We start from the raw sequence: 72,089 nt of genomic DNA, 5'->3' as shown, positions 1-72,089 counted from the left end.
CACACGGTTCATGGCTGTTGGAATAGACTTTATCTTTCACACGGTCCGTGGCTGTGGGATTGACTTTATCTTTCACACGGTCCGTGGCTGTGGGGTAGACTTTATCTTTCACACGGTCCGTGCCTGTGGGATAGACTTTATCTTTCACACGGTCCGTGGCTTTCGGATAGACTTTATCTTTCACACGGTCCGTGGCTGTGGATAGACTTTGTCTTTCACTCGGTCCGTGGCTGTGGTGTAGACTTTATCTTTCACACGGCCCGTGGCTGTGCGGTAGACTTTATGTTTCACACGGCCCGTGGATGTGGGGTAGACTTTATCTTTCACACGGACCGTGGCTGTGGTGAAGACTTTATCGTTCACATGGCCCGAGGCTGTGGGGTAGACTTTATCTTTCACACGGTCCGTGCCTGTGTGAAAGACTCTATCTTTCACACGGTCAGTGGCTGTGGGATAGACTTTTTCTTTCACATGGTCCGTGGCTGTGGGAATAGACTCTATCTTTCACAAGGTCCATGGCTGTGGGATAGACTTTATCTTTCACACGGTCCATGGCTGTGGGATAGACTTTATCTTTATACATTCCATGGCTGTGGGAGTAGACTTTATCTTTCACACGGTCCGTGGCTGTGGGAATAGACTTTATGGTTCACAAGGTCCATGGCTCTGCGAATAGACTTTATCTTTCACATGGTCCGTGACTGTGGGGTAGACTTTATCTTTCACACGGTCCGTGCCTGTGGGATAGACTCTATCTTTCACACGGCCCGTGGCTGTGGGGTAGACTTTATCTTTCACACGGCCCGTGGCTGTGGGGTAGACTTTATCTTTCACACGGTCCGTGCCTGTGGGGTAGACATTATCTTTCACACGGTCCGTGGATGTGGGGTAGACATTATCTTTCACACGGTCCGTGGCTGTGGGGTAGACTTTATCTCTCACACGGTCCATGGCTGTGGGAATAGACTCTATCTTTCACGCGGTCCGTGCCTGTGGGATAGAGTTTATCTTTCACACGGTCCGTGGCTGTGGGGTAGACTTTATCTTTCACACAGTCCGTGCCTGTGGGATTGACTTTATCTTTCACACGGTCCGTGCCTGTGGGAGAGACTCTATCTTTCACACGGTCCGTGGCTGTGGGATAGACTCTATCTTTCACACGGTCCATGGCTGTGGGATAGACTCTATCTTTCACACGGCCCGTGGCTGTGGGATAGACTCTATCTTTCACATGGTCCGTGGTTGTGGGAATAGACTCTATCTTTCACACGATCCGTTGCTGTGGGGTAGACTTTATCTTTCACACGGTCCATGGCTGTGGGGTAGACTTTATCTTTCACACGGTATGTGGGTGTGGGATACATTTTATCTTTCACACGGTCCGTTGCTGTGGGATAGAATTTATCTTTCACACGGTCCATGGCTGGGGGGTAGACTTTATCTTTCACATGGTCTTTGGCTGTGGGATAGACTTTATCTTTCACACGGCCCGTGCCAGTGGGATAGACTTTTTCTTTCACACGGCCTGTGGCTGTGGGGTAGACTTTATCTTTCACATGGCCTTTGTCTGTGGGGTAGACTTTATCTTTCACACGGCCCGTGTCTGTGGGATAGACTTTTTCTTTCACACGGCCCGTGGCTGTGGGTTAGACTTTATCTTTCACACGGCCTGTGCCTTTGGGATAGACTTTATCTTTCACAGAGTCCGTGGCTGTGGGATAGACTTTATCTTTCACACGGCCCGTGGCTGTGGGGTAGACTTTATCTTTCACACGGCCCGTGGCTGTAGGGTAGACTTTATCTTTCACACGGTCCGTGCCTCTGGGGTAGACATTATCTTTCACACGGTCAGTGGCTGTGGGATAGACTTTTTCTTTCACATGGTCCGTGGCTGTGGGAATAGACTCTATCTTTCACATGGTCCATGGCTGTGGGATAGACTTTATCTTTCACACGGTCCGTGGCTGTGGCGTAGACTTTATCTTTCATACGGTCCGTGGCTGTGGGAGTAGACTTTATCTTTCACACGGTCTGTGGCTGTGGAAATAGACTTTATGTTTCACAAGGTCCGTGGCTCTGGGAATAGCCTTTATCTTTCACATGATCCGTTGCTGTGGGGTAGACTTTATCTTTCACACGGTCTCACACGGTCCGTGCATGTCGGATAGACTTTATCTTTCACACGGTCCGTGGCTGTGGGATAGACTTTTTCACACGTCCGTGCCTGTGGGATAGACTTTATCTTTCACACGGTCCGTGGCTGTGGGATAGACTTTATCTTGTCACATGGCCGTGCCTGTGGGATAGACTTTATCTTTCACTCGGTCCGTGGCTGTGGGAATAGACTCTATCTTTCACTCGGTCCGTGCCTGCGGGATAGACTTTATCTTTCACACCGTCCGTGGCTGTGGGGTAGACTTTATCTTTCATACGGCCCCTGGCCGTGGGGTAGAGTTTATGTTTCACACGGCCTGTAGCTGTGGATTAGAATTCATCTTTCACACGGTCCGTGGCTGTGGGGTAGACTTTATCCTTCACACGGTCTGTGCCTGTGGGGTAGACTTTATCTTTCACATTGTCCGTGGCTCTGGTATAGACTTTATCTTTTACACGGTAAGTGGCTGTGTGAAAGACTTTTTCACACGGTCCGTGCCTGTGGGATAGACTTTATCTTTCACACGGTCCGTGGCTGTGGGATAGACTCTATCTACACGGTCCTTTCCTGTGGGATAGACTCTATCTTTCACACGGTTCATGGCTGTTGGAATAGACTTTATCTTTCACACGGTCCGTGGCTGTGGGATTGACTTTATCTTTCACACGGTCCGTGGCTGTGGGGTAGACTTTATCTTTCACACGGTCCGTGCCTGTGGGATAGACTTTATCTTTCACACGGTCCGTGGCTTTCGGATAGACTTTATCTTTCACACGGTCCGTGGCTGTGGATAGACTTTGTCTTTCACTCGGTCCGTGGCTGTGGTGTAGACTTTATCTTTCACACGGCCCGTGGCTGTGCGGTAGACTTTATGTTTCACACGGCCCGTGGATGTGGGGTAGACTTTATCTTTCACACGGACCGTGGCTGTGGTGTAGACTTTATCTTTCACATGGCCCGAGGCTGTGGGGTAGACTTTATCTTTCACACGGTCCGTGCCTGTGTGAAAGACTCTATCTTTCACACGGTCAGTGGCTGTGGGATAGACTTTTTCTTTCACATGGTCCGTGGCTGTGGGAATAGACTCTATCTTTCACATGGTCCATGGCTGTGGGATAGACTTTATCTTTCACACGGTCCGTGGCTGTGGGATAGACTTTATCTTTATACATTCCATGGCTGTGGGAGTAGACTTTATCTTTCACACGGTCCGTGGCTGTGGGAATAGACTTTATGTTTCACAAGGTCCATGGCTCTGCGAATAGACTTTATCTTTCACATGGTCCGTGAACTGTGGGGTAGACTTTACTTTCACAACGGTCCGTGCCTGTGGGATAGACTCTATCTTTCACACGGCCGGGCCTGTGGGGTAAGAACCTTTATTTCCCACGCCCGTGGGCTGTGGGGTAGAAACTTTATCTTCACACGGTCCGTGCCTGTGGGGTAGACCATTATCTTTCACACCGGTCCGTGGATGTGGGGTAGACTTTATCTTTTCAACACGGTCCGTGGCTGTGGGTAGACTTTTCTCTCACACGGTCATGGCTGTGGGAATAGACTTTATCTCACGCGGTCCGTGCCTGTGGGATAGAGTTTATCTTTCACACGGTCCGTGCTGTGGGGTAGACTTTATCTTTCCACAGGTCCGTGCCTGTGGGGATTTGACTTTATCTTTCAACGACGGTCCGTGCCTGTGGGACAGAGACTCTATCTTTCACACGGTCCGTGGCTGTGGGATAGCCTCTATCTTTCACACGGTCCGTGGCTGTGGGATAGACTCTATCTTTCACACGGTCCGTGGCTGTGGGATAGACTCTATCTTTCACATGGTCCGTGGTTGTGGGAATAGACTCTATCTTTCACACGATCCGTGGCTGTGGGGTAGACTTTATCTTTCACACGGTTCATGGCTGTGGGGTAGACTTTATCTTTCACACGGTATGTGGGTGTGGGATACATTTTATCTTTCACATGGTCCGTGGCTGTGGGATAGAATTTATCTTTCACACGGTCCATGGCTGGGGGGTAGACTTTATCTTTCACATGGTCTTTGGCTGTGGGATAGACTTTATCTTTCACACGGCCCGTGCCAGTGGGATAGACTTTTTCTTTCACACGGCCCGTGGCTGTGGGGTAGACTTTATCTTTCACATGGCCTTTGTCTGTGGGGTAGACTTTATCTTTCACACGGCCCGTGTCTGTGGGATAGACTTTTTCTTTCACACGGCCCGTGGCTATGGGTTAGACTTTATCTTTCACACGGCCTGTGCCTTTGGGATAGACTTTATCTTTCACAGAGTCCGTGGTTGTGGGATAGACTTTATCATTCACACGGCCCGTGGCTGTGGGGTAGACTTTATCTTTCACACGGCCCGTGGCTGTAGGGTAGACTTTATCTTTCACACGGTCCGTGCCTCTGGGGTAGACATTATCTTTCACACGGTCAGTGGCTGTGGGATAGACTTTTTCTTTCACATGGTCCGTGGCTGTGGGAATAGACTCTATCTTTCACATGGTCCATGGCTGTGGGATAGACTTTATCTTTCACACGGTCCATGGCTGTGGGATAGACTTTATCTTTATACATTCCATGGCTGTGGGAGTAGACTTTATCTTTCACACGGTCCGTGGCTGTGGGAATAGACTTTATGGTTCACAAGGTCCATGGCTCTGCGAATAGACTTTATCTTTCACATGGTCCGTGACTGTGGGGTAGACTTTATCTTTCACACGGTCCGTGCCTGTGGGATAGACTCTATCTTTCACACGGCCCGTGGCTGTGGGGTAGACTTTATCTTTCACACGGCCCGTGGCTGTGGGGTAGACTTTATCTTTCACACGGTCCTTGGCTGTGGGAAAAGATTTTATGTTTCACACGGTCCGTGGATGTGGAGTAGACTTTATCTTTCACACGGTCCGTGGCTGTGGGATTGAGTTTTTCACACGGTCCGTTGCTGTGGGATAGACTTTATCTTTCACACGGTCCGTGGCTGTGGGATACATTTTACCTTTCACACGATCCGTGGCTGTGAGATAGACTTTATCTTTCCCACGGTCCGTGGCTGTGAAGTAGACTTTATCTTTCACACGGTCCGTGGTTGTGGGGTAGACTTTATCTTTCACACGGTCCGTGGCTGTGGGGTAGACTTTATCTTTCACACGGTCCGTGGCTGTGGGATAGACTTTATCTTTCACTCGGTCCATGGCTGGGGGGTAGACTTTATCTTTCACACGGCCTGTGGCAGTGGGGTAGACTTTATCTTTCACACGGCCCGTGCCTGTGGGGTAGACTCTATCTTTCACACGGCCCGTGGCTGTGGGGTAGACATTTCTTTCATATGGCCCGTTCCTGTAGGATAGACTTTATCTTTCACACGGCCCATGCCTGTGGGGTAGACTATATCTTTCACATGGTCCGTGCCTGTGGGATAGACTCTATCTTGCACATGGTCTGTCGCTGTGGGAATAGACTCTATGTTTCACACGGTCCGTGCCTGTGGGATAAACTTTATCTTTCACACGGTCTGTGGCTGTGGGATAGACTTTATCTTTCACACAGTCCGTGGCTCTGGAAATAGAGTTTATCTTTCTCACAGTCCGTGCCTGTGGGATAGACTCTATCATTCACACGGTCCGTGCTTGTGGGATAGACTCTATCTTTCACACGGTCCGTGGCTGTGGGATTAGACTCTATCTTTCACATGGTCCGTGGCTGTGGGATTAGACTCTATCTTTCACACGGTCCATGACTGTGGGGTAGACTTTATCTTTCACATGGTCCGTGGCTGTGGGGTAGACTTTATCATTCACATGGTCCGTGCCTGTGGAATAGACTCTATCTTTCACATGGTCCGTGCCTGTGGGATACACTCTATCTTTCACATGGTCCGTTGCTGTGGGATTAGACTCTATCTTTCACACGGTCCATGGCTGTGGGGTAAACTTTATCTTTCACATGGTCCGTGGCTGTGAGGTAGACTTTATCTTTCACACGGTATGTGGCTGTGGGATAGATTTCATCTTTCACACGGTCCGTGGCTGTGGGATAGACTTTATCTTTCACACGGTCGTGGCTGGGGGGTAGACTTTATCTTTCAAATGGCCCGTGGCAATGGGGTAGACTTTATCTTTCACATGGCCCATGCCTGTTGGATAGAGTTTATCTTTCACACGGCCCGTGGCTGTGGAGTAGACTTTATCTTTCATATGGCCCGTTCCTGTGGGATAGACTTTCTCTTTCACACGGTCCGTGCCTATGGGATAGACTTTGTCTTTCACTCGGCCCGTGGCTGCCGGGTAGACTTTATCTTTCACACGGTCTGTGGCTGGGGGGTAAACTTTATCTTTCACATGGTCCGTGCCTCTAGGACAGACTTTGTCTTTCACACGGTCCGTGCTTGTGGGATAGACTTTTTCACAAGGTCCGTGGCTGTGGGATAGACTATCTTTCACACGGTACGTGCCGGTGGGGTAGTCTTTATCTTTCACACGGTCCGTGGCTGTGGGGTAAACTTTATCTTTCACATGGTCCGTGCCTCTAGGACAGACTTTGTCTTTCACACGGTCCGTGCCTGTGGGATAGACTTTATCTTTCACACGGTCCGTGCCTGTGGGATAGACTTTATCTTTCACATGGTCCGTGCTTGTGGGATAGACTCTATCATTCACCCGGTCCGTGGCTGTGGGATAGACTCTATCTTTCACATGGTCCGTGGCTGTGGGATTAGACTTTGTCTTTCACACCGTCCATGGCTGTCGGGTAGACATGTGAAAGATAAAGTCTATTCGCAGAGCAACGGACCTTGTGAAACATAAAGTCTATTCCCACAGCCACGGACCGTGTGAAAGATAAAGTCTACTCCCACAGCCACGGAATATATAAAGATAAAGTCTCCCACACAGCCACGGACCGTGTGAAAGATACAGTCTATCCCACAGCCATGGACCGTGTGAAAGATAGAGTCTATTCCCACAGCCACGGACCGTGTGAAAGATAAAGTCTATCCCACAGGCATGGACCATGAGAAACATAAAGTCTATCCCACAGCCACGGACCGTGTGAAAGATAAAGTCAACCCAACAGCCACGGACCGTGAGTCAGATAAAGTCTTCCCCACAGACACGGACAATGTGAAAGATAAAGTCTATCAAACACCCCGGACCATGTGAAAGATAAAGGTTACCCCACAGGCACGGACCGAGTGAAAGATAAAGTCTACCCCACAGGCACGGGCCGTGTGAAAGATAAAGTCTATCCCACAGACACGGACCGTGTGAAAGATAAAGTCTGCCCCACAGCAACGGACCGTGTGAAAGATGAAGTCTATCCCACAGGCAGGGACCGTGTGAAAGATAAAGTCTATCCCACAGGCACGGACCGTGTGAAAAAGTCTATCCCACAGGCATGGACCTTGTGAAAGGTAAAGTCTACCCCAAAGCCATGGACCGTGTGAAAGATAAAGTCTATCCCACAACCACGAACCGTGTGAAAGATAAAGTCTATCCCAGTGCCACGTAGCGTGTGAAAGATAAAGTCTATCCCACAGCCGCGGACCGTGTGAAAGATAAAGTCTACCCCACAGGCACGGACCGTGTGAAAGATGCAGGCTATTCCCACAGCCACGGAACGTGTGAAACATAAAGTCTATTCCCACAGCCATGGACCGTGTGAAAGATAAAGTCTACTCCAACAGCCACAGACCGTGTGAAAGATAATGTCTATCCCAGAGCGACGGAGCGTGTGAAAGATAGAGTCTATCCCACAGCCATGGACCGTGTGAAAGATAGAGGCTATCCCACAGCTACGGACCATGTGAAAGATAGAGTCTATCCGACAGGCATGGACCGTGTGAAAGATAAAGTCTATTCCCACAGCCATGCACCGTGTGAAAGATAGAGTCTATCCCACAGGCACGGACCATGTGAAAGATAGAGTCTATCCCACAGCCACGGACCGTGTGAAAGATAAAGTCTATCCCAAAGGCACGGACCGTGTGAAAGATAATGACTATTCCACAGCCACGGGACCGGTGAAACATTAAACTGTAATTCCACAGCCACGGACGTATGAAAAATAAGTCTATATCCCACAAGCCACGGACCGTGATGAAGTAACTGTACTACCCCTACAAGCCACGGACCATGTGAAGATAAATCTACCGCACAGCCACGGACGGTGTTTAGATAAAGTCCACTTCCAGCACGGGCCGTGTTGAAAGATAAAGGTCTACCCCACAGCCATGAGGCCGTGTGAAGATAATGTCTACCACAAAGCCACGACCTTGTGAAGATAAATTCTACCAACAGCACGCACGTGTGAAAGATAAAGTCTACCCGACAGCCAGGACCGTGGTGAAAGATAAAGTCTACCCCACAAAGCCCCGGACGTGGGAAAGATAAAGTCTATCCCACAAGCACGGACCGTGTGAAAGATAAAGTCTATCCCACAGCCACGGACCGTGTGAAAGATAAACTCTATCCCACAGCCACGGACCGCGTGAAAAAGTCAATCCCACAGCCACGGACCGTGTGAAAGATAAAGTCTACTCCACATCCACGGACCGTGTGAAATATAAAATCTATTCCTACAGCCACGGACCGTATGAAAGTTAAAGTCTACCCCACAGCCACGGACCGTGTGAAAGGTAAAGTGTATCCCACAGCCACGGACCGTGTGAAAGATAAAGTCTATCCCACAGGCACGGACAATGTGAAAGATAAAGTCTATCCCACAGCCACGGACCGTGTGAAAAAGTCAATCCCACAGCCACGGACCATGTGAATGATAAAGTCTTTCCCACAGGCACGGACCGTGTGAAAGATAAAGTCTACCCCACAGGCACGGACCGTGTGAAAGATACAGGCTATACCCACAGCCCCGGACCGTGTGAAACATAAAGTCTACTCCCACAGCCATGGACCGTGTGAAAGATAAAGTCTACTCCAACAGCCACGCACCGTGTGAAAGATAAAGTCTATCCCACAGCCACGGACCGTGTGAAGGATAAAGTCTATCCCACAGGCACGGACCGAAACGATCTGGAAAGGTAAAGATCATTCCCACAGACACGGACCGTGTGAAAGATAAAGTCTATCCCACAAGCACGGACAGTGTGAAAAAATCTATCCCTCAGCCACGGACCGTGTGAAAGATAAAGTTTAATCCACAGCCACGGGCGGTGTGAAAGATAAAGTCTACCCCACAGCCATGGACCGTGTGAAAGATAAAGTCTATCCCACAGGCACGGACAGTGTGAATGATACAGTCTGTTCCCACAGCCATGGACCGTGTGAAAGATTAAGTCTACCCCACAGCTTCGGACCGTGTGAAAGGTAAGGTCTACCCCACAGCCATGGACCGTGTGAAAGATAAAATCTATCCCACAGCCCTATGACAGCCACGGACCATGTGAAAGATAAAGTCTACCCCACAGCCATGGACCGTGTGAAAGATAGAGTCTAATCCCACAGCCACGGACCATGTGAAAGTTAGAGTCTATTCCACAGCCACGGACCGTGTGAAAGATAGAGTCCATTCCACAGGCACGGACCATGTGAAAGATAAAGTCTATCCCACAGGCACGGACCGTGTGAAAGATAAAGTCTACCCCACAGGCATGGAACATGTGAAAGATAAAGTCTACCCCACAGCCACGGGCCGTGTTAAAGAAAAAGTCTACCCTGCAGCCACGGGCCGTGTGAAAGACAAAGTCTATCCCATAGGCACGGACCCTGTGAAAGATAAAGTCTATCCTACAGGAACGGGCCATATGAAAGAAATGTCTACCCCACAGCCACGGGCCGTGTGAAAGATAAAGTCTACCCCACAGGCACGGGCCGTGTGAAAGATAAAGTCTACCCCACTGCCACAGGCCGTGTGAAAGATAAAGTCTACCCCCCAGCCATGGACCGTGTGAAAGATAAAGTCTATCCCACAGCCACGGACCGTGTGAAAGATAAAGTCTACCCCACAGCCACGGACCGTGTGAAAGATAAAGTCTACCCCACAGCCACGGACCGTGTGAAAGATAAAGTCTACTTCACAGCCACGGACCGTGGGAAAGATAAAGTCTATCCCACAGCCACGGACCGTGTGAAAGGTAAATGTATCCCACAGCCACGGACCGTGTGAAAGATAAAGTCTACCCCACAGCCACGGACCGTGTGAAAGATAAAGTCTATCCCACAGGCACGGACCGAGTGAAAGATAGAGTCTATTCCCACAGCCACGGACCGTGTGAAAGATAAAGTCTATCCCACAGGCACGGCCCGTGTGAAAGATAAAGTCTATCAGACAGCCACGGACCGTGTGAAAGATAAAGTCTATCCCACAGCCACGGACCGTGTGAAAAAGTCTATCCCACAGCCACGGACCGTGTGAAAGATAAAGTCTATCCCACAGGCACGGACCGTGTGAAAAAGTCTTTCACACAGCCACTTACCGTGTAAAAGATAAAGTCTATACCAGAGCCACGGACAATGTGAAAGATAAAGTCTACCCCACAGGCACAGACCGTGTGAAGGATAAAGTCTACCCCACAGCCACGGACCGTGTGAAAGATGAATTCTAATCCACAGCTACAGGCCGTGTGAAACATAAACTCTACCCCACGGCCAGGGGCCGTATGAAAGATAAAGTCTACCCCACAGCCACGGACGGTGTGAAAGATAAAGTCTATCCCACAGGCACGGACCGAGTGAAAGATAGAGTCTATTCCCACAGCCACGGACCGTGTGAAAGATAAAGTCTATCCCACAGGCACGGCCCATGTGAAAGATAAAGTCTATCAGACAGCCACGGACCGTGTGAAAGATAAAGTCTATCCCACAGCCACGGACCATGTGAAAAAGTCTATCCCACAGCCACGGACCGTGTGAAAGATAAAGTCTATCCCACATGCACGGACCGTGTGAAAAAGTCTTTCACACGGCCACTTACCGTGTAAAAGATAAAGTCTATACCAGAGCCACGGACAATGTGAAAGATAAAGTCTACCCAACAGGCACGGACCGTGTGAAAGATAAAGTCTACCCCACAGCCAAGGACTGTATGAAAGATAAAGTCTACCACACAGCCACGGACCGTGCGAAAGATAAAGTCTTTCCCACAGCCACGGACCGTGTGAAAGATAGAGACTATTCCCACAGCCATGGACCGAGTGAAACATAAATTCTATCCCACAGTCATGGACCGTGTGAAAGATACAGTCTATTCCCACAGCCATGGACCATGTGAAAGAAAAAAGTCTATCACACAGCCACGGACCGTGTGAAAGATAGAGTCTTTCCCACAGGCACGGACCGTGTGAAAGATAAAGTCTACCCCACAGGCACGGGCCGTGTGAAAGATAAAGTCTACCCCACAGGCACGGACCGTGTGAAAGATAAAGTCTACCCCACAGCCATGGACCGTGTTAAAGCCATGTCAGTTGATTTTTGTCATGTGGGAAATTAAGGGCTAGTACTTCTAGAACTTCTGTATTTCTAAGAGAGCTTGGAAATATTTCTTTATATGAAATCTCCTGATTTTTATAATGTTGGTGACTAATCAAAAACATTTAAAACCTCTGCATTGGCCAAATGAAACATGTGTACCTAATTAAAATCCTGGACATATAGTTTGCCCTCGCACCCTTTGCGTGCCTTCTCCATTTGCAGAGACAAATTGCAAGATCCAAGCTTTCAAGCCACAGGACTCTCTCGTTTCTAAGAATTCTGGAAGTGAGAGCTCAAGGGAAATAGTCCTAACTCACTGACCTCTGGAGTGGTCAAACAACCCACCCACTGATTTGCTTGGTTAGTTCCCACTTAATGCCACTGAGAGAATAAAAATCCCTTTCTAGAGAAAATGCAGGGAAAAGTGTTGTTCCTTTTGCAGAGATCAAAATAAGGGCTATCTTGCTTTTATTCAAACTATAGTAATTATTCTAGAAATTAAAATGTAGTATTGGTATGCATGCTACCCAATGGGTGTGTTTGATGTTTGGCCCTACATGGGTCATGTGAACGCAAATCTATACATGGCATCTTGAATCCTATTTCTCCAAACTCAATAATTAGTGTCTGATATTAGCTCCAACTTCTCAGTTCAAGGTCCTCACTAGTCTCCTAAACTTCAAATCTAATTGCCTGTCTTATTTCATTTTCTCATTTGTCAAATATTTATAGACTGCCTCCTAGGTGTCAGATATGTTTTAAACACTAAAGATATATGACAGTTAATCACATAGACATGGTCTATTCACCCACAAAGCTTACTCTCTGTGAAGCCTAGGGAGACAATAGTCATGTAAACAAATGAATAAATAACACAGTTTCAAGCAGTGATAATTGTTATGAAGAAAGTAATGCATAGAAAATTGGGGAAATGGGATAGGAGTGATTGAGGAAAGGCTGTACTGCACAGTCATTTGGATTGAGACCTGAATGGTGAGAAGGTGACAGCAATGCAAAGATATGGGGGAAGAGGGTTGCAATCAAGGGAAACATCTGGTGCAAAAGCCTGTCACAGGACTGGACTTGAAGCATTTAAGGATCAGAAAGTCAACCTGTGGCTGGAAAGTCTAAACTGACTTCTTTCCAGTATTTGCCCGTTTGTAATCCTGGTTTCGACAAAACTTGCCTAGTTCTATTTATCAGCTACCTTTGCTGGTTCTCTCCAAGGTCCTGATGAGGGATTGTGTCCTTCTTTGGAGAGTTTATCCACTACTAAAACCTTATTTATTACCTCAGTGTTGTCTTCACCTGAGTATATGTACTAACTTATGAATTCAGGTAAATTTTCTATGCATGGAAATGGCAAGAAGACTTGCCATATTTACAGATTTCTTCTCTCTGGAACCCAGAAACCATATGAAATAGTTGAGAAAGATAATGTCCTGAACTAAAGCAGTGGCTGGGATAGAATCATCAGTACCTGGTAGCCCACTAGACATGTCTGTGTGGATGTGGATCTATGTAATGCGAGTGAGGGGGCACACTAAGGGAGAATGACTCCAAAGTGTCAGACTTTAGTCAATGGTAGATGACAAGTGCTACTCACTGAGATTCAGAAAACAGGAGGAGAAGTAGGCTTAATTTGGATGAAGGTGGGTAGGTGAATACAGGTAATGGAAGGTAAGAAAGAGTGGAGAGTTAAGAAGGAATTCCCGAATCTGAACAGCAGGTAGTCTCTTTCTGCCATCTTAGACTGGAACTTCAAATAAATATTGCCAAGTAAGAATGATTACAATGGGAAAACAGGTCTGTAATATAATTGAATGCCATTAGTTTTCTATATTCTGATAAAATAATTTTACAAGGAGTACATCAAAGCTGTATATTGTCACCTGCTTATTTAGCTTATGTGCAGAGTACATCATGTGAAATGCTGGGCTGGATGAAGCACAAGCTGGAATCAGGATTGCTGGAAGAAATATCAATAACCTAAAATATGCAGATGGCACCACCCTTACGGCAGAAAGCGAAGAGAAACTGAAGAGCCTCCTGATGAAAGTGAAAGAGAAGAGTAAAAAATCAGGCTTAAAACTCAACATTAAAAAAACTAAGATCATGGCATCCAGTCCCATTACTTCATAGTAAGTAGATGGGGAAACAATAGAAACAGTGAGAGACTTTATTTTTGGGGAATCCAAAATCACTGCAGATGGTGACTGCAGCCATGCAATTAAAAGATGCTTACTCCATGGGAGGGAAGTTATGACCAACCTAGACAGTATATTAAAAAGCAGAGACTTACTTTGCCAACAAAGGTCCATTTAGTCAAAGCTATGGTTTTTCCAGTAGTCATGTATGGATGTGAGAGTTGGATCATAAAGAAAGCTGAGTGCCAAAGAATTGATGCTTTTGAACTGTGGTGTTGGAGAAGACCCTTGAGAGTCCCTTGGACTGCAAGGAGATCCAACCAGTCCATCCTGAAGGAAATCAGTCCTGAATATTCATTGGAAGGAGTGATGTTGAAGCTGAAACTCCAATTCTTTGGTCACCTGATGCAAAGAACTGACTTATTTGAAAAGACCCTGCTGCTGGGAAAAATTGAAGGCAAGAGAAGGGGATGACAGAGAATGAGATGGTTGGATAGCATCACCGACTCTATGGGCATGAGTTTGAGCAAGCTCTGGGAGTTGGTGATGGACTGGGAGGCCTGGCGTGCTGCAGTCCATGGTGCTGCAAAGAGCTGGACATGACTGAATGACTGAACTAACTGACTGAATTTTACAAGCTGATCTAGAAACTCACCCATTAATAATGGAATTGCTTCCATTAAATCAGAATGCTACAAACCATGTAAGTTAAAAGTTGAGGCAATTCCCTAGGAAATTCAGGCTAGAGCTGTTGATGTCAATCCAGTGTTACCTTCATCCAACTAAGTATATTTGATTAACATAATCCTAAATATATTCCTTGATTTTAGAGAACTGGAGCAAAGTGGCAGACATGGCATCATTATATCCTGGCTAATATTCACTAATCACTAAACAAAACTTATTGGGTACTAACAATGTGCCAGACATTATGCTGAGTGCTGGGGATGCAACGATGAGTAAGACATAGCTCTTGCACAAAAATTACAAACAAACCATACCTAGGCTGACCTTCGCACAGAGACTCTTTTTTGTAACTGATGGATACTGTCTTTTAAGTGGTATGTTATGAATCAAGGCTATATGGGGCCAATTTGTACTTACTCTTTTATTCTTAAAGCTAATTGCAAATTCTCATCTCAGCACAGAGCCCTGTGATGCCAAGAGACTCATTGTAGTTCACTGGGGAGAGGAAAGAATTCTAGTAGTGGTCAAGATCTGCTGCGTTTATTATTTTAAGAGTTTGTTCCACTTGGAAATAGTTTTCCTAGTTATTATTTATGAGTCCTCTCACCTGGTCTTCCGACAAACCTGCTTGCGGGCATACATTCTGGCATTTTGATGGAATGGGTTTATTTCCTTTACCCTGGACACCAGGTGCTGCTGGCTAAAAACAGCAGAGGACTGAATCTCTTCTCTTAAGGGTCCTGGCAGCTCTGTGGCAAATTCGGCCACCGAGCTATCTAGGCTCTATTATTTCCATTCTGATGGGCTTTCCTCCCTAGTGGTGTGTGTATGTGTGTGTATGAGAGAGAAGTGGGATCAGGGGAGAGAGAGAGAATATGTTTCATTGTCCCTGTTCTCAAATGGAGTTGACCTTCTCAGTTGTCTCACAGCATTTTCTGGAAATAAAACAGGACAAAAATGTGACTGTACCTAGAAAAAATGAATTGTGACATTTAAAAATATCACTAATTGTGCAGTAGTTTGAGCATTCTTTGGCATTGCCTTTCTTTGGGATTGGAATGAAAATTGACCTTTTCCAGTCCTGTGGCCACTGTTGAATGTTCCAAATTTGCTGGCATGTTGAGTGCAGCACTTTCACAGCATCATCTTTCAGGATTTGAAATAGCATATGAGAGATGGGATAATCTACTGGTTAAAACCCCCACTTTTTTTATTTTGTTTTTGCTGGTGTGATTTCAGGTGAATTACTCTTCGAGCCACAATTTCTTTGTCTGTGAAAAGATAATAACTTAATCTGCTTCATATGTTGCTGTGAGGGTTGAATAACTTATTTAGGTAAAGCACTTAGCCTGGTGTCTGGCAAATGGAAAATGTTAACTTAATCAAGTATTTATTCTCCTTATCCCTTCCCTGCCCAAGAGGACCTTATAGCTCTTTACAAATGCAGTTATACAGAAATGACCACCTTCATCCTCCCATGACCCACTGAAATCAAAAACAGTTGCAAAATGGAGAGACCTCATGTACCCAAGAAAACAAGCTGTTGAAGGACCAGGATTTTAATTCTGATGCTTTGGTCAGTTGGCTGGATGACCTTGGACAGACTCTTTGTTTACAGTTATATTAACATTTCTGCAATATTTGGATGGAGAAGCTAAGGACCTGACTCCCCGCCCCCCTCCCCCCGCCCCAGGTAATAGAAATGCTCATGTCTCCCCTATGCCCTTTAAAATCAACCAATCAATCAATATCCATCCAAACATTTCAATAAAAGACTTTCTCTTTTTGGTCCTAGTCAACCTCCTTAAAAGGTTATCTGCATTAATTTTTCTTCACCTTTCCACCTGCATTTATTTCTTAGCAAGGCATGGCAATCTGCCCTTGGCCTCCTAACCATCATTACACCAGCTCTGGTTAAAACTACCTCTTCATTAACAAAAGCAAATGGTTATCTTTTGATCCTCATCTTGCTTAACTTTTGACCACAAAAAGAAGAAGGCAAATGACCTTAAGGTGTGGGAAATACATTTTGAAGTTTGAGTCCAGACAAACTGAGTCTCAATGCTGAAATCGCAATTGCCATTTAAAGGGCCTTTGTTCTGCTGAAAGCATCCCATATTCAGAATCAAAATGTGAATTATTCAAGTAATCAAGGAAACTGGGTCTACTAAAGTACCTTACCATGACATCAGACACCAAAAGTGAAATCTGATGACGGAAATGATTAGAGCACAAAGCAATCTGTTGCTTTGTTCTGATTTGAAATGATGATGGTAAAGTAGGCACCTGCTGCTATGTGTACCTGATGGGTCCTAATACATTTCAGACCACTGTCTAGTCATTCTGCCATGTTCAATCACAATGTATTTGTCTGGTGTCATATACCATTAAGACCTTCTTCTTTGTTAAGGAGCCTCTCCAAAGATCCAAGCAAAATGTTAAAGATGATAATTTGCCTTACAGCAGACATCTTCAGTGGTTAATTTCAGGCACACAGGTATGTGGGTGCGGGCAATATTTTTGGTTAGGAAAAACTTTCCCAAGCCCTCTGGACCACCACCCCCTTCCTTTCTTTTCACCTCCCCTTGGAGTTGACTGCATTTTAATGGGGCATTTGGTGAAGCTGCTACCCTGAGCTGAGTCAGATTGTTGCAGAGAAAGTTTATCATTCTCAGGATTGCTGTCAGGATGATTAAATAGAGCTGTTGTGCAATAGGTCCTAACCCACAGCAGCAATGAAGGGGAGTAAACACTGGACTGGGAATCGGGAACTGGTCTAGCCTGGTTCGGTGACTCTGGGCAAGTCTCTTCCACTCTGTTAGCCTGGGTAGTGTCACCTATAAAAGGTGGGCTGACCTAGATAACTGACTCTAAAGTCAGTTTTAAAAATTTCTCTTTCAACTCTATAGTTCTCCGAATTTCTTTAAACCAGTTTTCCCTTGGTTGATTTTACCACTACTTTGCAAAGTGATTACTTCTTGTCTCTCACCTCTTCACTTACTTTTTGGCTAGTTCACTCAGAGATAACCACAGGAAATATGCATCTCACAAGCAAATAATTTTCTCCTTTGGAAACATCTATGCTGTGCTCACTGTGGAGCAATTACATGGTAAATCTGGGATGTGTCCAGAATAGTCACTCTTATAAAACTCTTCAGCCTGAATGTTGGTTGCTCACTGATACTTGTATGAAATGCCAATTTGGTGACAAGGTTTGAAACCAGACAACTCTACTAAATAACCAGGCTCTGTATGAAATAGGTTATAGTCATCTCATGCTTCCACTCTGATAATTACTCTAAAGATTTTCAAATCCTAAGACTGATGAAACTTTTTACATTTTTTTTTCTTGTTCCTGTTCCCCAGACTCAAGCTGATAGACAGCCAGAGCCTGGAAGCAATAATGACTCATTATTTAAACATTATTATGTCAATAATAATCATACCCTCTTTCTTCCTCGCCTTTTCCACACCTTTTCATGCTCCTCGCATTTTCACACCTTTTCATGCTGCTCGCATTTTTCACACCTTTTCATGCTCCTCGTCTTGTTTTTTTTTTTTTCTCCTTGCATTTTTCACACCTTCATGATCCTGGTATTTTTCACACCTTTTCATGCCTCTCGCCTTTTTCACATCTTTTCATGCTCCTCGTCATTTTTTTTTTTTGCTCCTCGCATTTTTCACAGCTTTTCATGCTCCTCGTTTTTTTCACAGTTTTTCATGCTCCTGGCATTTTTCACAACTTTTCATGCTCCTCAGCTTTTTCTTTTTTGCTCCTTGCATTTTTCACACCTTTTCATGCTCCTCGCATTTTTCACACCTTTTCATGCTCGTTGCATTTTTCACACCTTTTCATGCTCCTCGCATCTTTCACACCGTTTCATGCTCCTCGCATTTTTCACTCCTTTTCATGCTCACGAATTTTTCATACATTTTCATGCTCCTCGTCATTTTTTTTTTGCTCCTTGCATTTTTCACACCTTTTCATGCTCCTTGCAATTTACACACCTTTTCATGCTCCTCGAATTTTCATACCTTTTCATGTTTCTCGAATTTTTCACAACTTTTCATGCTCCTCGCATTTCTCACACCTTTTCATGCTCCTCGTCTTTTTTTTTTGCTCTTCGCATTTTTCACACCTTTTCATGCTGCTCACCTTTTTCACACCTTTTCATGCTCCTCGTCATTTTTTTTTTGCTCCTCGCATTTTTCACAGCTTTTCATGCTCTTCGTACTTTTCACAGCTTTTCATGCTGCTCGCATTTTTCACACCTTTTCATGCTCCTCGCCTTTTTTTTTTTTTTGCTCCTTGCATTTTTCACACCTTTTCATTATCCTGGTATTTTTCCACACCTTTTCATGTTCCTCGAATTTTTCACACCTTTTCATGCTCCTCGCATTTTTCACATCTTTTCATGCTCCTCACAATTTTCACACCTTTTCATGCTCCTCGAACTTTTCACAATTTTCATGCTCCTCGCCTTTTTTTTTCTTTTGCTCCTCGCATTTTTCACAGCTATTCATGTTCCTCGTATTTTTCACACCATTTCATGCTCCTAGAATTTTTGACACCTTTTCATGCTCCGCAAAATTTTCACACCTTTTCATGCTCCTCATATTTTTCACACCTTTTCCTGTTCCTTGCATTTTTCACATCTTTTCATGCTCCGTGCATTTTTCACACTTTTAATGCTCGTTGCATTTTTCACACCTTTTCATGGTCCTCGTCTTTTTTTATTTTTTGTTTGCTCTTCGCATTTTTCACACCTTTTCATTTTCCTCGAATTTTTCACACCTTTTCATGCTCCTCGCATTTTTCAAACCTTTTCATGCTCCTCGCATTTTTCACACATTTTCATGCTCCTCGCATTTTTCACACATTTTCATGCTCCTCGCATTTTTCAACCTTTTCATGCTCACGAATTTTTCACACTTTTTCATGTTCCTCGTCTTTTTTTTTTTCTCCTCCTATTTTTCTCCCCTTTTCCTGCTCCTGGGATTTTTCACACTTTTCTTGCTCCTCGCATTTTCACACTTTTGATGCTTCTCTTATTTTCCCCACTTTTCTGCTCCTCGTATTTTTCTGTTTTTTTTTTTCTACTCGTATTTTTCTCCCTTTTTTCTCCTCCTAATGTTTTTCACACTTTTCTTGCTCCTCGTATTTTCACCCTTTTGATGCTCCTCTTATTTTGCCCACTTTTCTGCTCCTCGTATTTTTTTTTTTTTTTTTTTGCTTCTCGTATTTTTCTCCCCTTTTCCGGCTACTGGTATTATTCACACTTTTCTTGCTCCTCGTATTTTCACACTTTTGATGCTCCTCTTATTTTCCCGACTTTTCTGCTCCTCGTATTTTTTTTTTTTTTTTTTGCTTCTCGTATTTTTCTCCCCTTTTCCGGCTCCTGGTATTATTCACACTTTTCTTGCTCCTCGTATTTTCACACTTTTGATGCTCCTCTTATTTTCCCGACTTTTCTGCTCCTCGTATTTTTCTGTTTTTTTTTTTGCTTCTCGTAATTTTCTCCCCTTTTCCGCCTCCTGGTATTTTTCACACTTTTCTTGCTCCTCGTATTTTCACACTTTTGATGCTCCTCTTATTTTCCCCACTTTTCTGCTCCTTGTATTTCCCTGTTTTTTTTTTGCTCCTCGTATTTTCTCCCCTTTTTTTGCTCCTCGTGTTTTTCACACTTTTCATGCTCCTCGTATTTTTTTTTTTGCTCCTCACAATTTTTACACCTTTTCTTGCTCCTTGCATTTTTCAGACCTTTTCATGCTCCTCGTCTTTTTTTTTTTGCTCTTCACATTTTTCACACCTTTTCATGCTCCTCGCATTTTTCACACCTTGTCATGCTCCTCGCGTTTTTCACAACTTTTCTTGCTCTTCGTCTTTTTTTTTTTTGCTCCTCGCATTTTTCACTCCTTTTCATGCTCCTTTCATTTTTCACACCTCTTCATGCTCCTCATATTTTTCAAACATTTTCATGCTCATGAATTTTTCACACATTTTCATGCTCCTCGTCATTTTTTTTTTGCTCCTCGCATTTTTCACTTCTTTTCATGCTCCTTGCATTTTTCTCACCTTTTCATGCTGCTTGCAATTTTCACACATTTTCATGCTCCTCGAATTTTCACACCTTTTCATGTTCCTCGAATTTTTCACACCTTTTCATGCTCCTCGCATTTTTCACACCTTAATGCTCTTCGCATTTTTCACACCTTTTCATGCTCCTAGAATTTTTGACACCTTTTCATGCTCCTCGCATTTTCACACCTTTTCATGCTCCTAGAATTTTTGACACCTTTTCATCCTCCTCGCATTTTCATACCTTTTCATGCTCCTTGCCTTTTTCACACGTTTTCATGCTCGTTGCATTTTTCACACCTTTTCATGCTCCTAGTCTTTTTTTTTTTTTTTTTCTCTTCACATTTTTCACACCTTTTCATATTCCTCGAATTTTTCACACCTTTTCATGCTCCTCGCATTTTTCAAACCTTTTCATGTTCCTCGTCTTTTTTTTTTTCTCCTCTTATTTTTCTCCCATTTTCCTGCTCCTGGGATTTTTCACACTTTTCTTGCTCATCTCATTTTCACACTTTTGATGCTTCTCTTATTTTCCCCACTTTTCTCCTCCTCGTATTTCTCTGTTTTTTTTTTGCTCCTCGTACTTTTCTCCCCTTTTCCTGCTCCTCGTGTTTTTCACACTTTTCATGCTCCTCGTATTTTTTTTTTTGCTCCTCACATTTTTCACACCTTTTCTTGCTCCTTGCATTTTTCACACCTTTTCATGCTCCTCGTATTTTTTTTTTGCTCCTCGCATTTTTCACACTTTTTCATGCTCCTCGTCTTTTTTTTTTTTGCTCTTCGCATTTTTCACACCTTTTCATGGGCCTTGCAATTTTCATACCTTTTCATGCTCTTCGCATTTTTCACACCTTTTCATGCTCCTCGCATTTTTCAAACCTTTTCCTGTTCCTTTCATTTTTCACACCTTTTCATGCTCCTTGCATTTTTCACACTTTTCATGCTCGTTGCATTTTTCACACGTTTTCATGCTCCTTGTCTTTTTTTTATTTTTTGTTTGCTCTTCGCATTTTTCACACCTTTTCATTTTCCTCGAATTTTTCACACCTTTTCATGCTCCTCGCAATTTTCACACCTTTTCATGCTCCTTGCAATTTTCACACTTTTTCATGCTCCTCGCCTTTTCCACACCTTTTCATGCTCCTCGCATTTTCACACCTTTTCATGCTCCTCGCATTTTTGACACCTTTTCATGCTCCTCGTCTTTTTTTTTTTTTGCTCTTCGCATTTTTCACACCTTTTCATGCTCCTCGCCTTTTTCACACCTTTTCATGCTGCTCGCATTTTTCACACCTTTTCATGCTCCTCGTCTTGTTTTTTTTTTTTGCTCCTTGCATTTTTCACACCTTCATGATCCTGGTATTTTTCACACCTTTTCATGCCTCTCGCCTTTTTCACATCTTTTCATGCTCCTCGTCATTTTTTTTTTTGCTCCTCGCATTTTTCACAGCTTTTCATGCTCCTCGTTTTTTTCACAGTTTTTCATGCTCCTCGCATTTTTCACAACTTTTCATGCTCCTCAGCTTTTTTTTTTTGCTCCTTGCATTTTTCACACCTTTTCATGCTCCTCGCATTTTTCACACTTTTTCATGCTCGTTGCATTTTTCACACCTTTTCATGCTCCTCGCATTTTTCACACCTTTTCATGCTCCTCGCATTTTTCACACATTTTCATGCTCCTCGCATTTTTCAACCTTTTCATGCTCACGAATTTTTCACACTTTTTCATGTTCCTCGTCTTTTTTTTTTTCTCCTCCTATTTTTCTCCCATTTTCCTGCTCCTGGGATTTTTCACACTTTTCTTGCTCCTCGCATTTTCACACTTTTGATGCTTCTCTTATTTTCCCCACTTTTCTGCTCCTCGTATTTTTCTGTTTTTTTTTTTCTACTCGTATTTTTCTCCCTTTTTTCTCCTACTAATGTTTTTCACACTTTTCTTGCTCCTCGTATTTTCACCCTTTTGATGCTCCTCTTATTTTGCCCACTTTTCTGCTCCTCGTATTTTTCTGTTTTTTTTTTTTGCTTCTCGTATTTTTCTCCCCTTTTCTGGCTCCTGGCATATTTTTCACACTTTTCTTGCTCCTCGTATTTTCACCCTTTTGATGCTCCTCTTATTTTCCCACTTGTCTCGTGCTCCTCTGTATTTTTCTGTTTTTTTTTTTTTTTTTTTTTTTTGCTTCTCGTTTTTTTCTCCCCTTTTCCGGCTCCTGGTATTATTCACACTTTTCTTGCTCCTCGTATTTTCACACTTTTGATGCTCCTCTTATTTTCCCGACTTTTCTGCTCCTCGTATTTTTCTGTTTTTTTTTTTGCTTCTCGTAATTTTCTCCCCTTTTCCGCCTCCTGGTATTTTTCACACTTTTCTTGCTCCTCGTATTTTCACACTTTTGATGCTCCTCTTATTTTCCCCACTTTTCTGCTCCTTGTATTTCCCTGTTTTTTTTTTGCTCCTCGTATTTTCTCCCCTTTTTTTGCTCCTCGTGTTTTTCACACTTTTCATGCTCCTCGTATTTTTTTTTTTGCTCCTCACAATTTTTACACCTTTTCTTGCTCCTTGCATTTTTCAGACCTTTTCATGCTCCTCGTCTTTTTTTTTTTGCTCTTCACATTTTTCACACCTTTTCATGCTCCTCGCATTTTTCACACCTTGTCATGCTCCTCGCGTTTTTCACAACTTTTCTTGCTCTTCGTCTTTTTTTTTTTTGCTCCTCGCATTTTTCACTCCTTTTCATGCTCCTTGCATTTTTCACACCTCTTCATGCTCCTCATATTTTTCAAACATTTTCATGCTCATGAATTTTTCACACATTTTCATGCTCCTCGTCATTTTTTTTTTGCTCCTCGCATTTTTCACTCCTTTTCTTTCTCCTTGCTTTTTTCACACCTTTTCATGCTGCTTGCAATTTTCACACATTTTCATGCTCCTCGAATTTTCACACCTTTTCATGTTCCTCGAATTTTTCACACCTTTTCATGCTCCTCGCATTTTTCACACCTTAATGCTCTTCGCATTTTTCACACCTTTTCATGCTCCTAGAATTTTTGACACCTTTTCATGCTCCTCGCATTTTCACACCTTTTCATGCTCCTAGAATTTTTGACACCTTTTCATCCTCCTCGCATTTTCATACCTTTTCATGCTCCTTGCCTTTTTCACACGTTTTCATGCTCGTTGCATTTTTCACACCTTTTCATGCTCCTAGTCTTTTTTTTTTTTTTTTTCTCTTCACATTTTTCACACCTTTTCATATTCCTCGAATTTTTCACACCTTTTCATGCTCCTCGCATTTTTCAAACCTTTTCATGTTCCTCGTCTTTTTTTTTTTCTCCTCTTATTTTTCTCCCATTTTCCTGCTCCTGGGATTTTTCACACTTTTCTTGCTCATCTCATTTTCACACTTTTGATGCTTCTCTTATTTTCCCCACTTTTCTCCTCCTCGTATTTCTCTGTTTTTTTTTTGCTCCTCGTACTTTTCTCCCCTTTTCCTGCTCCTCGTGTTTTTCACACTTTTCATGCTCCTCGTATTTTTTTTTTTGCTCCTCACATTTTTCACACCTTTTCTTGCTCCTTGCATTTTTCACACCTTTTCATGCTCCTCGTATTTTTTTTTTGCTCCTCGCATTTTTCACACTTTTTCATGCTCCTCGTCTTTTTTTTTTTTGCTCTTCGCATTTTTCACACCTTTTCATGGGCCTTGCAATTTTCATACCTTTTCATGCTCTTCGCATTTTTCACACCTTTTCATGCTCCTCGCATTTTTCAAACCTTTTCCTGTTCCTTTCATTTTTCACAACTTTTCATGCTCCTTGCATTTTTCACACTTTTCATGCTCGTTGCATTTTTCACACGTTTTCATGCTCCTTGTCTTTTTTTTATTTTTTGTTTGCTCTTCGCATTTTTCACACCTTTTCATTTTCCTCGAATTTTTCACACCTTTTCATGCTCCTCGCATTTTTCACACCTTTTCATGCTCCTTGCAATTTTCACACTTTTTCATGCTCCTCGCCTTTTCCACACCTTTTCATGCTCCTCGCATTTTCACACCTTTTCATGCTCCTCGCATTTTTGACACCTTTTCATGCTCCTCGTCTTTTTTTTTTTTTGCTCTTCGCATTTTTCACACCTTTTCATGCTCCTCGCCTTTTTCACACCTTTTCATGCTGCTCGCATTTTTCACACCTTTTCATGCTCCTCGTCTTGTTTTTTTTTTTTGCTCCTTGCATTTTTCACACCTTCATGATCCTGGTATTTTTCACACCTTTTCATGCCTCTCGCCTTTTTCACATCTTTTCATGCTCCTCGTCATTTTTTTTTTTGCTCCTCGCATTTTTCACAGCTTTTCATGCTCCTCATTTTTTTCACAGTTTTATATGCTCCTCGCATTTTTCACAAGTTTTCATGCTCCTCAGCTTTTTTTTTTTGCTCCTTGCATTTTTCACACCTTTTCATGCTCCTCGCATTTTTCACACTTTTTCATGCTCGTTGCATTTTTCACACCTTTTCATGCTCCTCGCATTTTTCACACCTTTTCATGCTCCTCGCATTTTTCATACCTTTTCATGCTCGTTGCATTTTTCACACCTTTTCATGCTCCTCGCATCTTTCACACCTTTTCATGCTCCTCGCATTTTTCACTCCTTTACATGCTCACGAATTTTTCATACATTTTCATGCTCCTCGTCATTTTTTTTTTGCTCCTTGCATTTTTCACACCTTTTCATGCTCCTTGCAATTTTCACACCTTTTCATGCTCCTCGAATTTTCATACCTTTTCATGTTTCTCGAATTTTTCACAACTTTTCATGCTGCTCGCCTTTTTCACACCTTTTCATGCTTCTCGTCATTTTTTTTTTGCTCCTCGCATTTTTCACAGCTTTTCATGCTCTTCGTACTTTTCACAGCTTTTCATGCTGCTCGCATTTTTCACACCTTTTCATGCTCCTCGCCTTTTTTTTTTTTTTGCTCCTTGCATTTTTCACACCTTTTCATTATCCTGGTATTTTTCCACACCTTTTCATGTTCCTCGAATTTTTCACTCCTTTTCATGCTCCTCGCATTTTTCACATCTTTTCATGCTCCTCGCAATTTTCACACCTTTTCATGCTCCTCGAATTTTTCACAATTTTCATGCTCCTCGCCTTTTTTTTTCTTTTGCTCCTCGCATTTTTCACAGCTATTCATGTTCCTCGTATTTTTCACACCATTTCATGCTCCTAGAATTATTGACACCTTTTCATGCTCCGCGAAATTTTCACACCTTTTCATGCTCCTCATATTTTTCACACCTTTTCCTGTTCCTTGCATTTTTCACACCTTTTCATGCTCCTTGCATTTTCACACTTTTAATGCTCGTTGCATTTTTCACACCTTTTCATGGTCCTCGTCTTTTTTTTATTTTTTGTTTGCTCTTCGCATTTTTCACACCTTTTCATTTTCCTCGAATTTTTCACACCTTTTCATGCTCCTCGCATTTTTCAAACCTTTTCATGTTCCTCGTCTTTTTTTTTTTTTGCTCCGTTTATTTTTCTCCCCTTTTCCTGCTCCTGGGATTTTTCACACTTTTCTTGCTCCTTGCATTTTCACACTTTTGATGCTTCTCTTATTTTCCCTACTTCTCTGCTCCTGGTATTTTTCTGTTTTTTTTTTTTTTTTGCTCCTCGTATTTTTCCCCGTTTTTTCTCCTCCTCCTGTTTTTCACACTCCTCTTGCTGCTCGTATTTTCACACTTTTGATGCTCCTCTTATTTTCCCCACTTTTCTGCTCCTCGTATTTTTCTGTAATTTTTTTTTTTTTTTTTGCTTCTCGTATTTTTCTCCCCTTTTCCGGCTCCTGGTATTTTTCACTCTTTTCTTGCTCCTCGTATTTTCACACTTTTGATGCTCCTCTTATTTTCCCCTCTTTTTTGCTCCTTGTATTTTTCTGTTGTTTATTTTTTTTTGCTCCTCGTATTTTTCTGTTTTTTTTTTTTTTTTTTTTTTTTTTTTTTTTTTTTTTTTTTTTTCTCCTCGTATTTTTCTCCCATTTTCCTGCTCCTGGGATTTTTCACACTTTTCTTGCTCCTCTCATTTTCACACTTTTGATGCTTCTCTTATTTTCCCCACTTTTCTGCTCCACGTATTTCTCTGTTTTTTTTTTTTTGCTCCTCGTATTTTTCTCCCCTTTTACTGCTCCTCGTGTTTTTCACACTTTTCCTGCTCCTCGTATTTTCACACTTTTGATGCTCCTCTTATTTTCCCCACTTTCCTGCTCCTCGTATATTTCTGTTTTTTTTTTTTTTGCTCCTTGTATTTTTCTCCCCTTTTCCTGCTCCTCGTGTTTTCACACTTTTCATGCTCCTCGTTTTTTTTTTTTTTTTGCTCCTCACATTTTTCACACCTTTTCTTGCTCCTTGCATTTTTCACACCTTTTCATGCTCCTCGCATTTTTCACAATTTTCATGCTCCTCGTCTTTTTTTTTTATTTTGCTCCTTGCATTTTTCACAGCTATTCATATTCTTCGTATTTTTCACACCATTTCATGCTCCTCGAAATTTTCACACCTTTTCATGCTCGTCATATTTTTCACACCTTTTCCTGTTCCTCGCATTTTTCACACCTTTTCATGCTCCTTGCATTTTTCACACGTTTTCATGCTCGTTGCATTTTTCACACCTTTTCATGCTCCTCGTCTGTTTTTTTTTTTTTTTTGCTCTTCGCATTTTTCAAACCTTTTCATGTTCCTCGTCTTTTTTTTTTTTTTTTTTTTTTTTTTTGCTCCTCTTATTTTTCTCCCATTTTCCTGCTCCTGGGATTTTTCACACTTTTCTTGCTCCTCTCATTTTCACACTTTTGATGCTTCTCTTATTTTCCCCACTTTTCTGCTCCTCGTATTTCTCTGTTTTTTTTTTTTTTATTTGCTCCTCGTATTTTTTTCCCCTTTTCCTGCTCCTCCTGTTTTTCACACTTTTCATGCTCCTCGTATTTTTTTTTTTGCTCCTCACATTTTTCACACCTTTTCTTGCTCCTTGCATTTTTCACACCTTTTCATGCTCCTCGCATTTTTCACAATTTTCATGCTCCTCGTGTTTCTTTTTTTATTTTGCTCCTTGCATTTTTCACAGCTATTCATGTTCTTCATATTTTTCACACCATTTCATGCTCCTCGAAATTTTCACACCTTTTCATGCTCGTCATATTTTTCACACCTTTTCCTGTTCCTCGCAGTTTTCCACACCTTTTCATGCTCCTTGCATTTTTCACACGTTTTCATGCTCGTTGCATTTTTCACACCTTTTCATGCTCCTCGTCTTTTTTTTTTTTTTGCTCTTCTCATTTTTCACACCTTTTCATGTTCCTCGAATTTTTCATACCTTTTCATGCTCCTCGCATTTTTAAAACCTTTTCTTGTTCCTCGTCTTTTTTTTTTTTTTGCTCCTCTAATTTTTCTCCCATTTTCCTTGCTCCTGGGATTTTCACACTTTTCTTTCTTCCTCTTTCATTTTTTCACACTTATTGAATGCTTCTCTTATTCTTCCCCACTTTTCTGCTGCCATCGTATTTCTCTGTTTTTTTTTTTTGCTCCTGCGTATTTTTTCTTGCCCCTTTTTCCGCTCCTCCTGTTTTTTCACCACTTTTCATTGCTCCTCGTATTTTTTTTTTTGCTCCTCACGATTTTTCACACCTTTTTTCTTGCCTCCTTTGCCATTTTTCACACCCTTTTCATGCTCTTCGCATTTTTGTCACATCCTTATTCATTCTCCATGGCATTTTCAACACCTTTTTCAGTCCTTGCAATTTTCACACCTTTTTCATGCTCACATTTTTCACCACCTTTGTCATGCTTCCTCGCATTATTTCACACGTTTTCCATGTTCCTCGTCTTTTTTTTTTTATTGTCTTCGCATTTTTTCAACACCTTTTCATGCTCCTTGCCATTTTCACACCTTTTCATGCTCCTCGCATTTTTTTTCACACCTTTTCATGTCTCCTCGCCATTTTTTGTCACACCTTTTCAGTGCTCCTCGCATTTTCACACCTTTTGCATGCTCCTCGCATTTTTCCACACCTTTTTCATGCCTCGCTCGTCTTTTTTTTGTAGTGCTCCTCGAATTTTCACACCTTTTCATGCTCCTCGCATTTTTCACACCTTTTCATGCTCCTCGCATTTTCACACCTTTTCATGCTCCTCGCGTTTTTCACAACTTTTCTTGCTCTTCGTCTTTTTTTTTTTTTTGCTCTTCACATTTTTCACACCTTTTCATTTTCCTCGAATTTTTCACACCTTTTCATGCTACTCGCATTTTTCAAACCTTTTCATGTTCCTCGTCTTTTTTTTTTTTTCTCCTCCTAATTTTCTCCCATTTTCCTGCTCCTGGGATTTTTCACACTCTTCTTGCTCCTCGCATTTTCACACTTTTGATGCTTCTCTTATTTTCCTCACTTTTCTGCTCCTCGTATTTTTCTGTTTTTTTTTTTTTGCTACTCGTATTTTTCTCCCTTTTCTCTCCTCCTAATGTTTTTCACACTTTTCTTGCTCCTCGTATTTTCACCCTTTTGATGCTCCTCTTATTTTCCTCACTTTTCTGCTCCTTGTATTTTTCTGTTTTTTATTTTTTTTTGCTCCTCGTATTTTTCTGTTTTTTTTTTTGCTCCTCGTATTTTTCTCCCATTTTCCTGCTCCTGGGATTTTTCACATTTTTCTTGCTCCTCTCATTTTCACACTTTTGATGCTTCTCTTATTTTCCCCACTTTTCTGCTCCTTGTATTTCCCTGTTTTTTTTTTTTTCTCCTCGTATTTTCTCCCCTTTTCCTGCTCCTCGTGTTTTTCACACTTTTCATGCTCCTCGTATTTTTTTTTGCTCATCACAATTTTTACACCTTTTCTTGCTCCTTGCATTTTTCACACCTTTTCATGCTCCTCGCATTTTTCACACCTTTTCATGTTCCTCGCATTTTTCATACCTTTTCATATTCCTCGCATTTTTCACTCCTTTTCATGCTCCTCATATTTTTTTGTTACTCCTCGCATTTTTCACACTTTTTCATGCTCCTCGTCTTTTTTTTTTTTTGCTCTTCGCATTCTTCACACCTTTTCATTCTCCTTGCAATTTTCACACCTTTTCATGCTCCTCGCATTTTTCACACCTTTTCATGCTCCTCGCATTTTTGACACTTTTCATGCTCCTTGTCTTTTCTTTTTTGCTCCTCGCATTTTCACACCTTTTCATGCTCCTCGCATTTATCACAAATTTTCATGCTCCTCGTCTTTTTTTTTTTTGCTCCTCGCATTTTTCACACCTTTTCCTGCTCCTCGCATTTTTCACACCTTTTCCTGCTCCTCGCATTTTTCACAGCTTTTCATGCTCCTCGCATTTTTCACACCTTTTCATGCTCCTCACATTTTTCACACCTTTTCATGCTCCTCGCATTTTTCACACCTTTTCATGCTCCTGGAATTTTTGACTGCTTTTCATTTTCCTCCAAATTTTCACACCTTTTCATGCTCCTCATCTTTTTTTTTTTTTGCTCCTCCCATTTTTCGCTCCTTTTCATGCTCCTCGCATTTTTCACACCTTTTCATGCTCCTCGCATTTTTCACACCAATTCATGCTCCTCGCATTTTTCTCACCTTTTCCTGCTCCTCGAATTTTTCACACCTTTTCAAGCTGCTCGCATTTTTCACACCTTTTCATGCACCTCGTTTTTTTTTTTTTTGCTCTGCGCATTTTTCACACCTTTTCATGCTCCTCGCATTTTTCACACTATTTCATGCTCCTCATAATTTTTTTTTCTTTTGCCTCTCGCATTTTTCACACCTTTTCATGCTCCTCGCATTATTCACACCTTTTCATGCTCCTCATATTTTTCACAGCTTTTCATGCTCCCGAATTTTTCACACATTTTCATGCTCCTCGTCATTTTTTTTTCTTTTGCTCCTCGCATTTTTCACACGTTTTCATGTTCCTCACATTTTTCACACTGTTTCATGCTCCTCGCATTTTTCACAACTTTTCATGCTCCTCGCATTTTTCACACCTTTTCGTGCTCTTAGAATTTTTGACAGCTTTTTTTTTCCTCGAAATTTTCACATGTTTTCATGCTCCTCGTATATTTCAACCTGTTCATGCTCCTTGCATTTTTACACCTTTTAATGCTCCTCGCATTTTTCACACCTTTTCATGCTCCTCGCATTTTTCACATATTTTCATGCTCCTCCTCTTTTTTTTTTTTTTGCTCCTCGCATTTTTCACACATTTTTATGCTCCTAGAATTTTTGCCCGCTTTTCATTTTCCTCGAAATTTTCACATGTTTTCATGCTGCTCGTATTTTTCACACCTTTTCAAGTTCCTCGCATTTTTCACACCTTTTAATGCTCCTCGCATTTTTCACACCTTTTCATGCTCCTCGCATTTTTCACACATTTTCATGCTCCTCCTCTTTTTTTTTCTTTTGCTCCTCGCATTTTTCACACCTTATCATGTTCCTCACATTTTTCACACCTTTTCTATTCCTCGCATTTTTCACTCCTTTTCATGCTCCTCGTATTTTTTTTTTTTTGCTCCTCGCATTTTTCTCCCATTTTCCTGCTCCTGGGATTTTTCACACTTTTCTTGCTCCTCGCATTTTCACACTTTTGATGCTTCTCTTATTTTCCCACTTTTCTGCTCCTCGTATTGCTCTGTTTTTTTTTTTTGCTCCTCGTATTTTTCTCCCCTATTCCTGCTCCTCGTGTTTTTCACACTTTTCATGCTCCTCGTCATTTTTGTTTCTTTTGGTCCTCGCATTTTTCACACTTTTTCATGTTCCTTGCATATTTCACACTGTTTCATGCTCCTCGCATTTTTCACAACTTTTCATGCTCCTCGCATTTTTCACACCTTTTTATGCTCCTAGAGTTTTTGCCAGCTTTTCATTTACCTCGAAATTTTCAACATTTTCATGCTCCTCGTATTTTTCACACCTTTTCAAGTTCCTCGCATTTTTCTCACCTTTTTATGTTCCTCGCATATTTCTCACCTTTTCTTGGTCCTCGGATTTGTTTTTTCTTGCTCCTCGCAGGTTTCTCATCTTTTCATGCTCCTCGCATTTTTCACAACTTTTCATTTTCCTCGAATTTTTCACAACTTTTCATGCTCCTCGAATTTTTCCCAATTTTCATGCTCCTCGTCTTTTTTTTTTTTTTTGCTCCTCGCATTTTTCACAGCTATTCATGTTCCTCGTATTTTTCACACCATTTCATGCTCCTAGAATTTTTGACACCTTTTCATGCTCCTCGAAATTTTCACACCTTTTCATACTCCTCATATTTTTCACACCTTTTCCTGTTCCTCACATTTTTCATACCTTTTCATGCTCCTTGCATTTTTCACACGTTTTCATGCTCGTTGCATTTTTCACACCTTTTCAGGCTCCTCATCTTTTTTTTTTGTCTCTTCACATTTTTTACACCTTTTCATGTTCCTCGAATTTTTCACACCTTTTCATGATCCTCGCATTTTTCAAACCTTTTCATGTTCCTCGTCTTTTTTTTTTTTTTGCTCCTCTTATTTTTCTCCCATTTTCCTGCTCCTGAGATTTTTCACACTTTTCTTGCTCCTCGCATTTTCACACTTTTGATGCTTCCTTTATTTTCCCCACTTTTCTGCTCCTCGTATTTTTCTGTTTTTTGTGTTTTTTTTGCCCCTCGTATTTTTCTCCCTTTTTTCTCCTCCTCCTGTTTTTCACACTTTTCTTGCTCCTCGCATTTTCACACTTTTGATGCTTCCTTTATTTTCCCCACTTTTCTGCTCCTCGTATTTTTCTGTTTTTTGTGTTTTTTTTGCCCCTCGTATTTTTCTCCCCTTTTCCGGCTCCTGGGATTTTTCACACTTTTCTTGCTCCTCTCATTTTCACACTTTTGATGCTTCTCTTATTTTCCCCACTTTTCTGCTCCTCGTATTGCTCTGTTTTTTTTTTTTTTTTGCTCCTCGTATTTTTCTCCCCTTTTCCTGCTCCTCGTGTTTTTCACACTTTTCATGCTCCTCGTATTTTTTTTTGCTCCTCACATTTATCACACCTTTTCTTGCTCCTTGCATTTTTCACACCTTTTCATGCTCCTCGAATTTTTTACACCTTTTCATGGTCCTCGTCTTTTTTTTTTTTTTTAAAATACGTGGAACATGAATAGCTGTGAAAAATGCGAGCACCAAAAAAAAAAAAAAAAAGACGAGGAGCATGAAAATTTTGAAAATTTCGAGGAGCATGAAAAGGTGTGAAAATTGCGAGGAGCATGAAAAGATGTGAAAATGCGACGAGCATGAAAAGGTGTGAAAAATTCGAGGAACATGAAAAGGTGTGAAAAATACGAGGAGCATGAAAAGGTGTGAAAATGTCAAGGAGCATGAAAAGGTGTCAAATATTGGAAGAGCATGAAAAGGTTTGAAAAATGAGAGAAGCATGAAAAGGTGTGAAAAATGAGAGGAGCATGAAAACGTGTGAAAAATGCGAGGAGCAAAAAAAAAATACGAGGAGCATGAAAAGGGGTGAAAAATGCGAGGAATAGAAAAGGTGTGAAAAATGCGAGGAGCATGAAAATGTGTGAAAAATGCGAGGAGCAAGAAAAAAAAATCCGAGGAGCATGAAAAGGTGTGAAAAATGCGAGAAACATGAAAAGGAGTGAAAAATGTGAGGAGCATGAAAAGGTGTGAAAAATACGAGGAGCATGAAAAGGTGTGAAAAATGCGAGGAGCATGAAAAGGTGTGAAAAATGCGAAGAGCAAAAAAAAAACAAAAAAGACAAGGAGCATGAAATGGTGTGAAAAATGCGAGGAGCAAGAAAAGAAAATACAAGGAGCAAGAAAAGGTGAGAAAAATGCGAGGAACATAAAAAAGTGTGAAAAATGCGAGGAACATGAAAAGGTGTGAAAAATACGAGGAGCATGAAAACGTGTGAAAATTTCCAGGAGCATGAAAAGCTGTCAAAAATTCCGGGAGCATGAAATTGTGTGATAAATACGTGGAACATGAATAGCTGTGAAAAATGAGAGCAGCAAAAAAAAAAAAAAAAAAAGACGAGAAGCATGAAAATTTTGAAAATTTCGAGGAGCATGAAAAGGTGTGAAAATTTCGAGGAGCATGAAAAGGTGTCAAAAATTCGAGAGCAGGCAAAAGGTGAGAAAAATGGAGGAGCGATGAAATGGTGTGAAAATGCAAGAGCATGAATGGTTGGAAAAATTCGAGAACATGAAAGTGTGAAAAATACCGGGAGCTATGAAAAGGTGTGAAAATTTCAAGAGCATGAAAAGGTTCAAATATTGGAAGGCCATGAAAAGGTTTGAAAAATGAAGAAGCATGAAAAGCTGTGAAAAATGCGAGGAGCCAGAAAAAGGTGTGAAAAATGCGAGGAGCATGAAAAGGTGTGAAAATTTCGAGGAGCATGAAAAGGTGTCAAAAATTCAAGGAGCATGAAAATGTGTGAAAAATGTGAGGAGCATGAAAAGGTGTGAAAAATACGAGGAGCATGAAAAGGTGTGAAAAATGCGAGGAGCATGAAAAGGTGTGAAAAATGCGAGGAGCAAGAAAAAAAAATCCGAGGAGCATGAAAAGGTGTGAAAAATGCGAGAAACATGAAAAGGTGTGAAAAATGCGAGGAGCATGAAAAGCTGTGAAAAATACGAGGAGCATGAAAAGGTGTGAAAAATGCGAGGAGCATGAAAAGGTGTGAAAAATGCGAGGAGCAAAAAAAGAAAAAACGAGGAGCATGAAATGGTGTGAATAATGCGAGGAGCAAGAAAAAAAAATACGAGGAGCATGAAGGTGTAAAAAATCGAGGAGCATGAACAAAGGTGTGAAAATGCGGGAGCAAAAAAAAAAAAAGACGGGGAGCATGAAATGTTGTGTAAAATGTGAGGAGCATGAAAAGGTGTGAATAATGCGAGGAGCATGAAAAGGTGTGAAAAATGCGAGGAACATGAAAAGGTGTGAAAAATGCGAGGAGCATGAAAAGGTGTGAAAATGCGAAGAGCAAAAAAAAAACAAAAAAGACAAGGAGCATGAAATGGTGTGAAAAATGCGAGGAGCAAGAAAAAAAAATACAAGGAGAAAGAAAAGGTGAGAAAAATGCGAGGAACATAAAAAGGTGTGAAAAATGCGAGGAACTAGAAAAGGTGTGAAAAATACGAGGAGCATGAAAACGTGTGAAAATTTCGAGGAGCATGAAAAGCTGTCAAAAATTCTGGGAGCATGAAATGGTGTGAAAAATACGTGGAAATGAATAGCTGTGAAATGCGAGCTAGCAAATAAAAAAAAAAAAAAGACAGAGCATGAAATTTTGAAAATTTCAAAGGAGCAATGAACAAGGTGTGAAATTGCGAGGACGAAAAGATGTAAAATGCGAGAGCATTGAAGGGTTGTGAAAAATTCGAGAGCAGAAAAAAAAAAAGACGGGGAGGATGAAAAGTTGTGTAAAATGCGAGGAGCATGAAAAGGTGTGAATAATGCGAGGAGCATGAAAAGGTGTGAAAAATGCGAGGAATAGAAAAGGTGTGAAAAATGCGAGGAACATGAAAAGGTGTGAAAAATGCGAGGAGCATGAAAAGGTGTGAAAATGCGAAGAGCAAAAAAAAAACAAAAAAGACAAGGAGCATGAAATGGTGTAAAAAATGCGAGGAGCAAGAAAAAAAAATACAAGGAGTAAGAAAAGGTGAGAAAAATGCGAGGAACATAAAAAGGTGTGAAAAATGCGAGGAACTAGAAAAGGTGTGAAAAATACGAGGAGCATGAAAACGTGTGAAAATTTCGAGGAGCATGAAAAGCTGTCAAAAATTCTGGGAGCATGAAATGTTGTGAAAAATACGTGGAACATGAATAGCTGTGAAAAATGCGAGCAGCAAAATAAAAAAAAATAAAGACGAGGAGCATGAAAATTCTGAAAATTTCAAGGAGCATGAAAAGGTGTGAAAATTGCGAGGAGCATGAAAAGATGTGAAAATGCGAGGAGCCATGAAAAGGTGTGAAAAATTAGAGGAACATGAAAAGGTGTGAAAAATACGAGGAGCATGAAAAGGTGTGAAAATGTCAAGGAGCATGAAAAGGTGTCAAATAATGGAAGAGCATGAAAAGGTTTGAAAAATGAGAGAAGCATGAAAAGGTGTGAAAAACGCGAGGAGCATGAAAAGGTGTGAAAAATGCGAGGAGCAAGAAAAAAAAAATCCGAGGAGCATGAAAAGTTATGAAAAATGCGAGAAACATGAAAAGGAGTGAAAAATGTGAGGAGCATGAAAAGGTGTGAAAAATACGAGGAGCATGAAAAGGTGTGAAAAATGCGAGGAGCATGAAAAGGTGTGAAAAATGCGAGGAGAAAAAAAAAAAAAACGAGGAGCATGAAATGGTGTGAATAATGCGAGGAGCAAGAAAAAAAAATACGAGGAGCATGAAAAGGTGTGAAAAATGCGAGGAGCGTGAAATGGTGTGAAAAATGCGAGGAGCATGAAAAGGTGTGAAAAATGCAAGGAGCATGAAAAGGAGTGAAAAATGCGAGGAGCAAAAAAAAAAAAAGACGAGGACCATGAAAAGGTGTAAAAAATTCGAGGAGCATGAAAAGGTGTGAAAAATGTGAGGAGAAAAAAAAAAAAAAAGACGAGGACCATGAAAAGGTGTAAAAAATTCGAAGAGCATGAAAAGGTGTGAAAAATGCAAGGAGCAAGAAAAGCTGTGATAAATGTGAGGAGCAAAAAAAAATACGAGGAGCATGAAAAGTGTGAAAAACACGAGGAGCAGGAAAAGGGGAGAAAAATACGAGGAGCAAAAAAAAAAAAAAACAGAGCAATACGAGGAGCAGAAAAGTGGGGAAAATAAGAGAAGCATCAAAAGTGTGAAAATGAGAGGAGCGAGAAAAGTGTGAAAAATCCCAGGAGCCGGAAAAGGGGAGAAAAATGTCGGAAGCAAAAAAAAAAAAAAAATTACAGAAAAATACGAGGAGCAGAAAAGTGGGGAAAATAAGAGGAGCATCAAAAGTGTGAAAATACGAGGAGCAAGAAAAGTGTGAAAAACAGGAGGAGGAGAAAAAAGGGAGAAAAATAAGAGGGGCAAAAAAAACACAAAAAACAGAAAAATACGAGGAGCAGAAAAGTGGGGAAAATAAAGGAAGCATCAAAAGTGTGAAAATGCGAGGAGCAAGAAAAGTGTGAAAAATCTCAGGAGCAGGAAAATGGGAGAAAAATAAGAGGAGCAAAAAAAAAAAAAGACGAGGAACATGAAAAGGTTTGAAAAATGCGAGGATCATGAAAAGGTGTGAAAAATTCGAGGAACATGAAAAGGTGTGAAAAATGTTAAGAGACAAAAAAAAAAGATGAGGAGCATGAAAAGGTGTGAAAAATGCAACAAGCATGAAAACGTGTGAAAAATGCAAGGAGCATGAAAAGGTATGAAAAATGTGAGGAACAGGAAAAGGTGTGAAAAATATGAGGAGTATGAAAAGGTGTGAAAATTTCGAGGAGCATGAAAAGGTGTCAAAAATTCTAGGAGCATGAAATGGTGTGAAAAATACGAGGAACATGAATAGCTGTGAAAAATGCGAGGAGCAAAAAAAAAAAAAGACGAGGAGCATGAAAATTGGGAAAAATTCGAGGAGCATGAAAAGTTGTGAAAAATTCGAGGAAAATGAAAAGTTGTGAAAAATGCGAGGAGCATGTAAAGATGGGAAACCTGCGAGGAGCAAGAAAAAAGAAATCCGAGGACCAAGAAAAGGTGAGAAATATGCGAGGAACATAAAAAGGTGTGAAAAATGCGAGGAACATGAAAAGGTGTGAAAAATACGAGGAGCATGAAAATGTGTGAAAATTTCGAGGTAAATGAAAAGCTGGCAAAAATTCTAGGAGCATAAAAAGGTGTGAAAAATGCGAGGAGCATGAAAAGTTGTGAAAAATGCGAGGAGCATGAAACAGTGTGAAATATGCAAGGAACATGAAAAAGTGTGAAAAATGCGAGGACCAAAAGAAACAAAAATGACGAGGAGCATGAAAAGTGTGAAAAACACGAGGAGCAGGAATAGGGGAGAAAAATACGAGGAGCAAAAAAAAAAACAGAGCAATACGAGGAGCAGAAAAGTGGGAAAATAAGAGAAGCATCAAAAGTGTGAAAATGCGAGGAGCAAGAAAAGTGTGAAAAATCCCAGGAGCAGGAAAATGGGAGAAAAATGCGAGGAGAAAAAAAAAAAAAATACGAGGAGCATGAAAAGGAGTGAAAAATGCGAGGAATAGAAAAGGTGTGAAAAATGTGAGGAACATGATAAGGTGTGAAAAATGCCAGGAGCATGAAAAGGTGAGAAACATGCGAGGAGCAAGAAAAAAAAAAATACGAGGACCAAGAAAAGGTGAGAAAATGCGAGGAACATAAAAAGGTGTGAAAAATGCGAGGAACTTGAAAAGGTGTGAAAAATACGAGCAGTATGAAAACATGTGAAAATTTCGAGGAAAATGAAAAGCGGGCAAAAATTCTAGGAGCATAAAAAGGTGTGAAAAATGGGAGGAGCAAAAAAAAAAAAGAGGAGGAGCATGAAAATGTGTGAAAAATGCGAGGAGCATGAAAAGGTGTGAAAAATGCGAGGTGCATTAAAAGGTGTAAAAATGCAAGGAGCATGAACAGGTTGAAATATACGAGGAGCATGAAAACATGTGAAAATTTCGAGGAAAAAAAAAGCTGTCAAAAATTCTAGGAGCACGAAAAGGTGTGAAAAATGCGAGGAGCATGAAAAGTTGTGGAAAATGCGAGGAGCATGAAACAGTGTGAAAAATGTGAGGAACATGAAAAGGTGTGAAAAATGCGAGGAGCAAAAGAAAAAAAAATGACGAGGAGCATGAAAATGTGTGAAAAATTCGGGAGCATGAAAAGCTGTGAAAAATATGAGGAGCATGAAAAGGTGTGAAAAATGCGAGGAGCATGAAAAGGTGTGAAAAATGCGAGAGGCAAAAGAAAAAAAAATTATGAGGAGCATGAAATAGTGTGAAAAATGCAAGGAGCATGAGAAGGTGTGAAAAATGCACAGAGCAAAAAAAAAAAAAAGACGAGGTGCATGAAAAGGTGTGAAAAATTCGTGGAGCATGAAAAGTTGTGAAATTGGGAGGAGCATGAAAAGGTGTGAAAATTGCGAGGAAAATGATATGCTGGCAAAAATTCTAGGAGCATGAAAAGGTGTGAAAAATGCAAGGAGCATGAAAAGGTGTGAAAAATACGAGGAGCATGAAAAGGTGTGAAAATTTCAAGAAGCATGAAAAGGTGTCAAATATTGGAAGAGCATGAAATGGTGTGAAAAATGCGAGGAGCATGAAAAGGTGTGAAAAATTCGAGGAGCATGAAAAGGTGTGAAAAATGCGAGGAGCATAAAAAGTGTGAAAAATACGAGGAGCAAAAAAAAAAAGACGAGGAGCATGAAAATGTGTGAAAAATGTGAGGAGCATGAAAAGGTGTGAAAAATGCGAGGAGCATGAAAAGGTGTGAAAAATGCGAGGAGCATGAAAAGGTGTGAAAAATGCGAAAAGCAAAAAAAAAAACAAAAAAGACAAGGAGCATGAAATGGTGTGAAAAATGCGAGGAGCAAGAAAAAATATACAAGGAGCAAGAAAAGATGAGAAAAATGTGAGGAACATAAAAAGGTGTGAAAAATGCGAGGAACTTGAAAAGGTGTGAAAAATACGAGGAGCATGAAAACGTGTGAAAATTTCGAGGAGCATGAAAAGCTGTCAAAAATTCTGGGAGCATGAAATGGTGTGAAAAATACGTGGAACATGAATAGCTGTGAAAAATGCGAGCAGCAAAATAAAAATAAAAAAGACGAGGAGCATGAAAATTTTGAAAATTTCGAGGAGCATGAAAAGGTGTGAAAATTGCGAGGAGCATGAAAAGATGTGAAAATGCGAGGAGCATGAAAAGCTGTGAAAAATTCGAGGAACATGAAAAGGTGTGAAAAATACGGGGAGCATGAATGGGTGTGAAAATTCAAGGAGCATGAAAAGGTGTCAAATATTGGAAGAGCATGAAAAGGTTTGAAAAATGAGAGAAGCATGAAAAGGTGTGAAAAATGCGAGGAGCATGAAAAGGTGTGAAAAATTCGAGGAGCAAGAAAAAAAAATCCGAGGAGCATGAAAAGATGTGAAAAATGCGAGAAACATGAAAAGGAGTGAAAAATGTGAGGAGCATGAAAAGGTGTGAAAAATACGAGGAGCATGAAAAGGTGTGAAAAATGCGAGGAGCATGAAAAGGTGTGAAAAATGCGAAGAGCAAAAAAAAAAACAAAAAAGACAAGGAGCATGAAATGGTGTGAAAAATGCGAGGAGCAAGAAAAGAAAATACAAGGAGCAAGAAAAGGTGAGAAAAATGCGAGGAACATAAAAAAGTGTGAAAAATGCGAGGAACTTGAAAAGGTGTGAAAAATACGAGGAGCATGAAAACGTGTGAAAATTTCCAGGAGCATGAAAAGCTGTCAAAAATTCTGGGAGCATGAAATGGTGTGATAAATACGTGGAACATGAATAGCTGTGAAAAATGAGAGCAGCAAAATAAAAAAAAAAAAGACGAGAAGCATGAAAATTTTGAAAATTTTGAGGAGCATGAAAAGGTGTGAAAATTTCGAGGAGCATGAAAAGGTGTCAAAAATTCGAGGAGCAGGAAAAGGTGAGAAAAATGCGAGGAGCATGAAATGGTGTGAAAAATGCAAGGAGCATGAAATGGTGTGAATAATTCGAGGAACATGAAAAGGTGTGAAAAATACGGGGAGCATGAAAAGGTGTGAAAATTTCAAGGAGCATGAAAAGGTGTCAAATATTGGAAGAGCATGAAAAGGTTTGAAAAATGAGAGAAGCATGAAAAGCTGTGAAAAATGCGAGGAGCATGAAAAGGTGTGAAAAATGCGAGGAGCAAGAAAAAAAAATCCGATGAGCATGAAAAGGTGTGAAAAATGCGAGAAACATGAAAAGGTGTGAAAAATGCGAGGAGCATGAAAAGCTGTGAAAAATACGAGGAGCATGAAAAGGTATGAAAAATGCGAGGAGCATGAAAAGGTGTGAAAAATGCGAGGAGCAAAAAAAAAAAAAAAACGAGGAGCATGAAATGGTGTGAATAATGGAGGACAAGAAAAGGTTAAAAATTTGCGAGGAGCAAGAAAAAAAAAATACGAGGAGCATGAAAAGGTGTGAAAAATGCGAGGAGCGTGAAATGGTGTGAAAAATGCGAGGAGCATGAAAAGGTGTGAAAAATGCAAGGAGCATGAAAAGGAGTGAAAAATGCGAGGAGCAAAAAAAAAAAACACGAGGACCATGAAAAGGTGTAAAAAATTCGAGGAGCATGAAAAGGTGTGAAAAATGCGAGGAGCAAAAAAAAAAAGACGGGGAGCATGAAAAGTTGTGTAAAATGCGAGGAGCATGAAAAGGTGTGAATAATGCGAGGAGCATGAAAAGGTGTGAAAAATTGCGAGGAATAGAAAAGGTGTGAAAAATGCGAGGAACATGAAAAGGTGTGAAAAATGCGAGGAACATGAAAAGGTGTGAAAAATGTGAAGAGCAAAAAAAAAACAAAAAAGACAAGGAGCATGAAATGGTGTGAAAAATGCGAGGAGCAAGAAAAAATATACAAGGAGCAAGAAAAGGTGAGAAAAATGTGAGGAACATAAAAAGGTGTGAAAAATGCGAGGAACTTGAAAAGGTGTGAAAAATACGAGGAGCATGAAAACGTGTGAAAATTTCGAGGAGCATGAAAAGCTGTCAAAAATTCTGGGAGCATGAAATGGTGTGAAAATTACGTGGAACATGAATAGCTGTGAAAAATGCGAGCAGCAAAATAAAAAAAAAAGACGAGGAGCATGAAAATTTTGAAAATTTCGAGGAGCATGAAAAGGTGTGAAAATTGCGAGGAGCATGAAAAGATGTGAAAATGCGACGCGCATGAAAAGGTGTGAAAAATTCGAGGAACATGAAAAGGTGTGAAAAATACGAGGAGCATGAAAAGGTGTGAAAATGTCAAGGAGCATGAAAGGGGTCAAATATTGGAAGAGCATGAAAAGGTTTGAAAAATGAGAGACGCATGAAAAGGTGTGAAAAATGCGAGGAGCATGAAAAGGTGTGAAAAATGCGAGGAGCAAGAAAAAAAATCCGAGGAGCATGAAAAGGTGTGAAAAATGCGAGAAACATGAAAAGGAGTGAAAAATGTGAGGAGCATGAAAAGGTGTGAAAAATACGAGGAGCATGAAAAGTTGTGAAAAATGCGAGGAGCATGAAAAGGTGTGAAAAATGCGAGGAGCATGAAAAGGTGTGAAAAATGCGAGGAGCAAAAAAAAAAAATACGAGGAGCATGAAAAGGTGTGAAAAATGCGAGGAGCGTGAAATGGTGTGAAAAATGCGAGGAGCATGAAAAGGTGTGAAAAAAGCAAGGAGCATGAAAAGGAGTGAAAAATGCGAGGAGCAAAAAAAAAAAAAAGACGAGGACCATGGATAAAGTGTAAAAATTCGAGGAGCATGAAAAGCTGTATGTGTAAAATGAGCGATATACGGAGCAAAAAAAAAAAAAAGACGACGGACCATGAAAAAGGCTGATAAAACATTCGAGGACATTGTGCATATGAATGGTCTTCGTTTTGGATGTAGAGTACAGCAGTGTGCATACATGGTGAGGAGACCCTCATACAAGGAGACATGAAAAGTGTGAAAACACGAGACAGGAGGAATTTTTACGAGGAGCAAAATGGTTAGAGATGAGAAAGTGGGGAAATTTTCTGAAATGAGAGGAGCAAGCGCAGTGTGCATCCAGGAGCAGGGAAAATGGGAAAACTTACGAGAAGTAAAACACCCATACGAAAGGAGTAAAACAGAAATAATTGGAGAAGAAAGTGGGATAAATAGAGGAGCATCCAAGTGTGAAAATAGAGGACGCAAGAAAAGTGTGAAAAATACCTAGGAGTCCGGACAAAGGGGGAGGAAAATAAACAGAAGAACGCCAAAAAAAAAAAAAAAAACCAGAAAAATAGAGGGCAGAAAAAGTGGGTGAATAAGAGGAGCATCAAAAGTGTGAAATATCGAAGGAGCAAGAAAGTGGTGAAAAACCAGGAGGAGGAGAAAAAGGGAGAAAAATACGGGGGCAAAAAAAAAAAAAAACAGAAAAATACGAGGAGCAGAAAAGTGGGGAAAATAAAGGAAGCATCAAAAGTGTGAAAATGCGAGGAGCAAGAAAAGTGTGAAAAATCTCAGGAGCAGGAAAATGGGAGAAAAATAAGAGGAGCAAAAAAAAAAAGATGAGGAACATGAAAAGGTTTGAAAAATGCGAGGATCATGAAAAGGTGTGAAAAATTCGAGGAACATGAAAAGGTGTGAAAAATGTGAAGCAGCACAAAAAAGATGAGGATAGCCATGAAAGCGTGTCGAATAAATGCAAAGGGCATGAAAGGTTAGTGAAGACTTGTGAGAAACGAGGAAATAGGTAGTGAAAAATATGAAAGGAGTAATGAAAGGTGGGAACAAATTTCGAGGAGCATGAAAGGTTGCTCAAAAATTCTAGTACGCCGATAAGAAATGGTGTGAAATAATATGAGGAACATGAATTAAGTGACTGCTGGAAATGCGAGGAGCAAAAAAAAAAAAAGACAGGTAGCATGAAATGGGAAAAATTCGAGAGCGACATCGGAAAGTTTGTGAGAAAAATTTCGGGAAAATGAAAGTTGTGAAAAATCGCGAGGAGGCATTGAAAAGATGAGAAACGCGTTGGACGAAGGAAGCAAAGGAAAGAAAATCCGAAGGGACCAAGAAAAGGTGAGAAAAATGCGAGGAACATAAAAAGGTGTGAAAAATGCGAGGAACATGAAAAGGTGTGAAAAATACGAGGAGCATGAAAATGTGTGAAAATTTCGAGGTAAATGAAAAGCTGGCAAAAATTCTAGGAGCATAAAAAGGTGTGAAAAATGCGAGGAGCATGAAAAGTTGTGAAAAATGCGAGGAGCATGAAACAGTGTGAAATATGCGAGGAACATGAAAAGGTGTGAAAAATGCGAGGAGCAAAAGAAACAAAAATGACGAGGAGCATGAAAAGTGTGAAAAACACGAGGAGCAGGAATAGGGGAGAAAAATACGAGGAGAAAAAAAAAAAAACAGAGCAATACGAGGAGCAGAAAAGTGGGAAAATAAGAGAAGCATCAAAAGTGTGAAAATGCGAGGAGCAAGAAAAGTGTGAAAAATCCCAGGAGCAGGAAAATGGGAGAAAAATGCGAGGAGAAAAAAAAAAAAAATACGAGGAGCATGAAAAGGAGTGAAAAATGCGAGGAATAGAAAAGGTGTGAAAAATGTGAGGAACATGATAAGGTGTGAAAAATGCCAGGAGCATGAAAAGGTGAGAAACATGCGAGGAGCAAGAAAAAAAAAATACGAGGACCAAGAAAAGGTGAGAAAATGCGAGGAACATAAAAAGGTGTGAAAAATGCGAGGAACTTGAAAAGGTGTGAAAAATACGAGCAGTATGAAAACATGTGAAAATTTCGAGGAAAATGAAAAGCGGGCAAAAATGCTAGGAGCATAAAAAGGTGTGAAAAATGGGAGGAGCAAAAAAAAAAAAAGAGGAGGAGCATGAAAATGTGTGAAAAATGCGAGGAGCATGAAAAGGTGTGAAAAATGCGAGGAGCATTAAAAGGTGTAAAAATGCAAGGAGCATGAACAGGTTGAAATATACGAGGAGCATGAAAACATGTGAAAATTTCGAGGAAAAAAAAAGCTGTCAAAAATTCTAGGAGCACGAAAAGGTGTGAAAAATGCGAGGAGCATGAAAAGTTGTGAAAAATGCGAGGAGCATGAAACAGTGTGAAATATGTGAGGAACATGAAAAGGTGTGAAAAATGCGAGGAGCAAAAGAAAAAAAAATGACGAGGAGCATGAAAATGTGTGAAAAATTCGGGAGCATGAAAAGCTGTGAAAAATACGAGGAGCATGAAAAGGTGTGAAAAATGCGAGGAGCATGAAAAGGTGTGAAAAATGCGAGAGGCAAAAGAAAAAAAAATTATGAGGAGCATGAAATAGTGTGAAAAATGCGAGGAGCATGAAAAGGTGTGAAAAATGCGCAGAGCAAAAAAAAAAAAAAACGAGGTGCATGAAAAGGTGTGAAAAATTCGTGGAGCATGAAAAGTTGTGAAATTGCGAGGAGCATGAAAAGGTGTGAAAATTTCGAGGAAAATGATATGCTGGCAAAAATTCTAGGAGCATGAAAAGGTGTGAAAAATGCAAGGAGCATGAAAAGGTGTGAAAAATGCAAGGAGCATTAAAATGTGTAAAAATGCAAGGAGCATGAACAGGTTGAAATATACGAGGAGCATGAAAACATGTGAAAATTTCGAGGAAAAAAAAAGCTGTCAAAAATTCTAGGAGCAAGAAAAGGTGTGAAAAATGCGAGGAGCATGAAAAGTTGTGAAAAATGCGAGGAGCATGAAACAGTGTGAATAATGTGAGGAACATGAAAAGGTGTGAAAAATGCGAGGAGCAAAAAAAAAAAATGACGAAGAGCATGAAAATGTGTGAAAAATTCGTGAGCATGAAAAGCTGTGAAAAATACGAGGAGCATGAAAAGGTGTGAAAAATGCGAGGAGCATGAAAAGGTGTGAAAAATGCGAGAGGCAAAAGAAAAAAAAATTATGAGGAGCATGAAATAATGTGAAAAATGCGAGGAGCATGAGAAGGTGTGAAAAATGCGCAGAGCAAAAAAAAAAAAAGACGAGGTGCATGAAAAGGTGTGAAAAATTCGTGGAGCATGAAAAGGTGTGAAAATGCGAGGAGCATGAAAAGGTGTGAAAATTTCGAGGAAAATGAAAAGCTGGCAAAAATTCTAGGAGCATGAAAAGGTGTGAAAAATGAGCGGAGCATGAAAAGTTGTGAAAATTGCAAGGAGCATGAAAAGGTGTGAAAAACGAGAGGAGCAAAAAAAAAAAAAAGACGAGGAGCATGAAAAAGTGTGAAAAATGCAAAGAGCATGAAAAGGTGTGCAAAATGCGAGGCTCATGAAAAGGTGTGAAAAATGCAAGGAGCATGAAACAGTGTGAAAAATGCGAGGAACATGAAAAGGTGTGAAAAATGCGAGGAGCAAAAGAAAAAAAAATGACGAGGAGCATGAAAAGTGTGAAAAACACGAGGAGCAGGAATAGGGGAGAAAAATACGAGGAGCATGAAAAGGTGTGAAAAATGCGAGGAGCATGAAAATGTGTGAAAAATGCGAGGAGCATGAAAAGGTGTGAAAAATGCGAGGAGCATGAAAAGGTGTGAAAAATGCGAGGAGCATGAAAAGGTGTGAAAAATTCGAGATACATGAAAAGGTGTGAAAAATACGAGGAACATGAAAAGGTGTGAAAAATGCAAGGAGCAAGAAAAGGTGAGAAAAATGCAAGGAGCAACAAAAAAAAAGACAAGTAGCAGGAAAAGGTCAGAAAAATGCGAGGAGCATGAATTGTTGTGAAAAATGCGGGGAGCATGAAAAGGTGTGAAAAATTCAAGGAGCATGAAAAGGAGCGAAAAATGCGAGAAGCAAAAAAAAAAAGACAAGAAGAATGAAAAGGTGTGAAAAAGAGAGGAGCAAAAAAAAAATACGAGGAGCATGAAAAGGAGTGAAAAATGCGAGGAATATGTAAAGGTATGAAAATTGCGAGGGTGTGAAAAATGCGAGGAGCAAGAAAAGGTGTGAAAAATACGAGGAGCATGAAAAGGTGTGAAAAATGCGAGGAGCATGAAAAGGTGTGAAAAATGCGAGGAGCAAAAAAAAAAAAAAACGAGGAGCATGAAATGTTGTGAATAATGCGAGGAGCATGAAAAGGTGTGAAAAATGCGAGGAGCAAGAAAAAAAATACGAGGAGCATGAAAAGGTGTGAAAAATGCGAGGAGTGTGAAATGGTGTGAAAAATGCGAGGAGCATGAAAAGGTGTCAAAAATGCAAGGAGCATGAAAAGGAGTGAAAAATGCGAGGAGCAAAAAGAAAAAAAACACGAGGACCATGAAAAGGTGTAAAAAATTCGAGGAGCATGAAAAGGTGTGAAAAATGCGAGGAGCAAAAAACAAAAAAAAACGAGGAGCATGAAATGTTGTGAATAATGCGAGGAGCATGAAAAGGTGTGAAAAATGCGAGGAGCAAGAAAAAAAAATACGAGGAGCATGAAAAGGTGTGAAAAATGCGAGGAGCGTGAAATGGTGTGAAAAATGCGAGGAGCATGAAAAGGTGTGAAAAATGCAAGGAGCATGAAAAGGAGTGAAAAATGCGAGGAGCAAAAAAAAAAAAACACGAGGACCATGAAAAGGTGTAAAAAATTCGAGGAGCATGAAAAGGTGTGAAAAATGCGAGGAGCAAAAAAAAAAAGACGGGGAGCATGAAAAGTTGTGTAAAATGCGAGGAGCATGAAAAGGTGTGAATAATGCGAGGAGCATGAAAAGGTGTGAAAAATGCGAGGAACATGAAAAGGTGTGAAAAATGCGAGGAACATGAAAAGGTGTGAAAAATGCGAAGAGCAAAAAAAAAAAACAAAAAAGACAAGGAGCATGAAATGGTGTGAAAAATGCGAGGAGCAAGAAAAAAAAAATACAACGAGCAAGAAAAGGTGAGAAAAATGCGAGGAAAATAAAAAGGTGTGAAAAATGCGAGGAGCATGAAAACGTGTGAAAATTTCGAGGAGCATGAAAAGCTGTCAAAAATTCTGGGAGCATGAAATGGTGTGAAAAATACGTGGAACATGAATAGCTGTGAAAAATGCGAGCAGCAAAATAAAAAAAAAAAAGACGAGGAGCATGAAAATTTTGAAAATTTCGAGGAGCATGAAAAGGTGTGAAAATTGCGAGGAGCATGAAAAGATGTGAAAATGCGAAGAGCATGAAAAACTGTGAAAAATTCGAGGAACATGAAAAGGTGTGAAAAATACGGGGAGCATGAATGGGTGTGAAAATTCAAGGAGCATGAAAAGGTGTCAAATATTGGAAGAGCATGAAAAGGTTTGAAAAATGAGAGAAGCATGAAAAGGTGCGAAAAATGCGAGGAGCATGAAAACGTGTGAAAAATGCGAGGAGCAAAAAAAAAATCCGAGGGGCATGAAAAGGGGTGAAAAATGCGAGGAATAGAAAAGGTGTGAAAAATGCGAGGAACATGAAAAGGTGTGAAAAATGCGAGGAGCATGAAAAGGTGTGAAAAATGCGAAGAGCAAAAAAAAAAAACAAAAAAGACAAGGAGCATGAAATGGTGTGAAAAATGCGAGGAGCAAGAAAAAAAAATACAACGAGCAAGAAAAGGTGAGAAAAATGCGAGGAAAATAAAAAGGTGTGAAAAATGCGAGGAGCATGAAAACGTGTGAAAATTTCGAGGAGCATGAAAAGCTGTCAAAAATTCTGGGAGCATGAAATGGTGTGAAAATTACGTGGAACATGAATAGCTGTGAAAAATGCGAGCAGCAAAATAAAAAAAAAAAGACGAGGAGCATGAAAATTTTGAAAATTTCGAGGAGCATGAAAAGGTGTGAAAATTGCGAGGAGCATGAAAAGATGTGAAAATGCGAGGAGCATGAAAAGCTGTGAAAAATTCGAGGAACATGAAAAGGTGTGAAAAATACGGGGAGCATGAAGGGGTGTGAAAATTTCAAGGAGCATGAAAAGGTGTCAAATATTGGAAGAGCATGAAAAGGTTTGAAAAATGAGAGAAGCATGAAAAGCTGTGAAAAATGCGAGGAGCATGAAAAGGTGTGAAAAATGCGAGGAGCAAGAAAAAAAAATCCGAGGAGCATGAAAAGATGTGAAAAATGCGAGAAACATGAAAAGGTGTGAAAAATGCGAGGAGCATGAAATGGTGTGAAAAATACGAGGAGCATGAAAAGGTGTGAAAAATGCGAGGAGCATGAAAAGGTGTGAAAAATGCGAGGAGCAAAAAAAAAAAAACGAGGAGCATGAAATGTTGTGAATAATGCGAGGAGCATGAAAAGGTGTGAAAAATGCGAGGAGCAAGAAAAAAAAATATGAGGAGCATGAAAAGGTGTGAAAAATGCGAGGAGCGTGAAATGGTGTGAAAAATGCGAGGAGCATGAAAAGGTGTGAAAAATGCAAGGAGCATGAAAAGGAGTGAAAAATGCGAGGAGCAAAAAAAAAAAAACACGAGGACCATGAAAAGGTGTAAAAAATTCGAGGAGCATGAAAAGGTGTGAAAAATGCGAGGAGCAAAAAAAAAAAAAAGACGGGGAGCATGAAAAGTTGTGTAAAATGCAAGGAGCATGAAAAGGTGTGAATAATGCGAGGAGCATGAAAAGGTGTGAAAAATTCGAGGAACATGAAAAGGTGTGAAAAATACGAGGAGCATGAAAAGGTGTGAAAATTTCAAGAAGCATGAAAATGTGTCAAATATTGGAAGAGCATGAAATGGTGTGAAAAATGCGAGGAGCATGAAAAGGTGTGAAAAATTCGAGGAGCATGAAAAGGTGTGAAAATTGCGAGGAGCATAAAAAGTGTGAAAAATACGAGGAGCAAAAAAAAAAAGACGAGGAGCATGAAAATGTGTGAAAAATGTGAGGAGCATGAAAAGGTGTGAAAAATGCGAGGAGCATGAAAAGGTGTGAAAAATGCGAGGAGCATGAAAAGGTGTGAAAAATGCGAAAAGCAAAAAAAAAAACAAAAAAGACAAGGAGCATGAAATGGTGTGAAAAATGCGAGGAGCAAGAAAAAATATACAAGGAGCAAGAAAAGATGAGAAAAATGCGAGGAACATAAAAAGGTGTGAAAAATGCGAGGAACTTGAAAAGGTGTGAAAAATACGAGGAGCCTGAAAACATGTGAAAATTTCGAGGAGCATGAAAAGCTGTCAAAAATTCTGGGAGCATGAAATGGTGTGAAAAATACGTGGAACATGAATAGCTGTGAAAAATGCGAGCAGCAAAATAAAAAAAAAAAGACGAGGAGCATGAAAATTTTGAAAATTTCGAGGAGCATGAAAAGGTGTGAAAATTGCGAGGAGCATGAAAAGATGTGAAAATGCGACGAGCATGAAAAGGTGTGAAAAATTCGAGGAACATGAAAAGGTGTGAAACATACGAGGAGCATGAAAAGGTGTGAAAATGTCAAGGAGCATGAAAGGTGTCAAATATTGGAAGAGTATGAAAAGGTTTGAAAAATGAGAGACGCATGAAAAGGTGTGAAAAATGCGAGGAGCATGAAAAGGTGTGAAAAATGCGAGGAGCAAGAAAAAAAATCCGAGGAGCATGAAAAGGTGTGAAAAATGCGAGAAACATGAAAAGGAGTGAAAAATGTGAGGAGCATGAAAAGGTGTGAAAAATACGAGGAGCATGAAAAGGTGTGAAAAATGCGAGGAGCATGAAAAGGTGTGAAAAATGCGAAGAGCAAAAAAAAAACAAAAAAGACAAGGAGCATGAAATGGTGTGAAAAATGCGAGGAGCAAGAAAAGAAAATACAAGGAGCAAGAAAAGGTGAGAAAAATGCGAGGAACATAAAAAAGTGTGAAAAATGCGAGGAACTTGAAAAGGAGTGAAAAATACGAGGAGCATGAAAACGTGTGAAAATTTCCAGGAGCATGAAAAGCTGTCAAAAATTCCGGGAGCATGAAATTGTGTGATAAATACGTGGAACATGAATAGCTGTGAAAAATGAGAGCAGCAAAAAAAAAAAAAAAAAAGACGAGAAGCATGAAAATTTTGAAAATTTCGAGGAGCATGAAAAGGTGTGAAAATTTCGAGGAGCATGAAAAGGTGTCAAAAATTCGAGGAGCAGGAAAAGGTGAGAAAAATGCGAGGAGCATGAAATGGTGTGAAAAATGCAAGGAGCATGAAATGGTGTGAAAAATTCGAGGAACATGAAAAGGTGTGAAAAATACGGGGAGCATGAAAAGGTGTGAAAATTTCAAGGAGCATGAAAAGGTGTCAAATATTGGAAGAGCATGAAAAGGTTTGAAAAATGAGAGAAGCATGAAAAGGTGTGAAAAATGCGAGGAGCATGAAAAGGTGTGAAAAATTCGAGGAGCAAGAAAAAAAAATCCGAGGAGCATGAAAAGATGTGAAAAATGCGAGAAACATGAAAAGGAGTGAAAAATGTGAGGAGCATGAAAAGGTGTGAAAAATACGAGGAGCATGAAAAGGTGTGAAAATGCCGGAGGAGCATGAAGGTGTGAAAATGCGAAGGAGCAAAAAAAAAAAAAGAGGAGCATGAAATGGTGTGAATAATGCGAGGAGCAAGAAAAAAAATACGAGGAGCATGAAAGGGTGTTGAAAAATGCAGGAGCGTGAAATTGGTGTGAAAATGCGAGGAGCATGAAAAGGTTTGAAAAATGCAAAGGAGCATGAAAAGGAGTGAAAATGGCGAGGAGCCAAAAAAAAAAAAGGAGACCAATGAAAAGCTGTAAAAAATTTCGAGAGCATGAAGGTGTGAAAATGGGGAGCAAAAAAAAAAGACGGGGAGCATGAAAAGTTGTGTAAAATGCGCAGGAGGCAATGAAAGGTGTGAAATAATGCGAGGAGCATGAAAAGGTGTGAAAAATGCGAGGATAGAAAAGGTGTGAAAAATGCGGACATGAAAAGGTTGTGAAAAATGCCGAGAGCAATGAAAAGGTGTGAAAAAAATGCGAAGAGCAAAAAAAAATAAACAAAAAAAGACAAGAGCATGAAATGTGTGAAAATGGAAGGAGCAAAGAAAAAAAATACAAGGAGTAAGAAAAAGTGAAGAAAAATGCGAGGAACATAAAAAGGTGTGAAAAATGCGAGGAACTAGAAAAGGTGTGAAAAATACGAGGAGCATGAAAACGTGTGAAATTTTCGAGGAAGGCATGAAAAGCTGTCAAAAATTCTGGAGCAATGAAAATGTTGTGAAAAATACGTGGAACATGAAATAGCTGGTGAAAATGCGAGCAGCAAAATAAAAAAAAAAAAAGACGAGGAGCTGAAAATATTTGAAATTTCAAGGAGCAAATGAAAAGGTGGTGTAAAATTGCGAGGAGCATGAAAAGATGTGAAAATGCGAGGAGCATGAAAAGGTGTGAAAAATTCGAGGAACATGAAAAGGTGTGAAAATAAACGAGGAGCATGAAAAGGTGTGAAAAATGTCAAGGAGCATGAAAAGGTTCAAATAATGGAAGAGCAAGAAAAGGTTTGAAAAATGAGAGAAGCATGAAAAGGTGTGAAAAATGCGAGGAGCATGAAAAGGTGTGAAAAATGCGAGGAGCAAGAAAAAAAAATCCGAGGAGCATGAAAAGTTATGAAAAATGCGAGAAACATGAAAAGGAGTGAAAAATGTGAGGAGCATGAAAAGGTGTGAAAAATACGAGGAGCATGTAAAGGTGTGAAAAATGCGAGGAGCATGAAAAGGTGTGAAAAATGCGAGGAGCATGAAAAGGTGTGAAAAATGCGAGGAGCAAAAAAAAAAAATACGAGGAGCATGAAAAGGTGTGAAAAATGTGAGGAGCGTGAAATGGTGTGAAAAATGCGAGGAGCATGAAAAGGTGTGAAAAAAGCAAGGAGCATGAAAAGGAGTGAAAAATGCGAGGAGCAAAAAAAAAAAAAAAGACGAGGACCATGAAAAGGTGTAAAAAATTCGAGGAGCATGAAAAGGGGTGAAAAATGCGAGGAGCAAAAAAAAAAAAAAGACGAGGACCATGAAAAGGTGTAAAAAATTCGAGGAGCATGAAAAGGTGTGAAAAATGCAAGGAGCAAGAAAAGGTGTGATAAATGTGAGGAGCAAAAAAAATACGCAGGAAAAGGGGAAAAAAATACAAGGAGCAAAAAAAAAAAAAACCAGAAAAATACGAGGAGCAGAAAAGTGGGGAAAATAAGAGGAGCATCAAAAGTGTGAAAATACGAGGAGCAAGAAAAGTGTGAAAAACAGGAGGAGGAGAAAAAAGGGAGAAAAATACGAGGGGCAAAAAAAACACAAAAAACAGAAAAATACGAGGAGCAGAAAAGTGGGGAAAATAAAGGAAGCATCAAAAGTGTGAAAATGCGAGGAGCAAGAAAAGTGTGAAAAACAGGAGGAGGAGAAAAAAGGGAGAAAAATACGAGGGGCAAAAAAAACACAAAAAACAGAAAAATACGAGGAGCAGAAAAGAGGGGAAAATAAAGGAAGCATCAAAAGTGTGAAAATGCGAGGAGCAAGAAAAGTGTGAAAAATCTCAGGAGCAGGAAAATGGGAGAAAAATAAGAGGAGCAAAAAAAAAAAAGACGAGGAACATGAAAAGGTTTGAAAAATGCGAGGATCATGAAAAGGTGTGAAAAATTCGAGGAACATGAAAAGGTGTGAAAAATGTGAAGAGACAAAAAAAAAAGATGAGGAGCATGAAAAGGTGTGAAAAATGCAACGAGCATGAAAACGTGTGAAAAATGCAAGGAGCATGAAAAGGTATGAAAAATGTGAGGAACAGGAAAAGGTGTGAAAAATATGAGGAGTATGAAAAGGTGTGAAAATTTCGAGGAGCATGAAAAGGTGTCAAAAATTCTAGGAGCATGAAATGGTGTGAAAAATACGAGGAACATGAATAGCTGTGAAAAATGCGAGGAGCAAAAAAAAAAAAAAAGACGAGGAGCATGAAAATTGGGAAAAATTCGAGGAGCATGAAAAGTTGTGAAAAATTCGAGGAAAATGAAAAGTTGTGAAAAATGCGAGGAGCATGAAAAGATGAGAAACCTGCGAGGAGCAAGAAAAAAGAAATCCGAGGACCAAGAAAAGGTGAGAAATATGCGAGGAACATAAAAAGTTGTGAAAAATGCGAGGAACTTGAAAAGGTGTGAAAAATACGAGGAGCATGAAAATGTGTGAAAATTTCGAGGTAAATGAAAAGCTGGCAAAAATTCTAGGAGCATAAAAAGGTGTGAAAAATGCGAGGAGCATGAAAAGTTGTGAAAAATGCGAGGAGCATGAAACAGTGTGAAATATGCAAGGAACATGAAAAAGTGTGAAAAATGCGAGGACCAAAAGAAACAAAAATGACGAGGAGCATGAAAAGTGTGAAAAACACGAGGAGCAGGAATAGGGGAGAAAAATACGAGGAGCAAAAAAAAAAAACAGAGCAATACGAGGAGCAGAAAAGTGGGAAAATAAGAGAAGCATCAAAAGTGTGAAAATGCGAGGAGCAAGAAAAGTGTGAAAAATCCCAGGAGCAGGAAAATGGGAGAAAAATGCGAGGAGCAAAAAAAAAAAATACGAGGAGCATGAAAAGGAGTGAAAAATGCGAGGAATAGAAAAGGTGTGAAAAATGTGAGGAACATGATAAGGTGTGAAAAATGCGAGGAGCAAAAGAAAAAAAAAGAGGAGGAGCATGAAAATGTGTGAAAAATGCGAGGAGCATGAAAAGGTGTGAAAAATGCGAGGAGCATTAAAAGGTGTGAAAAATGCGAGGAACTTGAAAAGGTGTGAAAAATACGAGCAGCATGAAAACATGTGAAAATTTCGAGGAAAATGAAAAGCGGGAAAAAATTCTAGGAGCATAAAAAGGTGTGAAAAATGCGAGGAGCAAAAAAAAAAAAAAGAGGAGGAGCATGAAAATGTGTGAAAAATGCGAGGAGCATGAAAAGGTGTGAAAAATGCGAGGAGCATTAAAAGGTGTAAAAATGAAAGGAGCATGAACAGGTTGAAATATACGAGGAGCATGAAAACATGTGAAAATTTCGAGGAAAAAAAAAGCTGTCAAAAATTCTAGGAGCACGAAAAGGTGTGAAAAATGCGAGGAGCATGAAAAGTTGTGAAAAATGCGAGGAGCATGAAACAGTGTGAAAAATGTGAGGAACATGAAAAGGTGTGAAAAATGCGAGGAGCAAAAGAAAAAAAAATGACGAGGAGCATGAAAATGTGTGAAAAATTCGGGAGCATGAAAAGCTGTGAAAAATACGAGGAGCATGAAAAGGTGTGAAAAATGCGAGGAGCATGAAAAGGTGTGAAAAATGCGAGAGGCAAAAGAAAAAAAAATTATGAGGAGCATGAAATAGTGTGAAAAATGCGAGGAGCATGAAAAGGTGTGAAAAATGCGCAGAGCAAAAAAAAAAAACGAGGTGCATGAAAAGGTGTGAAAAATGCGAGCAGCTTGAAAAGGTGTGAAAAATTCGAGGAGCAGGAAAAGGTGAGAAAAATGCGAGGAGCATGAATTGGTGTGAAAAATGCGAGGAGCATGAAAAGGTGTGAAAAATGGGAGGAGCATGAAAAGGAGCGAAAAATGCGAGGAGCAAAAAAAAAAAAAAGATGAGGAGCATGAAAAGGTGTGAAAATTTGGAGGAAAATGAAAAGCAGTCAAAAATTCCAGGAGCATGAAAAGGTGTGAAAAATGCGAGGAGCATGAAAAGGTGTGAAAAATGCGAGGAGCATGAAAAGGTGTGAAAAATGCGAGGAGCATGAAAAGCTGTGAAAAATGCGAGGAGCAGGAAAAGGTGTGAAAAATGCGAGGAGCAGGAAAAGGTGTGAAAAATGCGAGGAGCAAAAAAAAAAAAGACGAGGAGCATGAAAATTTGTGATAAATGCGAGGAGCATGAAAAGGTGTGAAAATGCGAGGAGCAAAAAAAAAAAGACAAGGAGCATGAAAAGTGTCAAAAATGCGAGGAGCATGAAAAGGTGTGAAAAATGCGAGGAGAATGAAAAGGTGTGAAAATTGCAAGGAGAATGAAAAGGTGTGAAAAATGCGAAGAGCAAAAAAAAAAAAAGACGAGGAGCATGAAAAAGTGTGAAAAATGCGAGGAGCAACAAAAAAAATATGAGGAGCATGAAAAGGAGTGAAAAATGCGAGGAATATGAAAAGGTATGAAAAATGCGAGGAACATGAAAAGGTGTGAAAAATGCGAGGAGCATGAAAAGGTGTGAAAAATGCAAGGAGCAAGAAAAGGTGTAAAAATTGTGATGAGCAAAAAAAAAATACGAGGAGCATGAAAAGTGTGAAAAACACGAGGAGCAGGAAAAGGGGAGAAAAAACGAGGAGCAAAAAAAAAAAACAGGGAAATACAAGGAGCAGAAAAGTGGGGAAAATAAGAGAAGCATCAAAAGTGTGAAAATGAGAGGAGCAAGAAAAATGTGAAAAATCCCAGGAGCAGGAAAATGGGAGAAAAATACGAGGAGCAAAAAAAAAAACAGAAAAATACGAGGAGCAAAAAAAAATAAAAAACAGAAAAATACAAGGAGCAGAAAAGTGAGGAAAATAAGAGGAGCATCAAAAGGGTGAAAATACGAGGAGCAAGAAAAGTGTGAAAAACATTAGGAGGAGAGAAAAGGGAGAAAAATACGAGTAGCAAAAAAAAAAAAACAGAAAAATACGAGGAGCAGAAAAGTGAGGAAAATAAGAGAAGCATCAAAAGTGTGAAAATGCGAGGAGCAAGAAGAGTGTGAAAAATCCCAGGAGCAGGAAAATGGGAGAAAATTAGGAGGAGAAAAAAAAAAAAAGACGAGGAACATGAAAAGGTTTGAAAAATGCGAGGAGCATGAAAAGGTGTGAAAAATTCGAGGAAAATGAAAAGGTGTGAAAAATGTGAAGAGAAAAAAAAAAAAAAAAGACGAAGAGCAAGAAAAGTTGTGAAAAACGCGAGGAGCATGAAAAGGTGTGGAAAATGCGAGGAGCATGAAAAGGTGTGAAAAATGCGAGGAGCATGAAAAGGTGTGAAAAATTCGAAGAGCACTAAAAAAAAGACGAGGAGCGTGAAAAGGTGTGAAAAATGCGAGGAGCATGAAAAGGTGTGAAAATGCGAGGAGCATGAAAAGGTGTGAAAAATGCGAGGAGCATGAAAAGGTGTGAAAAATGCGAGGAGCATGAAAAGGTGTGAAAAATGGCAGGAGAATGAAAGGGTGTGAAAAATGCGAAGAGCAAAAAAAAAAAAAGACGAGGAACATGAAAACGTGTGAAAAATGCGAGGAGCATGAAAAGGTGTGAAAAATGCGAGAATGAAAAGGTGTGAAAATTGCAAGGAGCATGAAAAGGTGTGAAAAATGCCAGGAGCATGAAAAGAAGTGAAAAATGCGAGGAGCATGAAAAGGTGTGAAAAATGATAGGAGCAAGAAAAGGAGTGAAAAATGTGAGGAGCAAAAAAAAAAATACGAGGAGCATGAAAAGTGTGAAAAACAGGAGGAGCAGGAAAAGGGGAAAAAAATACGAGGAGCAAATAAAAAAAAAAAAAACAGAGAAATACGAGGAGCAGAAAAGTGGGGAAAATAAGAGAAGCATCAAAAGTGTGAAAATGAGAGGAGAAAGAAAAGTGTGAAAAATCCCAGGAGCAGGAAAATGGGAGAAAAATAAGAGGAGCAAAAAAAAAAAAAAAAAGACGAGAACAAGAAAAGTTTTAAAATGCTGAGGAAGCATGAAAGGTATGAAAAACTTCGTAAGGAAACATGAAAAGGTGTGAAAATTGAAAGAAGCAAAAAAAAACAGACGAGGAGCATGAAAAGGTGTGAAAAATGCAACGAGCATGAAAACGTGTGAAAAATGCAAGGAGCATGAAAAGGTGTGGAAAACTGCGAGGAACAGGAAAAGGTGTGAAAAATATGACGAGCATGAAAAGGTGTGAAAATTTCGAGGAGCATGAAATGGTGTGAAAAATACGAAGAACATGAATAGCTGTGAAAAATGCAAGGAGCAAAATAAAAAAAGAAACACGAGGAGCATGAAAATTGTGAAAAATGCGAGGAGCATGAAAAGGTGTGAAAAATGCAAGGAGCAAGAAAAAGTGTGAAAAATGAGAGGAGCAAAAAAAAAATACGAGGAGCATGAAAAGTGTGAAAAACAGGAGGAGCAGGAAAAGGGGAGAAAAATACGAGGAGCAAAAAAAAAAAAAAAAACAGAGAAATACGAGGAGCAGAAAAGTGGGGAAAATAAGAGAAGCATCAAAAGTGTGAAAATGAGAGGAGCAAGAAAAGTGTGAAAAATCCCAGGAGCAGGAAAAAGGGAGAAAAATAAGAGGAGCAAAAAAAAAAAAAAAAAAAAGACGAGGAACATGAAAGGTTTTGAAAAATGCGAAGAGCAAAAAAAAAAAGAATAACAGAACGAACGGGCATGAAAAGGTGTGAAATATGCAACGAGCATGAAAAACGTGTGAAGAAATGCAAGGAAGCATCGAAAAGGTGTGAAAATGCGAGGAACAGGAAGGTGTGAATAAATACGACGAGCATTGAAAGACGGTGTGAAAATTTTCGAGGGAGCATGAAAAATGGTGGTGAAAAATAGCTGAAGATATATGAGATAGCTGTGAAAAATGTGCAGGAGCAAAATAAAAAAAATAAGACGAGGCAGCATTGAAAAGTTGTGAAAAATGCGAGGAGCATGAAAAGGTGTGAAAAATGCAAGGAGCAAGAAAAAGTGTGAAAAATGAGAGGAGCAAAAAAAAAAATACGAGGAGCATGAAAAGTGTGAAAAACAGGAGGAGCAGGAAAAGGGGAGAAAAATACGAGGAGCAAAAAAAAAAAAACAGAGAAATACGAGGAGCAGAAAAGTGGGGAAAATAAGAGAAGCATCAAAAGTGTGAAAATGCGAGGAGCAAGAAAAGTGTGAAAAATCCCAGGAGCAGGAAAATGGGAGAAAAATAGGAGGAGAAAAAAAAAAAGACGAGGAACATGAAAAAGTGTGAAAAATTCGTGAGCATGAAAAGGTTGAAAAATGCGAGGAGCATGAAAATGTGTGAAAAATGCGAGGAGCATGAAAAGGTGTAAAAAATGCGAGGAGCATGAAAAGGTGTGAAAAATGCGAGGAACAGGAAAAGGTGTGAAAAATATGACGAGCATGAAAAGGTGTGAAAATTTCGAGGAGCATGAAATGGTGTGAAAAATACGAAGAATATGAATAGCTGTGAAAAATGCAAGGAGCAAAATAAAAAAAAAAAGACGAGGAGCATGAAAATTGTGAAAAATGCGAGGAGCATGAAAAGGTGTGAAAAATGCAAGGAGCAAGAAAAGGTGTGAAAAATGTGAGGAGCAAAAAAAAAAAAAACGAGGAGAATGAAAAGTGTGAAAACACGAGGAGCAGGAAAAGGGGAGAAAAATACAAGGAGCAAAAACAAAAAAACAGAAATATACGAGGAGCAGGAAAGTGGGGAAAATAAGAGGAGCATCAAAAGTGTGAAAATACGAGGAGCAGGAAAAGTGTGAAAAACACGAGGAGCAGTAAAAGCGGAGAAAAAAACGAGGAGCAAAAAAAAAAAAAAAAAACGAGAAATACTGGACAGAGAAAGTGGGTGAAATAAGAGAAGCATCAAAAGTGTGAAAATGAGAGGAGCAAGAAAAGTGTGAAAAATCCCAGGAGCAGGAAAATGGGAGAAAAATACGAGGAAAAAAAAAAAAAATATACGAGGAGCAAAAAAAAATAAAAAACAGAAAAATACAAGGAGCAAAAAAGTGGGGAAAATAAGAGGAGCATCAAAAGTGTGAAAATACGAGGAGCAAGAAAAGTGTGAAAAATACCAGGAGCCGGAAAAGGGGAGAAAAATACGAGAAGCAAAAAAAAAAATTACAGAAAAATACGAGGAACAGAAAAGTGGGGAAAATAAGAGGAGCATCAAAAGTGTGAAAATACGAGCAGCAAGAAGAGTGTGAAAAACAGGAGGAGGAGAAAAAACGGGGAAAAAGACGAGGAGCAAAAAAAAAAAAAACAGAAAAATACCAGGAGCAGAGAAGTAGGGAAAATAAGAGAAGCATCAAAAGTGTGAAAATGCAAGGAGCAAGAAAAGTGTGAAAAATCCCAGGAGTAGGAAAATGGGAGAAAAATAAACGGAGCAAAAAAAAAAAAAGACGAGGAACATGAAAAGGTTTGAAAAATGCGAGGAGCATGAAAAGGTGTGAAAAATTCGAGGAAAATGAAAAGGTGTGAAAAATGCGAAGAGCAAACAAAAAATAAAAAAAAGACGAGGACCATGAAAAGGTGTGAAAAATGCAACGAGCATTAAAAGTGTGAAAATGCAAGGAGCATGAAAAGGTGTGAAAAATGCAAGGAACAGGAAAAGGTGTGAAAAATATGAGGAGCATGAAAAGGTGTGAAAATTTCGCGGAGCATGAAAAGGTGTCAAAAATTCTAGGAGCATGAAATGGTGTGAAATATACGAGGAACATGAATAGCTGTGAAAAATGCGAGGAGCAAAAGAAAAAAAAAGGCGAGGAGCATGAAAATTGTGAAAAATTCGAGGAGCATGAAAAGGTGTGAAAATTGCGAGGAAGAATAAAAGATGTGAAAAATGCGAGGAGCATGAAAAGGTGTGAAACTGCGAGGAGCATGAAAAGGTGTGAAAAATTCGAGGAACATGAAAAGGTGTGAAACATTCGAGGAGCATGAAAATGTGTGAAAATTGCAAGTAGCATGAAAAGGTGTGAAAAATGCAAGGACCATGAAAAGGAGTGAAAAATGCGAGGAGCATGAAAAGGTGTGAAAAATGCGAGGAGAAAAAAAAAAGATGAGGAGAATAAAAAAGTGTGAAAAATTCGTGAGCATGAAAAGGTGTGAAAAATACGAGGAGCATGAAAAGGTGTGAAAAATGCAAGGAGCATGAAAAGCTGTGAAAAATGCGAGGAGCAGGAAAAGGTGTGAAAAATGCGAGGAGCAAAAAAAAAAAAGATGAGGAGCATGAAAATTTGTGATAAATGCGAGGAGCATGAAAAGGTGTGAAAATGCGAGGAGCAAAAAAAAAAAGACAAGGAGCATGAAAAGTGTAAAAAATGCGAGGAGCATGAAAAGGTGTGAAAAATGCGAGGAGCATGAAAAGGTGTGAAAATTGCAAGGAGAATGAAAAGGTGTGAAGAATGCGAAGAGCAAAAAAAAAAAAGACGAGGAGCATGAAAAAGTGTGAAAAATGCGAGGAGTAACAAAAAAAATATGAGGAGCATGAAAAGGAGTGAAAAATGCGAGGAATATGAAAAGGAATGAAAAATGCGAGGAACATGAAAAGGTGTGAAAAATGCGAGGAGCATGAAAAGGTGTGAAAAATGCAAGGAGCAAGAAAAGGTGTAAAAATTGTGATGAGCAAAAAAAAAATACGAGGAGCAAGAAAAGTGTGAAAAACACGAGGAGCAGGAAAAGGGGAGAAAATACGAGGAGCAAAAAAAAAAACAGGGAAATACAAGGAGCAGAAAAGTGGGGAAAATAAGAGAAGCATCAAAAGTGTGAAAATGAGAGGAGCAAGAAAAATGTGAAAAATCCCAGGAGCAGGAAAATGGGAGAAAAATACGAGGAGCAAAAAAAAAAACAGAAAAATACGAGGAGCAAAAAAAAATAAAAAACAGAAAAATACAAGGAGCAGAAAAGTGAGGAAAATAAGAGGAGCATCAAAAGGGTGAAAATACGAGGAGCAAGAAAAGTGTGAAAAACATTAGGAGGAGAGAAAAGGGAGAAAAATACGAGTAGCAAAAAAAAAAAAACAGAAAAATACGAGGAGCAGAAAAGTGAGGAAAATAAGAGAAGCATCAAAAGTGTGAAAATGCGAGGAGCAAGAAGAGTGTGAAAAATCCCAGGAGCAAGAAAATGGGAGAAAATTAGGAGGAGAAAAAAAAAAAAAGACGAGGAACATGAAAAGGTTTGAAAAATGCGAGGAGCATGAAAAGGTGTGAAAAATTCGAGGAAAATGAAAAGGTGTGAAAAATGTGAAGAGCAAAAAAAAAAAAAAAGACGAAGAGCAAGAAAAGTTGTGAAAAACGCGAGGAGCATGAAAAGGTGTGAAAAATGCGAGGAGCATGAAAAGGTGTGAAAATGCGAGGAGCATGAAAAGGTGTGAAAAATGCGAGGAGCATGAAAAGGTGTGAAAAATGCGAGGAGCATGAAAAGGTGTGAAAAATGGCAGGAGCATGAAAAGGTGTGAAAAATGCGAAGAGCAAAAAAAAAAAAGACGAGGAACATGAAAACGTGTGAAAAATGCGAGGAGCATGAAAAGGTGTGAAAAATGCGAGCATGAAAAGGTGTGAAAATTGCAAGCAGCATGAAAAGGTGTGAAAAATGCCAGGAGCATGAAAAGGAGTGAAAAATGCGAGGAGCATGAAAAGGTGTGAAAAATGCAAGGAGCAAGAAAAGGTGTGAAAAATGTGAGGAGCAAAAAAAAAAATACGAGGAGCATGAAAAGTGTGAAAAACAGGAGGAGCAGGAAAAGGGGAGAAAAATACGAGGAGCAAAAAAAAAAAAACAGAGAAATACGAGGAGCAGAAAAGTGGGGAAAATAAGAGAAGCATCAAAAGTGTGAAAATGAGAGGAGAAAGAAAAGTGTGAAAAATCCCAGGAGCAGGAAAATGGGAGAAAAATAAGAGGAGCAAAAAAAACAAAAAAAAAAGACGAGGAACAAGAAAAGGTTTTCCTCGTATTTTTCTCCCATTTTCCTGCTCCTGGGATTTTTCACACTTTTCTTGCTCCTCTCATTTTCACACTTTTGATGCTTCTCTTATTTTCCCCACTTTTCTGCTCCTCGTAATTTTCTGGTTTTTTTTTTTTTTTGCTCCTAGTATTTTTCTCCCCTTTTCCTGCTCCTCGTGTTTTTCACACTTTTCATGCTCCTCGTATTTTTTTTTTGCTCCTCACAATTTTTACACCTTTTCTTGCTCCTTGCATTTTTCACACCTTTTCATGCTCCTCGCATTTTTCACACCTTTTCATGTTCCTCGCCTTTTTCATACCTTCTATTCCTTCGCATTTTTTCACTCCTTTTTTCATGCTCCTCATATCTTTTGTGCTCCTCGCATTTTTCACACTTTTTCATGCTCCTCGTCTTTTTTTTTTTGCTCTTCGCATTTTTCACACCTTTTCATTCTCCTTGCAATTTTCACACCTTTTCATTCTCCTCGCATTTTTCACACCTTTTCATGCTCCTCGCATTTTTGACACTTTTCATGCTCCTTGTCTTTTTTTTTTTGCTCCTCGCATTTTCACACCTTTTCATGCTCCTCGCATTTATCACAAATTTTCATGCTCCTCGTCTTTTTTTTTTTTGCTCCTCGCATTTTTCACACCTTTTCCTGCTCCTCGCATTTTTCACAGCTTTTCATGCTCCTTGCATTTTTCACACCTTTTCATGCTCCTCGTATTTTTCACACCTTTTCATGCTCACGAATTTTTCACACTTTTTTATTCTCCTCGTCTTTTTTTTTTCTCCTCGCTTTTTTTACACCTTTTCATGCTCCTTGCAATTTTCACACCTTTTCATTCTCCTCGCATTTTTCACACGTTTTCATGCTTCTCGCATTTTTCACACCTTTTCATGCTCCTCGCATTTTCACACCTTTTCATGCTCCTCGAATTTTTCACACCTTTTCATGCTCCTCGTCTTTTTCATTTTTTTGCTCCTCGCATTTTTCACACCTTTTCATGCTCCTCATCTTTTTTTTTTTGGCTCTTTGCATTTTTCACACCTTTTCATGCTCCTCGCATTTTTCACACCTTTTCATGCTCCTCGCATTTTTCACACCTTTTCATGCTCCTCGCATTTTTCACTCCTTTTCATGGTCCTTGCATTTTTCACACCTTTTCATGCTACTTGCAATTTTCACACATTTTCATGCTCCTCGAATTTTTCACACCTTTTCATGTTCCTCGAATTTTTCACACCTTTTCATGCTCCTCGCAGTTTCACACCTTTTCATGCTCCTCGTATTTTTCACAACTTTTCATGCTCCTCGTCTTTTTTTTTTTTTGCTCCTCGCATTTTTCACACCTTTTCATGCTCCTCGCGTTTTTCACACCTTTTCATGCTCCTTGCATTTTTCACAGCTTTTCATCCTCCTCGTATTTTTCACACCTTTTCATGCTCACGAATTTTTCACACTTTTTTATGCTCCTCGTCTTTTTTTTTTCTTCTCGCTTTTTTCACACCTTTTCATGCTCCTTGCAATTTTCACACCTTTTCACGCTCCTCGCATTTTTCACACCTTTTCATGCTCCTCGCATTTTTTACACCTTTTCATGCTCCTCGCATTTTTCACACATTTTCATGCTCCTCTTCTTTTTTTTTTTGCTCTTCGCATTTTTCACACCTTTTCATGCTGCTTGCAATTTTTACACATTTTCATGCTCCTCGAATTTTCACACCTTTTCATGTTCCTCGAATTTTTGACACCTTTTCATGCTCCTCGCATTTTTCACCCTTTTCATGCTCCTCGAATTTTTCACACCTTTTCATGGTCCTCGTCTTTTTTGTTTTTTGCTCCTCGCATTTTTCACTCCTTCTCATTCTCCTTTCATTTTTCACACCTCTTCATGCTCCTCGCATTTTTCAGACATTTTCATGCTCATGAATTTTTCACACATTTTCATGCTCCTCGTGATTTTTTTTTGCTCCTCGCATTTTTCATTCCTTTTCATGCTCCTTGCATTTTTCACACCTTTTCATGCTACTTGCAATTTTCACACATTTTCATGCTCCTCGAATGTTTCACACCTTTTCATGTTCCTCGAATTTTTCACACCTTTTCATTCCCCTCGCATATTTCACACCTTTTCATGCTCCTCGCATTTTTCACACCTTTTCATGCTCCTCGCAATTTTCACAATTTTTCATGCTCCTCGCATTTTTCACGCCATTTCATGCTCCTCACAATTTTCACACTTTTTCATGCTCCTCGCATTTTTCACACCTTTCATGCTCCTCGTAATTTTCACACCTTTTCATGTTGCTCGCATTTTTCACATCTTTTCATGTTCCTCGCATTTTTCACACCTTTTCGTGCTCCTCGCATTTTTCACACCTTTTCATGCTCCTCGTATTTTTAACACCTTTTCATGCTCCTCGCATTTTTCACACATTTTCACGCTCCTCGCATTGTTCACACCTTCATGCTCCTCGCATTTTTCACACCTTTTTATGCTCCTAGAATTTCTGACACCTTTTCATGCTCCTTGAAATTTTCACACCTTTTCATAACCCTCGTATTTTTCATACCTTTTCATGTTCCTCGCAATTTTCACACCTTTTCATGCTCCTGCTCCTCCTTGCATTTTTCACACCTTTTCATGCTCCTAGAAATTTTGACACCTTTTCATGCTCCTCGTATTTTTCACAACTTTTCATGCTCCTCGCCTTTTTCACACCTTTTCATGCTCCTCATCTTTTTTTTTTTACTCCTCGCATATTTCACACCTTCTCATGCTCCTTGCATTTTTCACACCTTTTCATGCTCCTAGAAATTTTGACACCTTTTCATGCTCCTCGTATTTTTCACAACTTTTCATGCTCCTCGCCTTTTTCACACCTTTTCATGCTCCTCATCTTTTTTGTTTTTACTCCTCGCATTTTTCACACCTTTTCCTGTTCCTTTCATTTTTCACACCTTTTCATGCTCCTTGCATTTTTCACACTTTTCATGCTCGTTGCATTTTTCACACGTTTTCATGCTCCTTGTCTTTTTTTTATTTTTTGTTTGCTCTTCGCATTTTTCACACCTTTTCATTTTCCTCGAATTTTTCACACCTTTTCATGCTCCTCGCAATTTTCACACCTTTTCATGCTCCTTGCAATTTTCACACTTTTTCATTCTCCTCGCCTTTTCCACACCTTTTCATGCTCCTCGCATTTTCACACCTTTTCATGCTCCTCGCATTTTTGACACCTTTTCATGCTCCTCGTCTTTTTTTTTTCTTGCTCTTCGCATTTTTCACACCTTTTCATGCTCCTCGCCTTTTTCACACCTTTTCATGCTGCTCGCATTTTTCACACCTTTTCATGCTCCTCGTCTTTTTTTTTTTTTTTTGCTCCTTGCATTTTTCACACCTTCATGATCCTGGTATTTTTCACACCTTTACATGCCTCTCGCCTTTTTCACATCTTTTCATGCTCCTCGTCATTTTTTTTTTTTGCTCCTCGCATTTTTCACAGCTTTTCATGCTCCTCGTTTTTTTCACAGTTTTTCATGCTCCTCGCATTTTTCACAACTTTTCATGCTCCTCAGCTTTTTCTTTTTTGCTCCTTGCATTTTTCACACCTTTTCATGCTCCTCGCGTTTTTCACACCTTTTCATGCTCGTTGCATTTTTCACACCTTTTCATGCTCCTCGCATCTTTCACACCTTTTCATGCTCCTCGCATTTTTCACTCCTTTTCATGCTCACGAACTTTTCATACATTTTCATGCTCCTCGTCATTTTTTTTTTGCTCCTTGCATTTTTCACTCCTTTTCATGCTCCTTGCAATTTTCACACCTTTTCATGCTCCTCGAATTTTCATACCTTTTCATGTTTCTCGAATTTTTCACAACTTTTCAAGCTCCTCGCATTTCTCACACCTTTTCATGCTCCTCGTCTTTTTTTTTTTTGCTCTTCGCATTTTTCACACCTTTTCATGCTGCTCGCCTTTTTCACACCTTTTCATGCTCCTCGTCATTTTTTTTTTTGCTCCTCGCATTTTTCACAGCTTTTCATGCTCTTCGTACTTTTCACAGCTTTTCATGCTGCTCGCATTTTTCACACCTTTTCATGCTCCTCGCCTTTTTTTTTTTTTTGCTCCTTGCATTTTTCACACCTTTTCATTATCCTGGTATTTTTCCACACCTTTTCATGTTCCTCGAATTTTTCACACCTTTTCATGCTCCTCGCATTTTTCACATCTTTTCATGCTCCTCGCAATTTTCACACCTTTTCATGCTCCTCGAATTTTTCACAATTTTCATGCTCCTCGCCTTTTTTTTTCTTTTGCTCCTCGCATTTTTCACAGCTATTCATGTTCCTCGTATTTTTCACACCATTTCATGCTCCTAGAATTTTTGACACCTTTTCATGCTCCGCGAAATTTTCACACCTTTTCATGCTCCTCATATTTTTCACACCTTTTCCTGTTCCTTGCATTTTTCACACCTTTTCATGCTCCTTGCATTTTTCACACTTTTAATGCTCGTTGCATTTTTCACACCTTTTCATGGTCCTCGTCTTTTTTTATTTTTTGTTTGCTCTTCGCATTTTTCACACCTTTTCATTTTCCTCGTATTTTTCACACCTTTTCATGCTCCTCGCATTTTTCAAACCTTTTCATGTTCCTTGTCTTTTTTTTTTTTGCTCCGTTTATTTTTCTCCCATTTTCCTGCTCCTGGGATTTTTCACACTTTTCTTGCTCCTTGCATTTTCACACTTTTGATGCTTCTCTTATTTTCCCTACTTCTCTGCTCCTGGTATTTTTCTGTTTTTTTTTTTTTTTTGCTCCTCGTATTTTTCCCCGTTTTTTCTCCTCCTCCTGTTTTAAACACTCTTCTTGCTGCTCGTATTTTCACACTTTTGATGCTCCTCTTATTTTCCCCACTTTTCTGTTCCTCGTATTTTTCTGTAATTTTTTTTTTTGCTTCTCGTATTTTTCTCCCCTTTTCCGGCGCCTGGTATTTTTCACACTTTTCTTGCTCCTCGTATTTTCACACTTTTGATGCTCCTCTTATTTTCCCCACTTTTTTGCTCCTTGTATTTTTCTGTTGTTTATTTTTTTTTGTTCCTCGTATTTTTCTGTTTTTTTTTTTTTTTTTTTTTTTTTTTTTTTTTTTTTTTTTTTTTCTCCTCGTATTTTTCTCCCATTTTCCTGCTCCTGGGATTTTTCACACTTTTCTTGCTCCTCTCATTTTCACACTTTTGATGCTTCTCTTATTTTCCCCACTTTTCTGCTCCACGTATTTCTCTGTTTTTTTTTTTTTGCTCCTCGTATTTTTCTCCCCTTTTACTGCTCCTCGTGTTTTTCACACTTTTCCTGCTCCTCGTATTTTCACACTTTTGATGCTCCTCTTATTTTCCCCACTTTCCTGCTCCTCGTATATTTCTGTTTTTTTGTTTTTGCTCCTGGTATTTTTCTCCCCTTTTCCTGCTCCTCGTGTTTTCACACTTTTCATGCTCCTCGTTTTTTTTTTTTTTTCTCCTCACATTTTTCACACCTTTTCTTGCTCCTTGCATTTTTCACACCTTTTCATGCTCACGAATTTTTCACACTTTTTATGCTCCTCGTCTTTTTTTTTCTCCTCGCTTTTTTCACACCTTTTCATGCTCCTTGCAATTTTCACACCTTTTCATGCTCCTCGCATTTTTCACACCTTTTCATGCTCCTCGCATTTTTCACACCTTTTCATGCTCCTCGCATTATTCACACCTTTTCATGCTCCTCGCATTTTTTACACCTTTTCATGCTCCTCGCATTTTTCACACATTTTCATGCTCCTCTTCTTTTTTTTTTTTGCTCTTCGCATTTTTCACACCTTTTCATGCTGCTTGCAATTTTTACACATTTTCATGCTCCTCGAATTTTCACACCTTTTCATGTTCCTCGAATTTTTGATACCTTTTCATGCTCCTCGCATTTTTCACCCTTTTCATGCTCCTCGAATTTTTCACACCTTTTCATGGTCCTCGTCTTTTTTTTTTTTTGCTCCTCGCATTTTTCACTCCTTCTCATTCTCCTTTCATTTTTCACACCTCTTCATTCTCCTCGTATTTTTCAGACATTTTCATGCTCATGAATTTTTCACACATTTTCATGCTCCTCGTGATTTTTTTTTTGCTCCTCGCATTTTTCACTCCTTTTCATGCTCCTTGCATTTTTCACACCTTTTCATGCTACTTGCAATTTTCACACATTTTCATGCTCCTCGAATGTTTCACACCTTTTCATGTTCCTCGAATTTTTCACACCTTTTCATGCTCCTCGCATTTTTCACATCTTTTCATGCTCCTCGCAATTTTCACACCTTTTCATGCTCCTCGAATTTTTCACAATTTTCATGCTCCTCGCCTTTTTTTTTCTTTTGCTCCTCGCATTTTTCACAGCTATTCATGTTCCTCGTATTTTTCACACCATTTCATGCTCCTAGAATTTTTGACACCTTTTCATGCTCCGCGAAATTTTCACACCTTTTCATGCTCCTCATATTTTTCACACCTTTTCCTGTTCCTTGCATTTTTCACACCTTTTCATGCTCCTTGCATTTTTCACACTTTTAATGCTCATTGCATTTTTCACACCTTTTCATGGTCCTCGTCTTTTTTTATTTTTTGTTTGCTCTTCGCATTTTTCACACCTTTTCATTTTCCTCGAATTTTTCACACCTTTTCATGCTACTCGCATTTTTCAAACCTTTTCATGTTCCTCGTCTTTTTTTTTTTTCTCCTCCTATTTTTCTCCCATTTTCCTGCTCCTGGGATTTTTCACACTTTTCTTGCTCCTTGCATTTTCACACTTTTGATGCTTCTCTTATTTTCCCTACTTCTCTGCTCCTGGTATTTTTCTGTTTTTTTTTTTTTTTTGCTCCTCGTATTTTTCCCCGTTTTTTCTCCTCCTCCTGTTTTTCACACTCTTCTTGCTGCTCGTATTTTCACACTTTTGATGCTCCTCTTATTTTCCCCACTTTTCTGCTCCTCGTATTTTTCTGTAATTTTTTTTTTTTTTTTTTGCTTCTCGTATTTTTCTCCCCTTTTCCGGCTCCTGGTATTTTTCACACTTTTCTTGCTCCTCGTATTTTCACACTTTTGATGCTCCTCTTATTTTCCCCTCTTTTTTGCTCCTTGTATTTTTCTGTTGTTTATTTTTTTTTTCTCCTCGTATTTTTCTGTTTTTTTTTCCTCGTAATTTTTCTTCCCATTATTCCTGCTTCCTGGATTTCACACTTTTCTTCGCTCCTCTCATTTTCACACTTTTGATGCCTTCTCTTATTTTCCACCACTTTTCTGCTAAACCATAACGTATTTCTCTTTTTTTTTTTTTTTTTTGCTCCTCACATTTTTCACACCTTTTCTTGCTCCTTGCATTTTTCACACCTTTTCATGCTCACGAATTTTTCACACTTTTTATGCTCCTCGTCTTTTTTTTTTCTCCTCGCTTTTTTCACACCTTTTCATGCTCCTCGCATTTTTCACACCTTTTCATGCTCCTCGCATTTTTCACACCTTTTCATGCTCCTCGCATTTTTTACACCTTTTCATGCTCCTCGCATTTTTCACACATTTTCATGCTCCTCTTCTTTTTTTTTTTGCTCTTCGCATTTTTCACACCTTTTCATGCTGCTTGCAATTTTTACACATTTTCATGCTCCTCGAATTTTCACACCTTTTCATGTTCCTCGAATTTTTGACACCTTTTCATGCTCCTCGCATTTTTCACCCTTTTCATGCTCCTCGAATTTTTCACACCTTTTCCTGGTCCTCGTCTTTTTTTTTTTTTGCTCCTCGCATTTTTCACTCCTTCTCATGCTCCTTTCATTTTTCACACCTCTTCATGCTCCTCGTATTTTTCAGACATTTTCATGCTCATGAATTTTTCACACATTTTCATGCTCCTCGTGATTTTTTTTTGCTCCTCGCATTTTTCTCTCCTTTTCATGCTCCTTGCATTTTTCACACCTTTTCATGCTACTTGCAATTTTCACACATTTTCATGCTCCTCGAATGTTTCACACCTTTTCATGTTCCTCGAATTTTTCACACCTTTTCATTCCCCTCGCATATTTCACACCTTTTCATGCTCCTCGCATTTTTCACACCATTTCATGCTCCTCGCAATTTTCACAATTTTTCATGCTCCTCGCATTTTTCACGCCATTTCATGCTCCTCACAATTTTCACTCTTTTTCATGCTCCTCGCATTTTTCACACCTTTTCATGCTCCTCGTAATTTTCACACCTTTTCATGTTGCTCGCATTTTTCACATCTTTTCATGTTCCTCGCATTTTTCACACCTTTTCTGCTCCTCGCATTTTTCACACTTTTCGTGCTCCTCGCATTTTTAACACCTTTTCATGCTCCTCGCATTTTTCACACATTTTCACGCTCCTCGCATTTTTCACACCTTCATGCTCCTCGCATTTTTCACACCTTTTATGCTCCTAGAATTTCTGACACCTTTTCATGCTCCTTGAAATTTTCACACCTTTTCATAACCCTCGTATTTTTCACACCTTTTCATGTTCCTCGCAATTTTCACACCTTTTCATGCTCCTCGCATTTTTCACACCTTCCTGCTCCTTGCATTTTTCACACCTTTTCATGCTCCTAGAAATTTTGACACCTTTTCATGCTCCTCGTATTTTTCACAACTTTTCATGCTCCTCGCCTTTTTCACACCTTTTCATGCTCCTCATCTTTTTTTTTTTTTTACTCCTCGCATATTTCACACCTTCTCATGCTCCTTGCATTTTTCACACCTTTTCATGCTCCTAGAAATTTTGACACCTTTTCATGCTCCTCGTATTTTTCACAACTTTACATGCTCCTCGCCTTTTTCACACCTTTTCATGCTCCTCATCTTTTTTGTTTTTACTCCTCGCATATTTCACACCTTTTCATGCTCCTCGCATTTTTCACACCTTTTCATGCTCCTCGCATTTTTCACACCTTTTCCTGTTCCTTTCATTTTTCACACCTTTTCATGCTCCTTGCATTTTTCACACTTTTCATGCTCGTTGCCTTTTTCACACGTTTTCATGCTCCTTGTCTTTTTTTTATTTTTTGTTTGCTCTTCGCATTTTTCACACCTTTTCATTTTCCTCGAATTTTTCACACCTTTTCATGCTCCTCGCAATTTTCACACCTTTTCATGCTCCTTGCAATTTTCACACTTTTTCATTCTCCTCGCCTTTTCCACACCTTTTCATGCTCCTCGCATTTTCACACCTTTTCATGCTCCTCGCATTTTTGACACCTTTTCATGCTCCTCGTCTTTTTTTTTTCTTGCTCTTCGCATTTTTCACACCTTTTCATGCTCCTCGCCTTTTTCACACCTTTTCATGCTGCTCGCATTTTTCACACCTTTTCATGCTCCTCGTCTTTTTTTTTTTTTTTTGCTCCTTGCATTTTTCACACCTTCATGATCCTGGTATTTTTCACACCTTTACATGCCTCTCGCCTTTTTCACATCTTTTCATGCTCCTCGTCATTTTTTTTTTTTGCTCCTCGCATTTTTCACAGCTTTTCATGCTCCTCGTTTTTTTCACAGTTTTTCATGCTCCTCGCATTTTTCACAACTTTTCATGCTCCTCAGCTTTTTCTTTTTTGCTCCTTGCATTTTTCACACCTTTTCATGCTCCTCGCGTTTTTCACACCTTTTCATGCTCGTTGCATTTTTCACACCTTTTCATGCTCCTCGCATCTTTCACACCTTTTCATGCTCCTCGCATTTTTCACTCCTTTTCATGCTCACGAACTTTTCATACATTTTCATGCTCCTCGTCATTTTTTTTTTGCTCCTTGCATTTTTCACTCCTTTTCATGCTCCTTGCAATTTTCACACCTTTTCATGCTCCTCGAATTTTCATACCTTTTCATGTTTCTCGAATTTTTCACAACTTTTCATGCTCCTCGCATTTTTCACACCTTTTCATGCTCCTCGTCTTTTTTTTTTTGCTCTTCGCATTTTTCACACCTTTTCATGCTGCTCACCTTTTTCACACCTTTTCATGCTCCTCGTCATTTTTTTTTTGCTCCTCGCATTTTTCACAGCTTTTCATGCTCTTCGTACTTTTCACAGCTTTTCATGCTGCTCGCATTTTTCACACCTTTTCATGCTCCTCGCCTTTTTTTTTTTTTTGCTCCTTGCATTTTTCACACCTTTTCATTATCCTGGTATTTTTCCACACCTTTTCATGTTCCTCGAATTTTTCACACCTTTTCATGCTCCTCGCATTTTTCACATCTTTTCATGCTCCTCGCAATTTTCACACCTTTTCATGCTCCTCGAATTTTTCACAATTTTCATGCTCCTCGCCTTTTTTTTTTCTTTTGCTCCTCGCATT

Source organism: Cervus canadensis, chromosome 14 (assembly GCF_019320065.1).
Source record: "Cervus canadensis isolate Bull #8, Minnesota chromosome 14, ASM1932006v1, whole genome shotgun sequence".
NCBI classification, from domain to species: domain Eukaryota; kingdom Metazoa; phylum Chordata; class Mammalia; order Artiodactyla; family Cervidae; genus Cervus; species Cervus canadensis.
The sequence above is the reverse complement of the archived record's forward strand: the minus strand, read 5'-3'. Positions refer to the sequence as shown.